The following is a 72089-nucleotide window of genomic DNA, read 5'->3' on the forward strand; positions in this document are numbered from 1 at the left end:
AAGCCACCTGGCCAAATGAATTTGAAGTCTACAAAGCAGCAAAATGGATCTGTATTCAATTGATTATCTTCTTCAGTTCAACAGAAAATGTTTACGGGAGGTCCATTAAAGAACCTCATTTATTAGGCTTGTAAACATAGTGTTGTGTTGCTGAATTTATTGTAGCTAATCAATTCATTGATTAGATTGTAGCAACCTCAAGGATTATATTAATAAAATAATATATTTCTCAAATTGTTTTGTGTCTATTTTGATTCCGTACTTATAACGAAGAACTTGTAATTGAATCGAAAAAAATTGTAGGTATCGTATTCAACCCCCCCTCCCCCGTACGATACTTTGGGACTAACATAAACTTGTGCAGTGAATTGTTTCTAGGTAGCTAGGTCTCCGGTCAGAGTATTTAGCTGTTGGGTTTCCCTAATTTGTCTGTCTTGGTTTATCAGTGGTTTGTGTTTTAGTAATTGAGGTATATTTGTTCTCGTTGTTGTGTTATTTAGTCGCACTGAACTTTTTGATGTAATATCTCTACTATGATTAGGACCTTTTGTTTCTAATGATATAGCCTTCAAAACAAAAATTTAGTCAGTTAAGTATTATTTATTATTTTTTCTTAACTCGAGGCGCATAATATCAACTAATCATATTTAATTTGCTTAAATTTATTTCGGCCCAAAATATCATTTAGAATAATGTTGAACTCAATATAAATAAGAATATAAATTGGTAAAAGAAGTTGACTTTAATATCATTTATAATGATATAGAGTTCGATATAAAATAGAATTTAAATTGTTAGAGGTAGTTGACTTTAATTTCAATTAGAATTAGAATTGGGCTACCTACCAATTAGAATTAGAATAATAAAATTAAATTTATTACGGCCCGAAATATCAATTATAATAATGTCGAACTCAATATAAATAACCTGACAAAAAAAACTCAATATAAATAAGAATATAAAATGGTAAAAGAAATTGACTTTAATATCAATTATAAAGATATAGAATTCGATATAAAATAGAATTTAAATTAATAGAGGAAGTTGACTTTAATTTCAATTAGAATTAGAATTGAGCTACCTATCAGTTAGAATTAAAATAATAAAATATGTGTAATTAAGGAAATTCAGCAATTACCGATCAACCGACTACCAAACTTTTAATGTTTCATCTATTATAATATAGTATAGATTAATATTCTTATTTTTAAAGTTATTTTATTGTGTTTTCATACAAACTATTATTTTATCATGTTATAATTTCGTGTACACAACATATGTCATCATATAGCACTATCTCTTCAAATTACCTATCCTGTACTCGATAAGGTCCCTCAGTTCCTCGGCAGCACCTCGAGCCAAAATAAGAAGTTATCTTCTCCTTTCGTTCTCAAAAGAAGAGTTTGATCATCGAAAATTATTTTCAAACATAACAGTTTATTCACAATTCACAAAATTTTTCTATTTTAATTTATGAAATTGACATATAAAATTAATTTTCACATTTTTCTCAAATTACATTACTATATTTTTATTATTATTTGATACTTATTTTAAACTCAAAAAAATTCACTGATTTTTAAGTATTTTTAATTTTCACAAAATCTATGAGTATAATATAAGTTTTTGTGCTTAGATTTATTTTATTATTGAATCGTGTTAAATTCATTTTATTTATCTCAAAAAACTTAAATGGATCCGGAGGTCGGTCTGATAATCCGAAATCCTAAATGATTTGGATATGAATTATGTTTCTAAAAATCCGAAAGCGATCCCGTCTGAATCCAATCTAACAAATTTAATTGAATACGGATATGGATTTAGTCAAATCCGATCCAAATTCGACCGGTTAACAAGTCTAACCACTGTCACCTCTCATCAGACATTCAGAAGGTAAATTCCTCATCTCTTCATGACTCATATTTCCAACATTCTCAAAATGATGATTCTCACCGTAATACACATTTTGTAATGAATGACTAATTTGCGAGCTTTCAAGAAAATTACCACACCTCTGTTTAGATATTATGCTTCAAATATTGTTTACTTAATTATATTTAATTTATAGATGTTTAGATTAATTTTTAAAGTAAAAATATATTTTAGTATCATTTAGAAGCTATGTAATAGGATGGTTAGTAGGGTTATGGAATTAATTATAGGCATGTTAGTTTTAGTGTATTTTGTGAAACCTATATAATGGCTACCTAGATTACTATTTTTATACATGAGATAATGGAAATGCAGTTCTCCGCAACAAAATAGGTGTCTTTCACACTAATCTATCCAACAACCTCACAATATCAAAAAATGATCCTTGTACATTGTTCGCGTAACTACCCAACACGAAGATATGATTATGGTGATCATGATCAATTAACCATAGTTGTTCATTTTGGAGTGGTGCAAAGGTCAGGGAAAAGTGAGTGGATTCATCAGGTAAAAGTTGATGGTTGTGATCGTATGCAACGAGGGGTCGTTGTGGATGATTTTGATCTATGCTTCTGATTTTCGATAATGCAGGCGAATCGGATGAGGAGGTTCTTTTGCTGTTCTTATTCAGGAGGGGCCTGGATAAGAATGGATAATTTCCACCTGCCCCAAGTTTAATTCTACGAGAAGTAAAGATTATCTCAATGGCTCCCCGTTATCTCATCTGATTTTATTTCACTTCTAATTATGCTGGCTGAGAATATACTGAGAGGAACATGTTCCCAAACATGAATTCCAAACCCACAGGCCCAGACCCACTAATCAAAAAAACACAGAAAGTCCACAGACACTGTCCTTGTGATTATTCTGAATACTACTCATGCTGTCATGCATGATCAAGTGTCAACCTCTGCTATGTAGGTCAATCAAGAAGTTCAGATGTGATTCTTTATAGATTGCAAGCATAAAAACATTGCAATGAAGTCGGCAAATTCATCAGAAATCGATTGTTAACTACATACAGATTGCATGGGGGGGGGGTGATTAATTTGTTACAATTTTCATTTAACATGCTTACTTTTAAACTCATTTATTTTTCATCTCTAAAACTGTTCATCAACCCTAGTACCTCTTTGCGCATCCCATGAACAAGGGATGGAGTAACCTGCTGCTCCACAGAAGAAAACCACAAACCCCCATCTTTTGGTCTACTGCTAATGTACCAGAACCAGATGGCTCGTGCAATTGCTAGAACATACAAGCCACAGTCATGACCATTTTCTTGCTGGGGAGTTCTTGAACATTCCACAAAACGCCAACAAGATGTTGTATTAGAAGACTCCATGTGTGGAACAACTGCCTCATAGAGCCGCTTAGCATGGCATGTGTTATACCTTCCAGAACTATCATGATGCACATATAAATTGGCATTTCTCTCAAAAGCAAGCAAGCTCCAATGATTTCCACCTTCAGCCTTTGTCAAGTCAATATTATCATTGACTGGAAAAAAGACCAGCTTCTTTTCGGGTAGATTTAGGGGTTTCACAAAATCTTTAACGCTTTCAACATCAGGGCAATTTGTTATCCAGAATGAAATTGAAGGTGAGACCAATAGGATATCTGGTGAAGGATACTTTGAATGTAGATAGCTAAAATAGAACTCGATGATTCGATCGTTAAGAAAATGTGGCCCATCTAGAATGCGTAAATCTGATCGCCTAAGTACCACATCATTGTAGCTCAGAATCATCTCATCCTCTGAAGTTTTTGCCATTTGTTAACACCTAACTGTAAATTTTAAAAAGCCAAATTATTTCTACCAAATACTATCAAAGAAATGTGAGATAGTAGAGAACTGTTTGCTGTAGCAGCTTTCAAATTAAGCAGGCCCCACAAGCAGGAAAGGAACTTAACAATAAGATATGATATGGTTGGACCTTAGGAACCTTAACCTTTCTGAGCCTACTAATGTTAGTTGGTGGTTGTACAAATATATTGAATGCCACATTTTTTACAGCAAATATTTCTCAGTCATACTTAGAAATTAATTTCATTCCAACACTAACTGTTTATCCATGTTTAATTCACTTGTCAATGAAAGTAATAAGTAACACATATTAGCTGTTATTGAGATTCTAAACATAATTATTAAACACAAAGGTTACTGTTCATAGAAATTTGACAAGGTAATAGTATCATATTGGCCAATGGCATAGATGAAAAGCAGGCTCTATTGAAAATATCTAGACATAAAAAGGGATGAAGTGCAAGCAGACTATGTGCCATGTGGAGAGTTATGTTCCAGGAAAACCAAAAACTTATACGACCAAAAATGCCCCGCTTATGAAGATTACAAAGGTTGTCCATTTAAAGAAAATGAGCTAGCGTGAGGGAAAACATAACTAGGCCTACATATGAAGAGTACAAAGGTTGTTCATTTAAGGAACATGAGGTACCGTGTCAGAGAAAACATAACTATTAACTAACTAATAACCTAGGAGCAACCAACGGAAACATAACGCAAGTGAAGAACTGTACATTGGAGATCTCCACATGTTTACACAACATAACAGTTATAATTTAAACCAACATCAGATTTTCCTTATTCTTAAATGTTATATAACGAATTTCGACAATCGTGAGGGATTTAAAACAATAAACTCTGAGCCAGTTTTGTCAAGTTATCATACATATATATTTTTTTACAAACACTCACTTTTGGCACCTTTTTCCAACAAATTCCTCCAATGATTACAACCCCTAAAAGTTAAACATCTTACCTTTTGATAATGTGTCACCAATATTTTTACGAGCTAGTAATCAACTACTAGCATAGTCACATTCTGTCCCACAAAAGAAATTGGCACCACTTGCAAAAGAGTGCCAACTTTTGTCATTCCAAGTTAGCATCCCTTTGGCATCCTTGCAACTCCACTCAGCACATGAACTTCTCTATACTTTAAAATTGCTAAAACATTAAAATCAAGAACTCTGATTGCCTAGGACAATGTATATTTAAGGAAACAAAAGTCTAAAAGAGAATGGGAATTCCGCCCCACCTCTTATTTACTACGCCTAAAACTTAATACTAAATTTCAAACATGTACTGGTATTGCAGCAGCAAATACACTAACCAGTCGTTACTTAATTCCACTTAAACACTAAAGTTTCATCAGATATCAGTCCATCCCACTAATTAAATCCATAACTGATCCGACATAAATATTAGCTTTAAGTAGCAAATTGATGTACCAACAATATTATTATATTATTAGACTATAATTTTAGGAGATTGTCTCTTTGCTATAATTTTGCCAACCCCTTCAAATGAGTTTGTTGTCTTGTATTTATACCAAGTCCTAAATGGGTTTTTTCCTTACAAAGTGGGCCTTCTGAGCTTTACATTATGTTTCACAATTATCCTAACTATAATTCATTTGGGCCCTATTGTCCTGGTCCAATATTTGTCCCCCTCTGAGTTTGCGCAATATCTTTAGATTTGCGTTTTTCTACTTCTTCACTTTTGCGCTTTGAATTTTGAGATTTTGCTTCGGTACCTGAATGAAGTTGGTGATCGGATAGGGTAATAAAATGAAATGGGATGATAAGAAAAAAAACAAACAAGAAAATAAAAGCAATTGTAAACTTAAGATAGAAGTGAAATTTGTGTGTCCGAAAAAGAAATAAAAACAATGTTTTCTTGTTGTTGCTCTCTTTCCTTTTTCTTTTTTTTTAGGACATATATATAGCTGTTCATGTGTGTTTTTGAATTTATTTTTTCAAGTTTCTTTGCAGATTGGCGGACTAGACTCTTCGGTTTCCTCCTAGGCCATCTAAAAAGCAGCTGTTGCACGCCCTCCGTTCACAAACCGCTTGTAAGTTATCATCTTTCTCTCTTTTATTTTCCTTCTTATCTGTGAGTCAATCGTACTTGTCTTTGCGAACTTAAAATGGCCGACTTTTCCTCATCGTCTTCTTCGCGTAGTGCTTCCAATCGGGATCCTGGGAAGCGACCCTTAGAGGAGGGTGATGAAGAGTCTGTTTTGAACTTGGATAACCTTGAAATTCCGGATTTAGATCGGTGTGGATCTTTTGATTTTCTAGAGAGCGATGAGTTTCTAAGGGGTATGCCCGCCGGTCCTTTGCCTTCTCCACCCCTAAGTCCTCGTACCCTAGATTTCAGGAATAGGGTAGTCGAGGAGAGCCTTCATCTAGGTAGGGTCGAGTTTGAGAGTAAGCCTAGTCTGAATTATCTTAGTTATTACATCACCGCCGACCCTCCTGTGAGCAAGTTGAAGAGTTATATCGACCTGGCTAATGGTTATCGGTACCGGGTGCCGACAGCTGATGAGAGGGTTTGGATGATGCCCGAGTTCGGAATGCATGGAGTTACAATGATTATGTTTCAATTTGGTCTTCGTTTGCCGATGCATCCCTTCTTCCTGACGATGTATGAGGCTATCGGGTGCGGCCTTGGGCAGTTGACGCCGAATTCTATTGCTCAGTTAAGTGGTTTCGTGGCATTATGTTGTGATAAGGGTCGACCGCCGACTCTGAAGTTGTTTTATCTATTTATGTTGTGCGTTATTATAGCGGGCAAGTATACTTCGACTCTCGTCATAAGAGGATGAAGATTGTTAGCGTTAGATCGTCGAACTCCGGTTATCACACTCAATGGTTGTTCGTTGGGGTCCTGATTTGGTATTTGTAAAACCTAGTGGGAGAGTTAGTCAGGGTACGATCGATTATTTGAACAACTTGGAGAAACATGATACTGCTTATCTCGATGAGTTTCATGGGTCGAGAACGTGGTATACGCATTTAGACTTGAAGGATTCTGGCTTTTTGGAAATGCATAATTGTAAGGAGGGATGTCTTATTTATTGCTGCCCCTAATTTGTTTATGTGATTTGTTTTGTTTTTGTAGTTGTTAACTCTTGTCTGTTTGTTTTTATATGGGTATATATAGAGTCTCTGATTCGCTTCTTTTTACTTTTATGTTTCAGTGGCAGGAGCTTCTTTGAAAAAGGTTTTAGACGGCGGGGTTCGAGAAGGGATGGATAAGGCAAAGAAGCCTTCTGATGCGGCTAAACCTGGACCGTCGGGGTTCCTCATTCGGTTTCTATAGAATTGCTCGATGATGAAGGGAATAAGGTGGTCGAAGATAATGAAAGGGTTGTGTCGGACATCGTCCGTGTGGAGGTTAACCCTTGTAAGCGTCTTCGTAGAGAAGAAGATGAGGTCTTGGTTGGTGGTCAGGAGGTTGTTGCCGAGGGAGTAAACAAAACTTTGACGGTTGCTGGAAACAAGGTTTTTATGGGGAATACTGTCGACCCGCGCTCTAAGAAGGAGGTGATGAGGGTCGAGATTCAGCCCTCTGAACGATGGACGGGTGGATCCACCATGCCTTTGAGGGTGCTTAATCTTTTCAATCTTCCTCAAGATTCGGTGGCGTATGAGGGTCGAAGGCGTGAGGATCTTGTTGATCGATGTAAAAGTCGAGCTGGACGGGTATGCGTACTTCCTTCTTTCAACATCACTTGCCAACTATATTCTATGTTTATTTACTTCATCATCATTATTTTTTTTTTGTGAAGTTCCTTTCCGATTTTATGCACATTGTGGAGGATTACAAGGCTGATGTCGATGGCGAGGCTCGTTCTAAGTTGAGGTTGAGATTGCTGCTCTGAAGGGGGAAAAGAAGAAAATCGGGGTTGGTTTTGCAGAGCTCGAGAAAAGGGTGGGTGATTTGGCTAAAGCCAATACTGCGTTCTCGAGGAAAATTGCAGAGATGGAAGCTGCTGAGAAGACGTTGAGTGACAGGGTGCAGGAGCTCGAGGGTCGACTTTGCGAAGTCGAGAAAGAACTTGATGAGGAGAAGAACAAGCGTCAAGGCTTGGATCGACAGGTTGAGGGGATGGATAGCTCGTATAGGTTGATAGTAAAGGAGAATGAAAATTTGAAGCGTGAGGTAGAGAAAGGTGTGGAAGATATCGCCGATGCTTTAGGCGATGGTTATGGAAGATGTTATCGACGGATGGAGGAGGCTGGTTTCGCTGTCGAAGGTCATGCTTTCGAGGATTATCTTCGGGATCTTGCGTCGAAAGGCAACGATGCGTGAAGGCGGGGTATGCCCCGTGGATCTTTGTAATTGAATTAAGCGTTTTTATGAATTTAAGAATTTTATTGATGGCACCGGATGATGGATTTGTAGTAAGTATTAGACTTGGCAAGTTTGGGTAATTTTCAAATATATGCTCCATGATCTAGTTTATTATATTGATTGCTTTATCCTCTTCCCATCACGAGTCTGAAATATTAAGCCATTTATCGAATTTGAAGTCACCGGAGTCTGAAAGATTTGATCTTTCCCGGCATATTGATGTGGGTAGCCTGTATGAATATCTGTCTGAAATTGAATAGCCTTGAATCTTTAGTTGCCTGTCTAGATATTTTCAGATTAATCTATGAACCAAAGCTTATTCTAACCTATATTCAGAATATTAGCTGCATAAAAATTATAAGAAATATTTATGTTGGTGAAAGTTTTCGAGGGTTATCCTTTTGTTTTTGCTGCTTGTGCAAGAGATAAAGTAAACCGATATTTATGGTCCTTACTTCTTGAAATAAGTTAAAAGCATTCATTTGTCATAACTTAAAGTCAACCTTGAAGTCTTTGGGCTTGACCTTTTTGTTGAAGTATCTTGCAGTTTTTTCCTGCTGGGCGATCATCCGCATTCGGGCCTTGTTTCTTCTAGCAAATCATTGTGAAGTCGTAGACCTTCGAGGGATAAAACAGGGTCGAACACATCGATCCGTGGTGAAATTAGACTTGTCTCAACGGGTATGACAGCGTCAACTCCGTAAGCAAGGCGGAAAGGAGTTTCACCTGTTGCGCTTCGGGGGGTTTTTCTATACGACCACAACACATTCGGGAGTTCGTCGACCCAACACCGGGGTATTTCTTCAATTATTTTCTTCAAACCTTGCAGGATGGTTCTATTTGTTACTTCCGCTAGTCCATTAGCTTGAGGGTATGATACAGATGCCTTGATATGTTGGACTTTTAATTCAAGCAGGGCCTTCTCGAACTGCTTCCCTACAAACTGAGTGTCATTATCAGAAACTAGGATTCTGGGGATCACGAAGCAAAAGACAATATATTCCATAAAGAATTCTATCATTTCCTTTTCTCGGATCTTGGAGAGGGGTTTTGCTTCAACCCATTTGGTTGTGTAATCAACAGCGACTACGATGTATTGGCACTGATTTTTGGATTTTGGAAAGGGACCCACAATATCTATTCCCCATTGGAAAAAAGGGGCATGGACTGAGTATCGAATTTAGCTCGGTCGTGGGTCGACGGTTTACATTTCCATGAAGTTGACATGCTTGGCATTTTTTGACATAATCTTCACAGTCCTTTCGAATTGTGGGCCAGAATAGACCTTGTCTGATTATTTTAAGGGCTAAGGATTTCCCTCCTAGATGCTCACCACAGATTCCTGTATGTATCTCAACAATCGCTTGGAGAGCTTCTTCCAGAGACAAGCAACGGAGTAGTGGTTCAGAGAGAGCACGTCGATATAACGCTGAACCCACGACACAGTAGTTTCTGGCTTTGAACATAAGTGCGCGAGCCTCCGTTTTATGCTCAGGCAGCTTGTTGATGATGTAGTCGAGGAAAGGTTGGCGCCAATCGAGCTTAGTCGGGATCTGATTAACTGACACTTCGTCGATGGAGGGGGTCGCTAAGACATCGACGTATATCGGGCTGAGGTTAACAGGAAGATTGGATGACGCCAGTTTGGCCAGAGAGTCGGCCCACTGGTTCTCCTCTCTGTCGACGTTTGACATTTTCCATGAAGAGAATTTATTAAGTAGCTCTTGTGTTCTTGTCAGGTATTGGGCCATCATTTCATTATGTGTCTTAAATTCACCACTTATCTATCTTGAGACCAATTGAGAATCTCCAAATATATCGATGACCTCTGCTTCAAGATCGGACGCGAGCTTTAGTCCTGCGATGAGTGCCTCGTATTCAGCCACATTGTTTGTGGCGGAGAATCCGAATCTGAGGGCTTGTTGGATTTTGAATCCTTCTGGACTGATTAATATAACCCCCGCTCCTCCAGAGTTGGATGTCGAGGAACCATCTACAAACAAAAGCCACGAGCGTGATTGGTCGTCCTCTGGCTTTTGTGCTTTGGATTTGAACTGGCATTCAGCGACGAAATCTGAGAGAACCTGGGCTTTGATCGCCATTCGAGGTTTGTACTCGATGTAGAATTGGCTTAGCTCTATGGTCCAGGCTGCAAGCCTGCCCGTTATGTCGGGCTTGTGCAGAATCCTTTTCAGAGGTAGATTGGTGAGAACATGGATTTCTCTTGCTTGAAAATAATGCCGGAGCTTTCGGCTCGCGACAACAAGAGCGTATACGAGCTTTTCAACTTGTGGATACCTTGTTTCCGCGTCCCGAAGCGAGTGACTGATGTAGTATACAGGGATGTCTTTTCCTTCATCGACACGAACCAATACTGCCGCAACAGTTTCGTCAGAGGCCGAGAGATACACTCGTAGCGGCTCGCCAGTTAAGGGCCGAGTTAAAACTGGGGGATTTGTTAAAAATATCTTTAATTCCGTAAAATTCTTTTCACAATCTTCATTCCATTCAAACTGTGATGATTTAGAAGCTTTCTTCATTGCAGAGAAAAAGGGGAGGCACCTCTTCGAGGATTGAGGGATGAACCTTCGAAGCGCGGCTAGACACCCGGTGAGTTTTTGTAGGTCTTTGATGGATCTTGGTTTGTCCATTTCCAGAATTGCTTTTGTCTGAGCTGGGTCGGCCTTGATACCTTTCTGGGTGACCAGGAACCCTAAGAATTTACCCGCCGTAAGGCCGAATGAACATTTTGCTGGGTTCAGTCGCATGTTGTTTTCCCTTGCGTTAGTGAACGTTTCTCGAAGATCTGTTACATGATCTGAGGCAACTTTTGATTTTGTAATCATGTCATCGACGTATATCAGCATGTTCTTTCCTATTTGTGAGGAGAATATTTTATCCATCGTCTGTTGAAAAGTGGCACCTGCATTGATTAATCCGAAGGGCATCACCTTGTAACCGAAGACTCCCCTATGTGTGATGAACGCGGTCTGTTGCAGCGAGTGTCGTGCCACGACCTCCGGAATCCCGGGCATGTCTTTCGGATCCCAAGCAAAAATATCAGAGAATTCCCGGATAAGGTTCGTGATCTCTTTCTTAATATCTGAGGAGAGATTCTTGCCAATTCTTGTTGTTTTATCGGGGTTTCCTTCAAATACTTCTATATCTTCGGTTTCCTCGAGAGGAGAGCATGAATTGCTCGTAGATGTGTCGATCAATTCTCTTGGATCGATATCAAGTACTTGATTGACCTCTAAATCCTCGTCTGTCTTTTTCCTTGGAGAAACAGTGGTTAAGTAACACTGCCTAGCCGTTGCTTGATCACCTACCATTTCTCCTATACCAAAATCTGTAGGGAACTTCATTTTCAAATGGGAGATGGAAGTTATAGCTCGAAGAGCGGTGATCGTCGTTCGTCCCAATATTGCATTGAAACTTGAGGATGCACTGATCACGTGGAACTTGACCATCTTCCAAATCTGGCATGGGGGGAACCAAAGAGCACCGGCATGTCGACTGTTCCAACTACATGTACCTCATTCCCTGTAAACCTGTATAAAGGAGTTCGAACATTCTCCAGGCGTCGATCCCCAAGATCCATTCGGGAGAAGGCATGGTGGTATAGGACATCAACGGAGCTGCCATTGTCGACTAGCATCTTTTTTACCGTGTTGTTTCCCACTCGTGTGGTGATGACAAGAGCGTCCTGATGGCCCTCGATGAGACCAGGGCGGTAATCATCATCTGAGAAAGAAATGACAGGAGAAGGGTTTGTTCGAGGGCGCTTAGTTGTTGGTGGGTTGACATTAAAAACCCCTCGGGCATAGCTTTTTCGGGAATTGTGAGAGAGTCCCCCAGCTGCTATGCCACCAAAGATAACGTCAATTACCCGATCCTCTTCTTCCCGTCTATGACGTCGAGGAGAATCTTCCCGCTGTACATAATGCACTAGCTGTCCTCGGCGAATTTTCCCCTCGATGAGGTTACTGAGTTGAAAGCATTGTTCAGTTGTGTGACCAGTATCTTCGTGGTAATCACAGTATCTAGAGCTTGGAGGACGACCCGGTTTCATGGGTCTCGGTGGACAATAGTCCGGCTCTGTCTTTAGGACCGCTAAGATGGTCGTTTTTTCAGTGTTAAGCTTGGTAAATTCTTTCTCTGGTCGACTGCGGGTTGCCAATCCCTCTCTCTTCTGTCCCTTGGTGGATGGTCGACAGTACGACCAGGCGGTGATCGGCGACGCTCTTGACGTCTGTCACGCGCGGGAGATCGCGAACTGTAGTTGCGGCGTCGTTCGTATCTGGAGGAGCGCTTAGGAGACTGGATGCAACTCACTGCCTCTTTGATGTGGATAGCACCACAAAAAAACAAAAACAAGAAGAAAAGGATATTTCAATGAACACGATCAATCCAGAAACGTGAACTTTGAATCTCAAATTCCTTAGATCAATCCAGAAACTAAGTAATTTGAATCTAACCTTCAAAACAATCCAGTAATTGAAGTTTAGAAGAAAGAAAACTAATCATAGTTTATCTCAAAACATAATCATCACATATATCTTAAAAGATTACATGAGAGGGGTATTTATAGGCTTAACCAATAACCTAAACCCAACAGAATTCCAAGAGAAATTCAATATCAGCTTGAATTAGCCAATATCTGAATCCTTTCAGGAAACAAATTTAAAATCCAAATCCAAATAGAAAACATATAAAAACATAATCCAAATAGGAAAATAAAATCCTAAGTGCTTAAAGCAAGAAAAACCCTTTCAAGTGAAAGGTAAAAACTTGCAAGCCAAAAGTCGAATTATTAATTATATAAGCCAAAATAGGTCAGCCCATGCTGGTTGTTGAGCTGAGTGGCAAAGCTTCATCCGTTCCTTCATCATGCTTTGTTGTCCAAGTAAGCTTTGTGACCCATATTTGTCTCTTGTCATTGTCAAACCCCATTGTAGTGAGCAACAGATTAATAGGCTGATCCTCAACCAAATTTCCTTTCATATTCACATCACTCTTGGAGCATCATGCGGTGTTCTATAATTTGAAATGCTGCTTGTAAGGTTTTCGGTCTTTTCTCAAAGATCTCCTCTAAGAGTAATCCATGGCGGCATTTATCAATACAAATATAATGACTCTTTAAAACCGTAAAAAAGAGCTTATCCTAACTCCTAACACATGATATTCATCTCCGCAATTCACAACAGTCAGCGGGATTTCTTACCTCTAAAATGCACTAATCCAGGCGGCTATTTAATAAAAGTTTTAAACAAATAAGCTTACACAAAATTGACAACATAGCTAGAGTTAATTGGCACACAATAAAACCTGACACATGATATTTACGTGTAAGGGTGTTATTCTGGGTAATCCTTACAACTATTAAAATATAAATAACATGTACACAGAGATATTAATAAGTTAAATAATTCACTTGTCAAAGAAAGTAGTAAGTAACACATATCAGCTGTTTTTGAAAATCTAAACATAAATATTAACCACAAATGTTACTGTTCATAGAAATTCGACAAGGTAATATTATCATATTGGCCAATGGCATATATCAAAAGCAGCTCTAATGAATATCTGGACATAAAAAGGCATGACGTGCAACCAGATTATGTGCCATGTGGAGAGCTATGTTCCAAGGAAAACCAGAAACTTAAGAGGACCAGACAAGGCCTGCTTATAAAAATTACAAAGGTTGTCCATTTAAAGAAAATGAGCTAGCGGGTGGGAAAACATAACTAGGCCTACATATGAAGAGGACACAGGTTGTTCGTTTAAGGAACATGAGCTACCATGTCAAGGAAACATAACTATCAACTAACTAATAACCAAGGAGCAATCAACAGAAACATAATGCGAGTGAAGAATTGTACATCGGAGATTTCCACATGTTTACATAACATATTATTATTATTTAAATCAACATCAGATATTTCCACATTCTTAAATGTTATATGACGGAGTTCCACAATCGTGAGGGATTTAAAACAATTAACACATTCTGAGCCAGTTTTGTTTGTCAAGTTATCATACATATAAAAAGTTTATACTCTCACTTTTGGCACTTTTTTCCATTAAATTCCCCCGATGATTAAAACCCTGAAAAGTTGTGTGTAAAGTTAAACATGTTACCTTTTATAATGTATGTCACCAATATATTTACGAGCTACTAATCAACTACTAGCATAGTCACATTCTGTCCCGCAAAAGAAATTGGCACCACTTGCAAAAGAGTGGCAAGTTTTGTCATCCCAAGTTTTGGCATCCTTGCAACTCCACACACCACATGAACCTCTCTATACTTTAAAATTGCTAAAATGTTAAAATTAAGAACTCTGATTGCCTACGACAATGTAAATTTAAGTAGAAGAAAGTCTAAAAGAGAATGACAATCCCGCCCCACCTCTTATTTACTCCGCCTAAAACTTAATTCTAAATTCCAAACGTATAGTATAGCATTGAAGCAGCAAACACACTAACCCAGTCGTTGTTCTAATTCCGGCAAAAAATTGAGTTTCATCAGATATCAGTTCATCTCACTAATTAAAACCATCATAACTAACCCGACTCGAATATTAGATTTCCGTGCAAATATAATGACTCTTTAAAACCGTAAAAAAGAGCTGATCCTAATTCCTAACACAAGATATTCATCTCCTTAATTCACAAACAGCAGCAGGATTTCTTACCTCTGAAATGCACAATAACCCAGGCGGAAAACTAAGATTATAAAAAATTGACAACATAGCTAGAGTTGATTAGCATAGTAAAAATATTGACATCCTATGGGAGTTAATTGACGTGGCTCAAACACAGAGAATTAATGTTCGATTATTCTGAGTAATCCTTACAATTAAAAAGAATACAAATCAAATCACGTACACAGAGATAATTAATATTAATAATAAGTTAAAAAATGAGAAACTAAAATTGAGTAGGTAGTTACTTACCTCTGGGCTCTGGGTTTGAGGGGATCTGAGGATTAGCTCGTACAGATGCAAATACGTAGTACTTTACATTTTCTTTTCACAAACTAGAACAAAACAAGTGAGTACTGTTGTTTCAGAAAAAGAAAAAGAAAAAAGAAGTGAGTACTCTCAATTTTTCAATAAATAAATGTTTTGTAAAGTTTTTCTTTATTAGTCTGTTTAGTTCAACTAAACAAAAAAAACAAACTTCTAGTAATTCTTTTATTAAAATAAATCTATATTTTTTCTTTCAAATAAAAAATTACTATATTACTATTACATCCTTTATTATAGAAATTTGTAACTAATTTTTCTGTTATGCATTTATTTTATTTGTCATTTTCCCTCTTATGGATAAATAAAACCTAAGGATAAAAAGAGTTAAAAATAGCATACACGGATGCACTACAAGGGGAAGGAATCTAATCTTGTGGCATGTTCATGAGTATTATTCAGGGGTAAAACGCCCTCGGATCTAAGCAGTGATTTAGGTGTTTTTTCAAAAAATCGGGTCAAAATCGGGATTAGGCGGGCTAGGCGGTCAAAAATCGGTCTTAAGCAGTCTAGGCGGAAAATAATTAAAAAAAATATTTTTTTTTACGTTTTTATAATTTTAATTCATTAATTTCATAATTTTAATTAATATCATGTCAATTTCTAATATAAAGTATTGGTAAGAAGTAACAAGTAATCTATTATATTTATTTTCTCACTTAAAATATAAAAATAACATATTATAATTAATTTAAAAGTGTTAATTAAAATATAGCTAATATTGTAAACTCAATAATTAGTACATAACACATGTCAAATGTGTATATATTGTTTAATACCATTCTAATTTCTTTTTTCAAACAAATATTTGACATATCGATTATTATATAATTAAAATAAATTTAAAATAATATTTATATTCTTCCGATTAATCTCCGACTTGCCGATTAATCTCTCGAAGGTACCCTCATAGCCCTGGCACGCCTAGCGATTTCTGGAAGGCTGGTATTATCTCTGTGACTGTGATTCCACTATTCCATTATGATTGATGACTATGAATATCACTTCATATTAAAATATTAAAATAATTAAATAGATAAAAAATTTCTTCTTCGATTTTGAAATACTCATAAATTTAATATAACTACATCAATTTGATTTTATTTATTTTTTGATTATCAATTTAATTTTTTGTCTATATATAGGAAATTGCACAAAGATCATTTGTATTATTTTAAATTCGCATATTAGTGTGAGTATTTGTACGACTAAGTAAATGTCTTTTTCCGGCAAATTAGTTGTTCTACCCCAACTCCGTTGAAAATTAACTGACGACATTAATTTTGCAAGGCTATACATGTAATTTTATTAGGTAGATTGTCATTTAAGTTTGTTTTTCAATTAAAAAGTGTTAGGTCACACACACTGTAGAAGGGGGTTGAATACAGTGTATAGCACAATCAAATCGAATTCTAATAACACAAGTAACAGAAAACAGACTTTATTCAAAGCAATAAACTCTGTTACAATATGGAACTGTTCTCTCTCAGTGATCAACAAATATCACGAGAGCTGCTAGGGTTACAATGAATAATATTCTCGATAATGATAACACTTATAGTGTAAACCTATGTATGTGTCTATATACTACAAAGTTACAAGATAATCGCTAATTGATATGGAATATAATTCTGCTTTCTAAAATATATCAATCAGATATCTTTTCTTCCAAGTATTCCATTCTTCATAGAATTCATTCTTCATGCATATCTCTTCTTACGTTTGTCTTGATCTTCTTTCCTATTCAATCAGCCGCCTTCCTTATCTGAAAGTTTCCTTTAAGTCCTCATATTATCTCCTGATAAATATCTCCTGAACCTTAAGTACTGATAACTTAAGTTCTGACTTCAGTATAAGTGCTGATTTCAGTTAAGTACTGATTTGTCATGTTTAAGTAAGATCTGAAAACTAAACATAAATCATATTAGTCATGACATTATCAAATATATCTAACAATCTCCCCCAACTTATAAATTAGCATAATATACAAGTTTAACAGATATTTGATGATGTCAAAAACATTAAGTACAAATGTATGAGAAATTGACTAGATAACTACAACTTACAGTCCTTAAAGCTTTATCTACTTTAACTTCTGATAACAACTTCAGTCTGTATATATATCTGAATTTGAGCAATTGTAGATCTTGACTTGACTTCACTTTCTGATCTCTCTGATGTCAGGAGTTGTTCTGAGATAGTTTTTTAACAAACATCTCTCAGCATATCTGAGTTCATCAATCATCCTCCATTTAGCATCTTTGAGTTCTGCAGAATCTTCACCAGTTTGGAAGATAGCAGCCCTGAGATCATTAATTTTAGCTTTCCTTATGTCTTGATCCAGTCTGATCAAATATGCCTTGTCAGACTCAAGATTGAATTCTACAGCCTTATAACCCAGAAAGGTAGTTATAATCTTAGCAGAGTTAGGCTTCATCTCAACAATATCACCCTTGTGATCTCTATACTTTGGAAGATATGTGATGTCAGACTTTACAGAATAAAGTCTTTTCTGTCTCTGAATTTGAGTCTTCAAAAAGTTTGCAGTACTTTCTGTTATTCTGTCATTCACTTGAAGTAAGAATAAAACATGTTCCAATTCTTCAAAATATTTCAGTGGAATAGCATTTTCCCTTATATGGTAAACCCTACCATCTATCATGAAATATAACAAGATGTGTTCTTTCAAGTAGGTATGATAAACCATCTGTACAGATTCTAGTTGATTCAATCTTTCAGGAGTTGCTCCAACACCTGGTTCACTTAAGAAAGTTGGATCAGTGGTTGTGTTTTGTACTCTTCTTTCATCAGCACTACCCAATCCAGATTTATCTCTAGCTTCCTTTCCAGTAACCACTCTTGCTTCAAAACCACTTGCTGCAGTCTTCAAAGGTTGAGTCTGTTTGGCTTTAGTGAAACCTGGTAGGAGTAACCTTGAGGATTTAACATGAGCAATGTCAGAGGTTTCCTTTGATTTATCTTCTGATATCAAGTCAACTTGAGCTATATCAGAGGTTGCTTGCTTCATGGTTATATCAGAACTAACTATATCTTGACTCTGAACAACTTGAGCTATGTCAGAGGTTGTCTTAGAAATCTTTCTTGAAGTCAGAATTAGATCAGCATCTTCAACAGAAATTTCTTCATCCATAGGAGACACATAAACCTTTATCGGTTCACCAACTTTTTATTTGCCCTTGGACCTTGGATCTATCTGCAATTGTGATTTAGCCTTGGTTGTCTCAAGATTTGTCCTTTCTTTTATCATAATGCTTTTGACCTTAGGAAGTTTCTTTTTACCAACAGAAGCTTCAGATTTAGAATTGACTTTTTCTGACTTAAGTCTAGCTTCTTCTTTCATTAGACTCTCAAAGTCCATTCCTGGATTTTCTTTCAGAAATAACTGTCTTGAAATTTCTTCATCAAGATCCAAAAGTTCATCAGAACTTATCCTTTTACCAGTATCAGAGGTTATTCTTCTCCCAGTATCAGAACTTGTTCTATGACTTTTAGTTCCAACTCTTCTTGATGAGAGACTTCTACCTTGACCATGACCTCATTTGGACTTAATTTATTTCTCTCCCTTTTTTGGCATCAGCAAGTAAAAGAAGAGAGACAAGTAATTCCACTGAGGATTGGATTTCATCAAGTTGAGATTGCTGAGAAGCTTGATTTTTCAATATTTCATCAATCTGAGATTGTTGCTTCTCCTGGGTTTTCTCAATGTAAGCAACTATGTCAAAGGTAGGTTGGAAAAAACTTTTCTTTTCAATTTTCTTAGTCATTTCTTGCTTGAGTAATTCTTCCTGAATTTTATGCCCTCGGCATGAGTTGTTGAATGTAGACCTTGAAGATGTCTAGTACTCAATGCAGTAACGCATAGCTGTGTCTTGAAATCATCATTAATTAGCATATCATCAGCTTTTGCCAAGTGCTCAGCAAGAATTTTCTCAGATGGAACAAAAGTGACTGTGTTCCACTCCTTAGTCCACTCCTGTCCTCTAGGAGTTTCACCCCAAGGTACCGGTGCTTCCCTGTAACAAACTTCTTGAGTATCTCACTTTTGTGAACAGTTTGTTGAGGTGCATGTCCTGATGGACCAGCTGTATTAGCATCTTCTTTTATAGCAGCATCACCAGTATCATCAGCATTTGCAGCATCATAACTTACAGAGTCAACATCCTCTGATAAAAGAACAGTATGAGAGGCTATTAAGGCTTCAACATCATCCTCTAAGTGTTGATCTGCTTCCAAGTTCTGATCAACAGCCGTATTCTGATGCTCGCCTATAATCTGATCATCAATGTCTAGATGCAGAGAAGGTGTTGTAGACAATTCTGGAGTTTCATTAGCATCAGTAATTGGTGTTGTTGATGGATTAATTGGAGCTGTTGGAGCTTCTAAATAGAGAACCTCAGGCACAATTAGGTTGTGAATATCAATCTCAGCACTTGTGCCTGGGTCTGCAGTAGATACTGGTTCATTGACAGGAGACACAGGTGGTGTTGATACTTTATCTTGAGCAGTTTCCTGAGTTGGTGACAATGGAGGTGTAGATGCAGTGGCTTCAGCAAATTCTGGCTCTTTTGAGATCGGAGATTCCTGATCTCCTTCCTTAGCTGCTGCTTCCTCATCCTCTGAAACTGACTCAGCCATGTACCTTTGTGCTCTCTGTTTCTTGTATCTCTTTGAAGGTAGAGATTCCTTGGGAGTTTCATCTAAATACATCCTTCGAAGCCTTTTGAGAAGCTTAGATCCCCCAATACCAGTATCCTTCTGAGAAGAGACATTCTCAGCTTCTTTGACACCAGGTTCTGACACAAGAACCTGTTCCTCACTGTCTGACTCATCTCTCAGAACAATCCTCCTTCTCTTCTGTGGTGTCTGAGGTACAGTCTTTATCCTCTTGGGCTTTGAAGATGAAGGCCTCTCAGTATCTGCTGATGATGAAGGTTGAGATATCTGTGAAGTTTTGATATATGTTCTGATAGAGGGTTGAGTTGGCTGAGATGTATATGTGGTATGTTCTGATGGTTATTGTGGTGTCTGCGATTTGTTGGTGGGTTGAACATCAGGATAAACAGATCTGTAGGTTTGAGGATCAGCATTTACCAGGATCTGTTTTACATAATGAGGTATCTATAAGGGTCTAACGACCTTTTTCTTAAGGTCAGCATTTACCAGATCATTAAAAGCCCATTTTGCAAGTTTAAAGGGTGGAAATAAAGAACTGGCTAGTTGAGGGTCATCAGCACAACAAAAAGTATATATAAGCTGACAGAATCTAGCAAAGTATACTACATTCCTATCCTCTGTCATCCTATCCCCTATAAAGCCTAGCACAACACTTGCAAAATCAAAATGAGTTTGGTGAATAATAGCATACTCGATGTGTTGACTCATAATTGGAATGACATCAAAGTTGGAACACTTATTGGCGAATGCCTTAGTGATGCAGTCGAAGAAAAAGCTCCATTCCTTTCTGATATGTGCTCGTTTCAACTGTCCAAGCTTGGCCAAACTCTTCTCATACCCCAAATTGGCCATGAGCTGCTGGAGAACGGGTTCCTCCGGTGTTGAGAAAATGCAGCCTTCTGGTAAGTGAAGAGCTTTATGAACTGCTCCAGGAGTTACCACATGCTCAACATCATTTACTTCAAAAATAATGCTAAGAGTACCAGTAGTACCACCATTATCAAAATGCCCAGTCCGCCAGAACGTCCGAACTTGTTGGCTGGAAATGACTTGAGGCTGGGTCAACGCATACCCAATCTCACTGTGTGCTAGAAGATCTTGCACAAAGTGCAAATCAGATGGAGCTTCAACATGGTTTAAGATTGTAGCATAGTTGTTGGGTACAAACTTGGCTCCATCTATAATCAAATCCTTAGGTGCCATGAGAAAAATTAAGAAATAAGGTTGTCTGTAAGGTGTTTGATAAAATGTCTGTATGAAAAAAAACATCAGGAGATGAGAGAGAATAGAAGTAAAGAAAGAGAGATAAAGTGTGAAAGTAAATAAAAGATTTTACAATCTTCTCTCTCCTTTACTTATACACGGTAGAAAAAGTAACCGTTGGACACCTGTCAGACATGCAGCAGTAAAGGATAATTAATGGGCACGGGAATACAGTAATAATTACTTATCACATGCAGTATTTCAAGGAAAAACTGTTCCACTTACCAAGTAATCCCATTAATTAAGGTAGTTCAGTTTTAATTTAAAATTTAAAACTATTCCCACTTAATAAATTATTTTTAATGCGAGACCAATATTCTGTAAAAATATGACCAATGATAAAATGACCATAAGGAAACCAAGTAGCAAATATTTACACGTCAGAATCAGAACTTGATTTGTATCAGAGTTAAAATGGTCATCAGAATAAGGGTAAATCAGGATTTATAAATGCATCAGAATATCAAACGACTCAGAGAAAAAATCTTGCAAAAAATAAAATTTCATTAATATATTGAGCAAATACATTCCATGAAATTTAAATTACATCAGAAAAATACAAGATTGTCCTAAGCTACAAATCCTAACATCAACAGCTTTTGTCCTAAATTAAGAAGCCTGACAAAGCTGACGGTGAAGAGAAACAGGGAGCAGAAGTTATATGTTCTTCCTACTCTCAACAAAAAGAATAGCGAGACGAATGATTCACTCCTGCTGTCGAAGATGACGGAGATGTAGTTCTCTTCGAACTGTCAACAGATCACGTTTAATAATTTCTGGAAATTGAATCCAGAGATTGTGAGGGATGTTGTCGATAGGATATGGAGTTGGAATTCCATTAAGAAAGACATGTACTGTCTCAGTACCATAATTGTAAAACCAGCCAAACGCAGCCATTTTTGGTGATAAGAATAAGATGAGAGTGTGTATGGGAGAAAATGATAGATGTGCTGGCTGGAATGAAGTGTTGGTTTATATAACCAATGGAATGTCAGAAGACGCAAGGTAACTTTAATGATTATAGGTAGAAATAATTCTATCTCGTCTCCCTAGACTGATGAAAATAAAAACAGTCATTGGAAGTGAAAAATAGGATTTAATGCGCACATGAAACAAGTAAGAATTATTGTGCTTAGACATGTACCACTAACCCTAACTGTATTGACTGTTAATATCTCACCCAAACATATTCTGATTTTAAATAAGACTGTGTCAGATTTTAACCACAAATAAGTCAAGCAAAGAATCAGAGTGTAATATCAGAACTTAACAGTCATCAGAACATGATTTCTTAACTCAAAAAGTGAATGCCTATTTCTGCAATTCGTTACACAAATTCTAATTTCATTTCTTCAGAACTTTCATCAAAACTTTTCCTCAGAATTTATGCAATCTGACACATATACTGTTCATCTAAAATATCATTTATCACCACAGTAATTTTCATCATTCATATGGAGTGTATGTATGTGCAGTAAGCTAAATATCAGATAAGGATTAAAGTCTGATTCACTTCAGTACATCTTAGGAATAAGGCATAACTAAGAACTTTGCTCAATATCTGTCATGATTCTGAAGTCTACTTTAGAATGAGTTCATACATGGTCCATCTCAACTGTTTTGTGCTCATTTTATGCATCTTTTGAAATTCCATTTTACAGTGGCTTCTCAGTGTAAGTGAGTCGCGACTGCTTATCAGAATGTATGTTATTATCAGAGTATTTCTCCAGTAATCATAGAGTGTGAAAAATCACCAAGATAAATATTTATTTTGCTTTCCTGATGCATATTTCTTAATATCAGCAATGCACTTGGATCTTCCCTTCCACATTTTTTTACTCTAGATCTCAAAGGGATACCGAATTTTTATTTCTTTTTCTTTTCCTTTTCTTTTGATAAGTGAGGCTTATCAGCACTTAGTACATTCATCAGATTTACTAACATCAGAACTTAACAGATGAGAAGCATTATTCTAGTTTTTGACTTAGTAATAAGATGGACAAAGTAAACTTAACGAAGCTCAATATCAGAATTTGCTTGTGTCAATAGATTTCCACATAAATAATTACTTCTAACATGGGATTTGTTAGTATATTAAAGACTACTAAGTTAGCATCTAGCATATTTATCCTCATTGGATTGAATAATTGTGGCGCCCTCCAAACCCGGGTCGGAAGTTTGGGGTCCACACCACACAAAATATACATACACCTGTATAAGAAATATTATTTATAATGACCCTGCTTCACAAAACCACGGATCACAACAGGTTAAAGTATGAAAACAAGCCACAACCTTAATTTATTACATCGTACCAAATCCCAACTAATTTAACTTTACAACTGATAATAAAATCATTCTTACAATCTGACTATCTCTCTACCGCATGAAACTTCTGCGAGCTCGATCCAACTCAACTGGAACCTTAGCCCGTACTTTTGGACTGAGGACTTCACTATTATCCATATTCTTTTCAACTGTAAAATATATAAAAGAATCGCAAGGGTGAGCTAACGAGCTCAGCAAGTCTTAATAAGGATAACTGAGGTTAAGCAATAATCAAACGAAATGATTCAGAGGAATCAATTTTCTTTTTAACTAATCATTAGAATTGGATATTCATTTTAAGTTTTAAAACCAAGGTTAGGCTGCTGATCAGTCACGCACTAACCCCGAGCAAAGCACACAGCACTGCTCTAATTACTGGATCCAAGGCACACATTGGCCTAACTTGACCATTGGTATGGTCTGACCACGAATCTGGTCCACATATATAAAAATTATCCAATCCTAAAGCAGTTCAATACGATAAATAATATAATTCGATAACACAAGATCATAATCAATGATGATTAAACATTTGAATAAAATGTAAGGAAACTCATGGATATCACAAGGGTATATCAGGGTATATAAAAGAAACGGCTTTCAATCTGTAAAAGAATCAAGTATTAGACAAATAGTGATTTTTCGAGGTATAGTTCTTTGATTTTATGATGAATGGCTGGAGTATAAAAGATTCTGTATTTTTAAACAATTTTCTTCCAGTGTTTGGTGTTTGGTAGTTATACATTTAGGGAGTAGTATCATACTTGTGTGATTTGGTATCTTGAGGATCAACAAAGGGTGGTTTACAAAGAATAAGGCTTACGGCTCAAGATTAAGAAAAATCAGGGTTCAAGGGTAAATAGTCTAAAGCACTTGCAATTTAAAACAGGAGTTATCTTGCATATTAACAACATGTTATGAAACAGTTCGAAAATATTTGCGATGTATTTTGGAGAAAAGTTCAGAAATACTTGCCTTACAGGGCTTTACAACTATTACTGATCAACTCTGAGCCGACTCTGCCGCTCAGGCTTTAACGTTCAACCACTAGACCACATTAGATTCGACTTCGATACTCATGTTTTTCTGTTGAAACTCTACTGAGCTCGTCGACTGCTTACTAGGTCATCTTTAGTCCAACATCCATTTTCGGTTTCCCGCCTAGAACCTACAGGGGCGAAATACCCTATGTTAGACGCTCAGTTATGCTTGACATATCCTCGCTAACAACCTACCCATACTATAGCATATTCCGACTCGTAATTATTCAGGTTATAGTAACACAACCAACAATTAGGGTTTCACGATCTCGAAAATCGGTTCGGTGTTCGTTTTCGAAAAATACATATACTCTTTATTTTACGAAATCAGGGTTATCGATTTGGAAAAATACTTTATCACATCGTACAATCAAGTTTTGTATAAAACACACACACATATATATAGTCACTCGACATCACGATAATCATCGGATACGTTCCCGTATTTACGTAGTTTAGTTTCCCGGAAATCGGGCAGCGTCCCCTTTGTTTATCAGACTACCCGTCGAAACATCAATCGACGCCATAACCACAAAGTTCACATGGAGCTTGGTAAAGTGGCATTTCAAAGTTGACATCGTTGATAAATGATCATTCTAGTGTTTTCTTAAAACTCAACCTCTCAACATATCTTACATTTTCTAAATCACTTTCGTACTTTTGACTTTCCGTTTAAGAGTGATGGGCGGTGCTCATTTTTAACTTGGTTTCCAAACATTTAAACATTTCTTATCCATCAGATAAGACTTAAAAGTAATCTCATATATTCACGTATTATCACCTTTAAGTATTTAAACTTCAGATTCCACTCTTTTCAATTCGTTTATTAACTCCTCGGTGGTCTTAATTACATCTAATCCTTCATGTCGGCATAAGGCATCCGTTACCATACGGCTTTGCTTAGGTAGTTGTAAATGGATTAATTCAGAATATTTTGTTATCCTTGGTCAAAATTTTCATTCTTGAAGACTCAACGTATAATTGCTTTCCTTCTGATCTTTGAAGAAAAGTCTTTGGGCATTCCATGCAGGAATTCTGATTCTTTGAGTAGCTGAGGATGTTATCAATAAATACAATTTGCTTATCCAAGTACTCCTTATACAACATGTTCCTTAATTCCTTGTAGACAACTGATACACTTGTCATTTCACATAATATCACCGGAGCTTGCAATGCTCATAACTCACTTTAATCGTAATCTCTGGTATGTTCTCAAGTTGGATCTTAAGTTAATCCCCGAAACGTAACATACTTCTTGAATTATGTCTCGTAAGTAATTAATTCTTTATAGGGTCTCACTTCTTCTTATTCGTTGTTTTGTTAAATTCCTAATAATCAGTATATACTCTCATAATTTCATTTCTTTTTCTCCCTTAATATCACTAGTACACTTCATGATTCGCTTCTTGTAAAACCACTCCCTAGGTCTTCCTTATCCACTAGGCCTCCAATACTTCGCCTTAATTCTTTGACATGTCCAACACTTCCTAATCCATCTTGAAATTTCCTTCTTATACCTGGTTATCACTATTTTTCTTTAAATTTCCGTAAATCTTAGCATTTCTTCAATAAATTATATACTTTATATTGTGAATTCCCTGTGGGATCTCATTTCTTAATCCTTCTACTTGTAGTATCCAAGTGCTAGAAGAAAACCTGGGGATATCGTGGTCGTTCTCCTGGGTGCATAAATTTCCTCTTACTAACTGCTAACATCGTGATCCATTATCTTCTCTTGATATCTCTTTATCTTTCCCTTAACAACTTCGACTGAAAGGTCTTACTATCCCTCCATGCTCCTTTTGGATTATGAATTATGACTTCCAATTCCAACTTCTAAAAATTTCATAGATAATTCTTCTGGTACCGTTTCTATGTTCGTTATCTCCTTTTTGCTTATTGCTTGCCTTTACATTTGCTTTTCCTTGTGAGTACATACTTCAAACTCTTATAGTCCGTATAGATCTTACACCTTTCTCCATCCATACCATGTTTCCCAATCTTTCAAAATGAATATTATTACTTCTAGTCCCAAATTATGAGTAGGATACTTCTGCTCATAAGGTTTCAGTTGTCTGGATGCATATACAATAACTTTATTGTGCTGCATCAACACACATCATATTTCTTAATGAGAAGCATCACTATAAATCACCAAACCTCCTTGATACTTTTAAATTGATAAAACAGGTGCTGTAACCATTCCTTCATTTAACTCCGCAAAACTTTCCTTCACCTTCTCTACTTCACAAAAACTTCTTGCTTTTCTTGATTAGCTTTGTCAAAGGTATTGCAACTTTCAAGAAATCTTGCACAAATTTTCAGTATAACCGGTCCATGGTAAAACTTCTTACTTTTGTTGGTGCTTTTGGCCTTTCTTTATTCATAGTAACTTTAATTTCTACTGGATCTCCTTTGGTCTCCTCCTCACTGATTACTTATGCTTTCTATCATCAAAACTTTCACCTTGCAAACTTTACATACAACTTCTTTCTTCTCCGACTCCTCAGTTGTCATTAAATGCTTCGCATGGTTCTCCGTTGACTTTAAGTAACACAAATACAACTCATCCAGATATTCCTTAAAGATTTTGTCCATCAAATTTAAATATTATTAGTATATTGGTTAATTCAAATGACATCACTAGAACTTTATAGCAGCAGTACTTAGTTTTGGAAATTATCCTTGATATGTCCATAGGTTCAATCTACAATTGGTAACGCCCAATCTTAAATCAATTTTAGAAAATACTTTGCTTTTTCTGTTTGATCAAACAAATCAGTAGTTCGAGGTAACATATATTTACTCTTGATAGTAAACTTGTTGAGCTTTCTTTAGTCGTCGCATACTCTCATACTTCCATTTTCTTATTAACAATTAGTACCGGTGCACCTCATAGGATACACTGGGTCTAATCGCTTCTTCTTCTAGCATTTCTTGCATCTGCTTTGCTAACTTCCTCATTTTAACTGGTGCCATCTTGTGTAAGGCCTTGGTCACTGTGTAATATCCCATATTTTCAAATATTTATTATAATTATTTGGAATTATTATGTGATTTTTATGTGAATTTTGGTGAATTATCTGGAATTTGGAATTAATGTTTGGGTGTTTATATGTGATATTATTTGAGTACTTTAATTCTTATGTGCTCAGAATAAAATATAGATAATTGTGATATTTTTCTGGTATTTTTTTTGGACTATTATATGAATTTATAATGATTTATGTATTTATTAATTATTTTCTGATTAATTATAAAACTATTTTATAAAGCCGGGAATCGTCCAACCTCAACCGTTTTTTGCGTTTTTACAACCCGAAACTCTTTCAAAAACTCCTTCCTAACCTAATCTGGTAATTCCAGACATTTTCCGTGTTTTGACTTTTTCAATCCGGATAACGGTTTGCCCCGTACGAGTCCCGGCATAAAAAAAAATTGGATAAGATGATCATTTTATAGATCGATAAGAATCCGAATTCTTGAAAGGTGAGATAAAATTACTTTATTTCTGTATAAAGTATTTTATAGGAAGCCCAGTTTTGATAATTATCCATATCGGGTATTTAATTGTATCGTTATATAGTTACTTCGCGGCTAAGTAATCTATTTTTGGATCCAATGTGTAAATGTGATTCTAAATTATAAAATAAAATATGTGTATGGGTTCAGTTAGCTAAATATTATTTTATTACTAATCATATATGATTATTGGTGTCCGAGGATAATTTGTGTAATTAGTTGTGAAGCCGGGTTGTTTTGTCTTTGTATTTAAAGGTAATTATATTCAAGATTTATTTTCATAAATATGGGGATTATCTGTAAAATCATTTTTATGGCTTCATAACTTTATTAATTATTTTTAGGAGTTTTTAAAAATTGAGAAATCAATATTTTATTGATTATATACCCTTAAATGATTTTCTGAGTGTATTTATTTGTAAAATTCGTATTTAATTCTAGAATTCTTCAAAAATTTTGAAACTCGTATTTATTTAAGTTTGGAATATTCCGAAAATTTTAAAATTATTTTGGTAATTTTTGGGATAAATTTCATCTGTGCGTTGTTTCGTTTATTCGTTAAAAACGGGTATAAATTGTGTTTCAAAAATTATTTTAAAATTTTGAAAATCCTATTTTATTAACTTTTAATTATTTGTGATATGTTATAAAATATTTTATTAATGTTCGAGTTTTAGTTACTCGTGAATTGTTCGTTAAATAGTTACAGTGCGGGTCAGATAAAAATTTTGATGCGGGGTTTATTCGATAAATAAATAATAATAAGGGGGCAGGGATTTGTAATCGGGTTTTAACCCGTTTCTTTCTCCCCATTTTGCAGTCCCTCTCAATTTTCTTGCTCTCACCTCTCTCGATCTCTCCTGTCTGCTCTCTCAATCTCTGTTTCTCATCTCTCCCTCAATCTCTCCTCTTTCCCCGCTTCTTTCTCTCCCTTTCTTGTTTCCGGCCGCCGTCTCCCTATTTCTCCCCTATTTCCGGTAAGCCGCCGACTGAGCTTTAGTTAGTTTGGTGGTTTCAGTTCTGTTTCTGCTTGATTATATATATATATATATACATACATATATGTATGTGTGGGTATGTAAGTTGAGTGGATTGTGCTGCCTGTGTGTATTGTTGTGTTATGTTTCTATTTTCCGGCGACTGCTCGCCGCCGCTCCTGTGCTACGCAATTGTGTGCGTGTTGGTTGTCCTGTCCGTGTGGGCGTGTTGTTGCTGTTTCGACAGTAACTCGAGGCTTGTTCTGTGATTCCCGATTTAATCCAATAATATATTTTCGATGATTGCTTCTGTGATTTTATGAATTGATAATCGAATAAATTATTCGATGTTGCGAGATTTAATTATTGGTTATCGGTGAAATTTACGTAGGATGCCCGATATAACGGGAACCCGTAAATCTTACCGCCGTCGGCGATGAGCCTTGGCGAGCCGACGGTGGACTATGATGATTCGATCTGAGTCCTACGATTAAAACACAAAATACGATTTTAAAATACCAAATACAATTTCAAAATACAAATGACGAATAAAAAATTGTAAAATACGGATTAAAATATAAAAATACGGATGATAACGATTAATAATTGTATTTAATTGGTATTGGTGAAATTGCGAATTGACGTGGTTGACTGAAGTTGGTGATTGGATTTTAGATTGCGATTGATTGTGTTGTGATTGATTTGACGTCGGGATGTTCGACGGGTAGGCCGATAAACAAAGGAGACGCTGCCCGATTTTTGGGAAATTAATTCCAAAAATACGGGAACGTAACCTACGATTATCGGAGACGTCGAATGAGGATATATAATTAAATTTTACGAAACCTAATTACGTGTTGGGACAAGATATTTTTATAAATAAACCGTTCGTCCGTTTAATACGAAACGAACGCGTATAGACTCAGAAAAATATTTCGCTTTCAATAAAAATACTTTCGAGACCCAAATTCTTTTGTTTCGAAAGGTCGTTTGTTTTACGAATCATTCTCAGTCGATTATTGATCAATAAACCATATTTTTGACCCGATTTCCATTCTAAAAGTGCCAAGTCAAATGTTTTGACGAACCGAGGCATATGTGATACGAATTATGTGATATATGAGTTATGTGCTTATGTGCTATGTGAATTATGTGTGTATGTGGATTAAGGGTCCTGTGTTTGTCTATTATATTTATGTGTGGTCTATCGTATGGGTAGACAATAAGCTTTTAACGCGCAATTCGTCAAGTGATTATCGATTAGACAATTAAAAGATTATTTTCTAATTATAGATATGGATCGTTCGAGTGATCAGGACAGGGTATTGGATAAAGAATAAGATGGAATGACATTGGATATCCTTCTAGCAATCGCAGGAGCAGCATATCAGTAAAATGTTGAAAAGCAAGACGGTGATATTTGAGGTAGAATGTCAGAATAGATGCGGTTTTGCGAGTGTGACTAACTTCTAAATCCCAAAGGCAAGTATCCCTATCATCACTTATTGTTCAAGTGATATTTATTTTGAATCTTATCATGCAAGTATTGCTTTCCCTATTCTCATTTCAGAATAGATAAATGTTTTTCATATCGCTGAATTAAATAATTCTGTTTGTGTAAATGCCCATCTGCTATTCTACATTCAGAATAGCTAAGTGTTTTTACTTATCCAATTATCGGATTTATAAATACTTTGGATTTTGAGAAAAGTGATTTGGTTGCGAATATTCCTACCCAAGAATTGGGGGAATAAAATTATTTCGGGTGTCGAATATTATGACCCCTTTTTCAATAAAAGGTTTTAAGATTGGATGGTTACTGGTTGCGTAAGAGGCCGAGGCACCGGTCCAGTGTGAGCTATTATACAGAAGTGTAATACGGATGTGTAATATCTTACAAGGCTTGTTATGCCTTTTCTTGGCGCCCTATAGGTACCGTATGTCTTCGGGATACGGGTAGTACCTATATTTACGGTATGGCTGCGGGATACCGGTGTTGTTTCGTGACTGATCATCAGGAACAACATAGTGCATATTTGGTTCCAATCTAAATAGATATCTAAAATTCTTTATTGTTTTGATAATCATAGAATAAATGTTTTATCATATGTTTCTGTTTTGGAATAATGGTGAAATGCAGTTTTGATTCAGATTCTAATTTATGCTGATACTTACGTTGTTGTTAAAAATCAAATGTGGTATTAGTATAGATGATTGATGTTGACTTCAGTATGGGATGTTGTGAGCATCAAAGTTCGTATTGATATCTAATTTGATATGACAATAAAATGAGTATTAATATCAAGAGTTCGGTTTTAAGTAAAGTTTATGATTCAATCCATAATCATTGTTTCATGTTATTGTGGTTTACGATATTTCCGTAAACACTGTTTTAAGAGTTTTATTCTCGTCAAGTTTTAAAGTATTGCTGAAGCATTTCGCTCACAAATATCAAAATGGTTTTGAATATAATTAAGGAATTAAATCTGGGATTCCTCAACTAAAGTTTTATGATTCAACAATTATGATTTTAAATGTTCTGCTCTAATGCAGATGTTGGTTATATATCAAAACGACCCTATATATGTCATAATGATCTTGCTGAGCATTTCTTCCGCTCATACTTGCCTGTTTTTAAATTTAACCTCCAGTGAGGATTAGCTTGCGCTGTTTAGCTGCGTAATTCGAGGAAGCAAAGAAGAAGCTTTTGGAAGGTGGTTGGTCCAGGGTTTGCGGGCTAGTGTAAGTTCTATTGTATAAAGTTGTTTATATTATATTATATTATAGTTGTGTATTTTATTTGGGCCTAGTATACTTCATTTCGAAGTTATACTAGTGGGTTTAATTGTGAGTTGGAATTTATTGAAAAGAGTGTCAAAAGAAAGTGAAAAATTATTTGTGGAATTTGGAATTCTTGTTTCTAGAACTGTAACTTTAAAAGATCTTGGATTAGTTTGGGGTCATTTATGTTAAATATCTTCCGCTGGCAGTTATTTATTGTTTTAACAGGTTAATTTGGATTGAGGTTTTATAGTGACGACCAAATCTTCTGACCCCGGATTTGGGGGCGTTACAGGTTGGTATCAGAGCTAAGGTTATAGTAAACTAGAAACGAGAGTGTGTAGGAGTGTGTATAGCTATGTGAGGACGTTTGAGCTCATATCGAGTTCCTGTTGGACTATTGGATATAGTACCAACGTGTAAGCTAAGATAAGGCAGATTCGTTTGAGATGATAGTGTTAAGCTGGATGGAACTCCGAGAAGCTCTAAACTTCTATGGTGGAATCTTCCGAGGCTACTACGATTTGACGACGACGAAGATTCTCGATATCCTCAGAACATGAAGAAGTATCTAGAATCGGATGACGAGTCAACAAAAGAGTTCAAATAGTATTAAGACTTTGGCAATACCTTCTCTTTCTATAATTTCTTTTGACCTCTCTCAAAAGAGGTATCTGTTAGAGGATATATTCCCTAACACTCATTTTCAATCATATCTGTGTTTTAAATATGCCAGAGGCTGTCATGAAGCCTATTTTTCAGGTTTTGATAGCTCTGTCAAGTTGTGATAATTAACTTCCACTTTTCTTATTTGGTGGATGGTTTCTTGGTAATGTGACACCACTTGCTCATTTGGTGCCAGAATTTTATTTTCTGGATTTCATTTTTCTCCAAAAATATCAGCTTTGAAATCTTTTCAGTTTTATTCATTTAATTTTGGATTTCTTTGATATTCTTTTATTTTGACTGAGATGAACAACCCTAACTTTAGGGGACACAAGGTATACCTGTCTGTGTGATAAGAGTTGGATGGGACGCCATCATTTGTGTGTATTGTGAATATATGAAGGTTAACAACCTTTAGTAGTGTCTTAATTTGGGCACGCAATACCAAGTTCGTTTGATCATATTGATCTCTCAGTTATTCTTTTATTTCAACAATACTTTTTCTCAAATTCAGATTTTGGTTCCATTATGGTATCAAATTCTTTTCTTTTTGAAATTTCATGATTTTTATCATCTCAAATATTCGAAGGTATGCCAATAAGATTAAGCTGAGTTATCTTTGTCAAGTCAAAGCAGGGTTATGTGATGGGACTACCAAGAGCAGCAGTGGACTGCGATGCGGTTATAATATTAGTGGCGTATAGCGAAGTCAATCCATTTCTTTATTTCTCTCTCTATCTTTCTTTCTTTTCTTCTCTCTATCTTTCTCTCTATTCTTCTTTCTTGCGATCAGTAAAAGCGATTCTATTGAGGAATTGGTCAAAAGATGTGGATGGAACAGTGGTGCATAGCGAAGTTCCTATAAAAGTCTTATTATACAAGGAATACAAGATTTATTCGAGGTTTTGGAAAAATTGAGTTTATTTAGAAATGGAAATTTGGTGATAAGATCCCTAGTGCTCTCTTCTGCTGATTCCGAGAATGGAATCCTTATAAGGGGGGTAGATTGTAATATCCCATATTTTCAGATATTATTATTATAATTATTTAGAATTATTATGTAATTTTTATGTGAATTTTGGTGAATTATCTGGTATTTGGAATTAATGTTTGGGTGTTTATATGTGATATTATTTGAGTACTTTAATTCTTATGTGCTCAGAATAAAATATAGATAATTGTGATATTTTTCTGGTATTTTTTTGGAGTATTATATGAATTTATAATGATTTATGTATTTATTAATTATTTTCTGATTAATTATAAAACTATTTTATAAAGCCGGGAATCGTCCAACTCAACCGTTTTTGCGTTTTTACAACCCGAAACTCTTTCAAAAACTCCTTCCTAACCTAATCTGGTAATTCCAGACAATTTCCGTGTTTTGACTTTTTCAATCCGGATAAAGGTTTGCCCCGTACGAGTCCCGGCATAAAAAAAAATTGGATAAGATGATCATTTTATAGATCGATAAGAATCCGAATTCTTGAAAGGTGAGATAAAATTACTTTATTTATGTATAAAGTATTTTATAGGAAGCCCAGTTTTGATAATTATCCATATCGGGTATTTAATTGTATCGTTATATAGTTACTTCGCGGCTAAGTAATCTATTTTTGGATCCAATGTGTAAATGTGATTCTAAATTATAAAATAAAATATGTGTATGGGTTCAGTTAGCTAAATATTATTTTATTACTAATCATATATGATTATTGGTGTCCGAGGATAATTTGTGTAATTAGTTGTGAAGCCGGGTTGTTTTGTCTTTGTATTTAAAGGTAATTATATTCAAGATTTATTTTCATAAATATGGGGATTATCTGTAAAATCATTTTTATGGCTTCATAACTTTATTAATTATTTTTAGGAGTTTTTAAAAATTGAGAAATCAATATTTTATTGATTATATACCCTTAAATGATTTTCTGAGTGTATTTATTTGTAAAATTCGTATTTAATTCTAGAATTCTTCAAAAATTTTGAAACTCGTATTTATTTAAGTTTGGAATATTCCGAAAATTTTAAAATTATTTTGGTAATTTTTGGGATAAATTTCATCTGTGCGTTGTTTCGTTTATTCATTAAAAACGGGTATAAATGGTGTTTCAAAAATTATTTTAAAATTTTGAAAATCCTATTTTATTAACTTTTAATTATTTGTGATATGTTATAAAATATTTTATTAATGTTCGAGTTTTAGTTACTCGTGAATTGTTCGTTAAATAGTTACAGTGCGGGTCAGATAAAAATTTTGATGCGGGGTTTATTCGATAAATAAATAATAATAAGGGGGCAGGGGTTTGTAATCGGGTTTTAACCCGTTTCTTTCTCCCCATTATGCAGTCTCTCTCAATTTTCTTGCTCTCACCTCTTTCGATCTCTCCTGTCTGCTCTCTCAATCTCTTTCCCCGCTTCTTTCTCTCCCTTTCTTGTTTCCGGCCGCCGTCTCCCTATTTCTCCCCTATTTTCGGTAAGCCGCCGACTGAGCTTCAGTTAGTTTGGTGGTTTCAGTTCTGTTTCTGCTTGATTATATATATATACATACATACATATATGTATGTGTGGGTATGTAAGTTGAGTGGATTATGCTGCCTGTGTGTATTGTTGTGTTATGTTTCTGTTTTCCAGCGACTGCTCGCCGCCGCTCCTGTGCTACGCAATTGTGTGCGTGTTGGTTGTCCAGTCCGTGTGGGCGTGTTGTTGCTGTTTCGACAGTAACTCGAGGCTTGTTATGTGATTCCCGATTTAATCCAATAATATATTTTCGATGATTGCTTCTGTGATTTTATGAATTGATAATCGAATAAATTATTCGATGTTGCGAGATTTAATTATTGGTTATCGGTGAAATTTATGTAGGATGCCCGATATAACGGGAACCCGTAAATCTTACCCCCGTCGGCGATGAGCCTTGGCGAGCCGACGGTGGACTATTGTGACGACCTCAATCTCGGGGTTAGGAAATGAGGACTCACACACCTCTAATCTACTAATTAAATATGCATAAACCCCGATTAACTACTAACAGGATCAACAGGATAAAGTATGAGACAAGATTACAACTACCAATCAACGAATATAACTTACAAACCCAAAATATTATTAAATAATCAATATCGATTCCGGCTGGGAACCGACAGATATGGGCCCATTGTATCTTTAAACACCTCTTTACTAGGCGCGAGCTCACTCATAACCTGTACTACCTGCTCTGGCAACTGGAAGCCCTGAACACGGTAGGGACCACCAGGTACGCTCTTACGAGCAGTGCGCCTAAGCCTGGCCATCTTCTTGCTTAACTGCCATGGTTAGATTAAGACAAAACAATGAGTATAAAACTCAGCAAGTAACTAAATAGCAGTTCTACAATAACAATTCTCAATATGCTTTGAACAAACTAGGGCATTCTGTTTTAGCTAATCTAGGTGGCAGATTTCCGTATATTCATTTTTTTTCTTTGAGATAAGGAAAGGTATCTGAAGAATAACTGGGCTTTCAAGAAACAAGGCTCGAAACAGGATGAAAGCCGACATTCAACACAAATCATTATAGGATCAAAATAGATCTTTCGGTAGAGGAAAGCAACAGTATTTCAAGATATAGAATCATTCATATGATCAACAATTTCAGGAATCAGGGTTCTGAGCTCTAAGCTCCACAATAACATAATCAACTCTTTTCAAAACAGTATAAACCATTTTCATTTCCAAAAATCAATTTACTGAATAAAAGTTTCAGTTCCTTTTCTTAAATAATCATTTAAAACCCTTGATTGGATCACTTATCTTTCCATTTCATTATATACGGGTGATCAGCCCGTATCGACCTCCATTCCGGTCTTTAAGGTACCATTCGGCATAATTTCAGCCTTAAATTGGACTAGTCCCACTAGCCTCTTACCATGACTGAACTAGTCCCACTAGCCTCTTACGTCTCAATCCAATCCATCAGGAATTCATTTGGAAAACCTTGAGTTGGAAAACAATAGGTTTTCTAAAATTCATTTTATCATTACCAAGCCTTTGAAATCATTCGGACTCTTTCAAGTCGAAACTCATTCTTAATTCAGATTTTTAAAGAAACAAAGTTCAGGGAGTGAATCAAAGATACGCAAGGAACAATTCTCAAGAATTCTGTATCAAGGTTAATAAGGTACTAAATTTGAAGGATCAGAAATAACTTAGGGATCATTAGGACGATCAAGAGAAACAGGGTATCATTAAACAGAGTTAACCAAGATAATTAAAGGTTCAATATGATCATGGCATTATAGGAAACTTGAACAGAAAGGCAGATTATCAACGGGTGAGATCAATAGGATTATCAATAACAGGTTATCAAGAATAAAGGGTACTTCAAATCAATATCAGGGTTTCATAAAGCAAGGGTTTCATACTTTAACAGTTCAATACTCTACATGGTATGAACAACATTTCCTTTATAATCATTTACACAAGTAATCAGAGTTACTTGCCTGAAATTGCTTTCCTGAGGGTTGAACTACTGCCACCTAATATACTTTTCCCTTTCCTAGCCCGAATGCCCTCACGCTCCGAATCTACAATAAAACCAGAAATCTTAATTAGATTTCCAACTCTCGTTCCCGGAACGATCACTCTATACGATAACTCGATTATATTTTTGACTCGAACTATACGAGTATAGCTTATACAAATAAGCACACAGCACATAGCACATAGCACATAGCACAATTCTTTCTCGTAGTTTTTATATCCTTATATACCTAGCAATCAAAGCGTACTCGCTTGACCTAGGCTATTTCTCAAATCACACTAACACTACTCTTTTACGAGTACTAGACACATTTTCAACCAAACATTTACGTGCATACTATCACTTTTATCAATTGACTTAATTCCCTTTTCTTTTATTCCTTAATTCGAATCAAAACATCAAGCAAAATCAAAGATTTTCACCTATAACACTCAATCATTCTTTCAATTACCAAAATCAAGTTTTGACCTTTATTTCTTATGGCCTATTCGGCCTTATTGCAAATACCCACCATAAAATCAATCAAATACTCACTTTAATTCACATAAACACGTATCTCAATTAACAACCTTTAAAGAACCACTCTCCTTTCTTTTAATCATAGAAATCCGAACCATAATTATACATATACAATCAAATTTCTCAAAATTACACCATACAACTTTAGTTCTAACATGATTCCACATTTAAACTAGCACCATTTTCTTGATCAACAACCATTCGAACCAAAACATACATACATGCTCACATGCAATTCAATGTTAACTTATCACAATATCAAACACTTTATCTTTATCACGTAAGCCAACTAAGTTCCTTAACACAATTGATTTTTATCTAAATTACAACATACATCCATTCATTCATCAAATTAATCTATTTTAACTCAATTTCATTCGGCAATAACTCAAATTCACATCCCAAGGACAAATCATTGACATGCACATCTTGATCCTTTTTAAAACTAACATGCAATCACTTTTAGTCCATTTATACTTAGTGTTTACCAAGATTATCCAACAAAAATCAATTTCCTTTCTTATTAACACAAAAATTCGAACCTAAACTTAGCATGCAACAATATTTTCATTCCTTTTTAATCTAATAACAATCCCTCATCATTTTAAACAAGTTAATTCAAATCAAACAACCTTAAAGATTAAAACCATTCGGCCTTTTTCAAAAACAATCATGCAACTTGATATTCTTAATTCTTGAATCACAAATCCACCTATATTTCAACATCAAATCAATGACTCATGCATTTCAATATAATCAACTTGATTTCCTTAAAATAGTAAGGGCCATTCGGCCTTTTAATCAAAACACCATATGCAAACATAAATAAGTGATCTTAAGGTTCTAGAGCTCAGTTTTTAACATCATAGCTCACCACCGGTTCACCGGAGTTCATCACCGGTGGCGGTGGTTTCACGGTGGTGCCCTCATTCGAGGGTGTCCAACCAAGAAACCCCCGATTTCTCAAAAGAAATGCATCAATACCACATGCAAACTGATTTCAGCACAATAATCATAGGATACGGACTAATCAAGCAAGCCCTCGGTTCTTAGCTCAAAACCGAACCCAAAAACACACACACACTTCGGCATGCAAGCACCAATACACACATGCACACACTTCTACCTACACATAGGTGTTTGTCAAGAAGAATTAGGGATGATTGATAAGTTTGATCAAGGAAAAAGGAGGTATACCGAGAGAAATTGAAGAGAGAGCCGAGAGAGAGTTGTTCGAGTGAGAGAGAGAGAGTGAAAGAAAAAGAGGAGAGAAAAGAGTGAGTGCACGGAAAAGAAAGAAGAAAATGGGGAGGAAGGAGTAATTTATACTCCACCAACATAAGGGCAAAATGGTAATCTAATAACTCCCTTTTTAATTTGCATTTTGTTTCTCTTTTTACTCAAATGTAACAAAATTCAAAATAAAAATATTTCTCTCTCGAAAAGTCGAGAATTATTGAAAATGACAATTTTAACACGTAGGTCTCGAAATTAGCTTTTCATCCATTACTCATAATAAGAATTTGAGCGAGCGGTTGATTTTATATGAATTTCGCAAACTCGCTTTAATAAATACCTTTTCCACATAAAATCAATTTAAAAATGCAAAGACCCACAATTAAATTCACATATCATTTTTAAAAAGTCTCTAAGACCTCTACGAAGATAACAGAATGAATCCCATATTTTTATCCATCTCAGATGATTTTATAAAAATGCACGAAGGTTAAATAAACCCTTATGTAAATCACATAATTCCTTTAAAATTCACAGAAATTAACACAGAACATATAATCATGCACACAGTCAAGCAATCATACACATATAGTCACATAACGACTCGGGTCAGATCATAGAATCTATCCCTCTTTAATCTTTATTCTCTTTTTACGCGTACCGGGTCACGTTCAGCCTGACGGCCCGACGCTCAGCGTTTCGAATACGCTTCTCATTACCTTTGCCAATCAACACGTCTCTTAAGACAAAATACTTTATTCATTTACTTCACATATAATTCACATTTTATATTATTTAATTTTCATACTAGGACGGGTTCCGTTCTACCTGACGGCCCGAAACCACAGCTTGACTTTTAAGCTGACTCTTTAAATTGGAACGTTTTTATCCACGCTCCTTAACTCTAGTATACAGATAAGACAAATAATCACCACTTAATCACATAATCTCATCACATAACACATACTTTACTTTCTTAATTACGACGCAAAATTCTCGGTCGTTTCAATCTACCCTCCTTAAAAGGATTCTGTCCCCAAAATCTAATCTAAGCAAATAGATGGGGATACTTTTCTTTCATTTCGCTTTCTAATTCCCAGGTCGATTCCTCGACTAGTGGATTTCTCCACAACACTCTAACTAGAGGTACAACTTTATTTCTAAGCGTCCTTTCTTTTCGATCCAAAATTCGCACTGGTTGTTCCACATAGGACAAATCTGGTTGGATTTCTACTGGTTCCAACTCGATCACATGGCTCGCATCAGCATTATACTTCTTCAGGAGAGATACATGAAATACATTGTGCAGATGTTGCATTTGCGGCGGTAGCGCTAATTCATACGCCACTTTCCCAACTTGTCGCAATACTTCAAATGGTCCAATGTACCTTGGACTTAGCTTTCCTTTCTTTCCAAATCGAGTTAAACCTTTCCAAGGAGATATCTTCAACAAGACCTTGTCTCCAGTTTTGAATTGCACATCTTTCCGCTCTTGATTCGCGTACTTTGCCTGTCGGTCTTGAGCTGCAATTAGTCTCTTTCGTATCATTTCAACTTTTTCCTTCGTTTGCTGCACTAGCTCGGGGCCAATTAACTTGCGCTCACCAACTTCGTCCCAATAAGTAGGGGATCTACACTTTCTTCCATACAACGCTTCATAAGGTGGCATGCCAATACTTGCATGATAACTGTTGTTGTAGGAAAACTCAACTAGGGGCAAATGATCATCCCAATTTCCTTTGAAATCTATTGCGCAGGTTCATAACATATCCTCAATTGTCTGAATTGTCCTTTCACTTTGTCCGTCTATCTGCGGATGATATGCCGTACTCATTTTCAATTTCGTTCCCAAATGATCGTGGAATTGTCGCCAAAATCTCGAATTAAACCTTGGATCTCTATCAGACACGATAGATACAGGAACTCCGTGACGCATCACGATTTCATCCAGATACATTTTGACCAGCTTCTCTAATGAAAACCTTTCGTTTATCGGCAAGAAATATGCTGACTTTGTCAGTCGATCAATTACCACCCAAATCGCATCATGATTAGACTTGGTTTTAGGTAATCCTACCACAAAATCCATTGCGATATGTTCCCATTTCCATTCAGGTATGTCCAGTGGCTGAAGCAATCCACTTGGCCTTTGATGTTCCGCTGTAACTCTTTGGCACGTGTAACATTTGCTTATCCATTCTGCAATTTCCTTTTTTCATGTTTGGCCACCAAAAATTTCCTTTCAAATCCTGGTACATCTTCGTACTTCCAGGGTGAATTGAAAATCTCGAGTTATGCGCTTCTTGCAAAATCTCGTGCTTTAGTTCCACAACATCAGGTATCCAAATACGTGAGTTAACACGGTATATCCCTTTTCCATCCTTTTGAGCTTTAATTTCTTCTCCCGTCAACTTATTCCTTTCGCGATTCATCACTTGCTCTTGACAACATCTAATCTTTTCCAAAATTTCAGGTTGAAACAACATTGCATAAATGGCTTCACCTCCACATTCTGGAGTCTGCACCACTATTTCCATCTTTTCAAAGTCCTTGATTAATTCTTCTGATGACGTTAACATATTCAACTTTTCCTTTCAACTTAAAGCATCGGCTACCACATTTGCCTTTCCAGGATGATAGTTTATCGCGCAATCATAATCTTTGATCAATTCCAACCACCTTCTTTGTCACATATTCAGTTCTTTCTGAGTAAAGATATACTTTAAGCTCTTATGGTCCATATAAATCTCGCACTTTTCCCCGTACAAATAATGCCTCCAAATCTTAAGGGCAAACACTATTGCTGCCAATTCCAAATCGTGCGTTGGATACTTTTGCTCGTGCGGTTTGAGTTGCCTTGACGCGTATGCTATCACCTTCCCGTGTTGCATTAACACGCATCCAAGTCCTTTATAGGAAGCATCACTGAATATCACAAATTCACCTTTATCATCTGGTAATACCAACACAGGGGCGGTTACCAATCTCTTCTTTAACTCTTGGAAACTTTCCTCGCACTTTTCTGTCCAAACAAACTTCTCATTCTTCCTCGTCAATTTTGTCAATGGAACTGCGATCTTTGAGAAATCTTGCACAAATCTTCTATAGTATCCGGCTAATCCCAGAAAACTTCTGACTTCCGTCGGAGTCTTGGGTCTTTTCCAATTCATTACAGCTTCTATCTTAGCTGGGTCCACTTTAATTCCTTCTTTATTAACTACATGACCAAGAAATTGCACTTCTTTTAGCCAAAATTCACACTTTGAAAACTTTGCATACAACTTCTCTTTTCGCAGAATTTCCAAGGAAATCCTCAATTGCTCCTTATGATCTTCCTCCGTTTTGGAATAAATAAGTATATCGTCAATAAACACAATCACGAACTTGCCAAATACTGCTTGAACACTCTGTTCATAAGATCCATAAATGCAGCTGGCGCATTCGTCAAGCCAAATGCCATCACCAAAAACTCATAATGTCCGTATCTTGTTCGGAACGCTGTCTTGGGTATATCTTCCGCTTTGATCTTTAGTTGATGATACCCAGATCTTAAATCAATCTTTGAGAAACACGAAGCTCCTTTCAATTGGTTAAACAAGTCATCGATCCGCGGTAGAGGGTACTTATTCTTGATCGTCAACTTATTCAGTTCACGGTAATCGATACATAATCACATACTTCCATCCTTCTTCTTTACAAACAACACCGGTGCGCCCCACAGGGATACACTCGGTCGGATTACTCCTTTGTCTAACAATTCTTGCAACTGGGCTGCCAATTCCTTCATTTCAACCGGCGCCATGCGATAGGGAGCTTTCGACACTGTTTCCGTACCAGGAGCCAATTCAATCGTAAACTCGATCTCTCTGTCTGGAGGTAGTCCAGGCAATTCATCAGGAAACACGTCCGGAAAATCTCTTACTACCGGAATATCGTCGATCCTTACAGATTCTTTCTCCACATCCACGACATGAGCCAAATAAACTTCGCATCCTTGACGCATTAATCTTCTCGCCTCAATAACCGTTAGAAATTTCTTCTCTTTCCTCTTTCTTTTAAATATCACTTCCTCACCATCCTTGGTTTTTAACTTCACTTTCTTACTTTTACACTCTATTTGCGCCTCATGATTTGACAACCAATCCATTCCTAGAATATCCTCAAATTCTCCTAACTTAAAAGGAATTAAGTCAGCAGAAAAGTGCCGACCTTCTATAGACACATCACAATCGGGACAAATCTTATTAACAACAACTTTCTCTTGATTTGCTACCTCTATAATCAAATTAGGCTCTAGAGGGTACGCAACACAATTTAACTTATCAAGAATGCTTTCAGAAATAAAAGATCTGGTTGCTCCAGAATCCATCAAAACTTTTACTTCTACTGAGTTTATAACAAGCATACCTGCTACCACGTCCACATCTTGCACCGCATCTTTCATTGACATGTTAAAGGTCCTAGCTCTGGGTTGAGCTGATGGTGCTGGGAGAGACAGCGGTCCAGCAATTCTGAGAACATTAGCCTTCTACACAGGCTCCTTGCAATTTCTAGCCATATGGCCTACCTTGCCACACTTGAAACAAGCCAAATCAGGCTTCCTTATTTCATTTGAACATTCTGAAGAATAATGCCCCTTCTGGTTGCACTTAAAACATGTTATATCCAGCTTATTACACCTCCCCGGGTGTCTCTTTCCACAGTTCCTGCATTCTTGCATCTGGGGCCTGCTATCCTTTCCCGGTTGTCCAGCTTTCTGGAAACGGTTCTTCTGAGCTCCATTCCCGGATCTAAACTTCTGAAACTTTTTGTTCTGACCTCCACCATTCTTTCCAAACTTTTCTCTGAACTTGAAACTTCCTTGCTCTTGCTCAGAGCTTTCAAACTTCCTCTTTCTTCCTTCATTTTCTCTTCGAGCAGCTTCCCGCTCACCTTCCACTATCATTGCCTTCTGAACCAAAGCAGCATAGTTCTTGATCTCCAACATCGCTATTTGACTCCTAATCCACGGCTTAAGTCCCTGCTGGAACCTCTTAGCCTTTTTTGCTTCAGTATTCACGTATTCTGGCATGAACCTTGCCAACTCCAAAAACTTCACCTCATATTCTGCTACCGACATTTCCTCCTGTCTAAGATCCAAAAATTTCATCTCCAACTGATCTTGCATATAACTTGGCAAATATTTTTCCAAAAACATTTCAGTAAACTGCTCCCAAGATAAGTCTTTGCCTTCCAACAACGCCTTAGAAGACTCCCACCAGAAACTTGCTTCATCCCTCAAGTAATAACTTACGTACTGAGCTTTCTTATCGTCCATAACTTCGGCTAGCTCAAAGGCTTTTTCCATCTCTCTCAACCACGACTGTTCTTTAATCGGATCTGGCAAACCTAAGAACTCTGGAGGGTGAACAGATTGAAAGTGCTTGAAATTTCCAACTTTTGGGGCCACAGGTTGTTGCAAAATCTGAGCAAGTCTGCTCATCAAAGTGGTTTCTGGGTTTATTTCTGGGTCTTGGGTGGGAATTTCTTCTTCTTGGTGATCTGGTGAGTTGGCCATTTCTTACAAACCTGATTGAGCAATTACTTAGCAATACGATAGCATGGCATATATAACAACAATTTTTATGAAATCTCTTTTGTGGGTTTTAAGTTTTACCCAATTTGCACATGCAATCCTATTACTACATAATTCTCATATCAGTGTTGTTTTATCATGGCACGGAATAGGGTTTTACGATCTTTAGACATGGTTGTACGAAAACATGGTTGTATTTAAAACATGGCATTGAGAACAGTTTATAAGATAAACAAGGTGCACGAAGGAAAGCAAGATAATAGATTTATTTAAATCAAGGGTTATATAGGAAATATTCTGGATTTTAAGGTTCTGAAACAAGGTACAATAAATAGCAGGGTTAAACAGAGGAAAAACTGGAAAACATCCCCCTATCTACCCCTAACTTCCAACTACTACTATTACTATACTGGTCTGAAATACAACAAGATAAATGAAAAAGGGATCCTGGCATCTGACCAAGTATCCCAAAGCCTACCGGCGCTGAAAATAACAACAATCTACGGGCTCAACCAACAGTCCCATCTAATCATCTAGGATCTCTCTCAACACAACCAACATCCAGCGAATGATCTTATGCAGCCTCCGGGCCTCAGCATCAGCATCACTAGTGGATGGCTCCTCATCCAATCTCCTCCTGGCAACCTGCTCCACCATCTTCACTCGAACTCGCCACTCATCATCCATAACAGAAGCACTCTGCCTATCTCCCTGGCTAGTCTATCCACCAAAGCTCCTAATTCAGGAATGCGGGAGTACACAAAGTCTCGGTCCTGGGCTAACTTGCCACCAATACTGACAGGAACAGTCTTAGGCATCTCCGACTCTGGCTCAGGGGCAGGGGTCTCTAAATCAAGCCTCAAGGGTGAAATCTGCATGGGGATCTCACTACTCTCAGAAGGGTCCTCCTCTGGGTCTGAACTAACATATACAGGCTCCTCTGGAGAGGGTGGAATAGGGTCCACAGGGGTACCAGTCAAGCTAATCTCTGAGTCTGAGTCACTACCACTACTAGGATCCTGAGAGAAAACATAAAACAACAACCAGGAAACAATGTTAGGGTCAAATAAAGCTTCCAGCTAACTCACACCCTAACTCTAGTTTCTGCTTTACCAATCAGACACTTTCCTTAGACTATACCTAATAGTCTAACTCAACTCTACATGAGTCGAACTCTCTCGCGATATAGATATATTCCCAAAATACCCCCCCCCCCTTTTTTTTTAAAACCTAACTTGTCTCAGGGACTAGATCCTATAGCTCTGATACCAACTTGTGACGACCTCAATCTCGGGGTTAGGAAATGAGGACTCACACACCTCTAATCTACTAATTAAATATGTATAAACCCCGATTAACTACTAACAGGATCAACAGGATAAAGTATGAGACAAGATTACAACTACCAATCAACGAATATAACTTACAAACCCAAAATATTATTAAATAATCAATATCGATTCCGGCTGGGAACCGACAGATATGGGCCCATTGTATCTTTAAAATAGATCTTTCGGTAGAGGAAAGCAACAATATTTCAAGATATAGAATCATTCATATGATCAACAATTTCAGGAATCAGGGTTCTGAGCTCTAAGCTCCACAATAACATAATCAACTCTTTTCAAAACAGTATAAACCATTTTCATTTCCAAAAATCAATTTACTGAATAAAAGTTTCAGTTCCTTTTCTTAAATAATTATTTAGAACCCTTGATTGGATCACTTATCTTTCCATTTCATTATATACGGGTGATCAGCCCGTATCGACCTCCATTCCGGTCTTTAAGGTACCATTCAGCATAATTTCAGCCTTAAATTGGACTAGTCCCACTAGCCTCTTACCATGACTGGACTAGTCCCACTAGCCTCTTACGTCTCAATCCAATCCATCAGGAATTCATTTGGAAAACCTTGAGTTGGAAAACAATAGGTTTTCTAAAATTCATTTTATCATTACCAAGCCTTTGAAATCATTCGGACTCTTTCAAGTCGAAACTCATTCTTAATTTAGATTTTTAAAGAAACAAAGTTCAGGGAGTGAATCAAAGATACGCAAGGAACAATTCTCAAGAATTCTGTATCAAGGTTAATAAGGTACTAAATTTGAAGGATCAGAAATAACTTAGGGATCATTAGGGCGATCAAGAGAAACAGGGTATCATTAAACAGAGTTAACCAAGATAATTAAAGGTTCAATATGATCATGACATTATAGGAAACTTGAACAGAAAGGCAGATTATCAACGGGTGAGATCAATAGGATTATCAATAACAGGTTATCAAGAACAAAGGATACTTCAAATCAATATCAGGGTTTCATAAAGCAAGGGTTTCATACTTTAACAGTTCAATACTCTACATGGTATGAACAACATTTCCTTTATAATCATTTACACAAGTAATCAGAGTTACTTGCCTGAAATTGCTTTCCTGAGGGTTGAACTACTGCCACCTAATATACTTTTCCCTTTCCTAGCCCGAATGCCCTCACGCTCCGAATCTACAATAAAACCAGAAATCTTAATTAGATTTCCAACTCTCGTTCCTGGAACGATCACTCTATACGAGAACTCGATTATATTTTTGACTCGAACTATACGAGTATAGCTTATACAAATAAGCACACAGCACATAGCACATAGCACAATTCTTTCTCGTAGTTTTTATATCCTTATATACCTAGCAATCAAAGCGTACTCGCTTGACCTAGGCTATTTCTCAAATCACACTAACACTACTCTTTTACGAGTACTAGACACATTTTCATCCAAACATTTACATGCATACTATCACTTTTATCAATCGACTTAATTCCCTTTTCTTTTATTCCTTAATTCGAATCAAAACATCAAGCAAAATCAAAGATTTTCACCTATAACACTCAATCATTCTTTCAATTACCAAAATCAAGTTTTGACCTTTATTTCTTATGGCCTATTCGGCCTTATTGCAAATACCCACCATAAAATCAATCAAATACTCACTTTAATTCACATAAACACGTATCTCAATTAACAACCTTTAAAGAACCACTCTCCTTTCTTTTAATCATAGAAATCCGAACCATAATTATACATATACAATCAAATTTCTCAAAATTACACCATACAACTTTAGTTCTAACATGATTCCACATTTAAACTAGCACCATTTTCTTGATCAACAACCATTCGAACCAAAACATATATACATGCTCACATGCAATTCAATGTTAACTTAGCACAATATCAAACACTTTATCTTTATCATGTAAGCCAACTAAGTTCCTTAACACAATTGATTTTTATCTAAATTACAACATACATCCATTCATTCATCAAATTAATCTATTTTAACTCAATTTCATTCGGCAATAACTCAAATTCACATCCCAAGGACAAATCATTGACATGCACATCTTGATCCTTTTTAAAACTAACATGCAATCACTTTTAGTCCATTTATACTTAGTGTTTAGCAAGACTATCAAACAAAAATCAATTTCCTTTCTTATTAACACAAAAATTCGAACCTAAACTTAGCATGCAACAATATTTTCATTCCTTTTTAATCTAATAACAATCCCTCATCATTTTAAACAAGTTAATTCAAATCAAACAACCTTAAAGATTAAAACCATTCGGCCTTTTTCAAAAACAATCATGCAACTTGATATTCTTAATTCTTGAATCACAAATCCACCTATATTTCAACATCAAATCAATGACTCATACATTTCAATATAATCAACTTGATTTCCTTAAAATAGTAAGGGCCATTCGGCCTTTTAATCAAAACACCACATGCAAATATAAATAAGTGATCTTAAGGTTCTAGAGCTCAGTTTTTAACATCATAGCTCACCACCGGTTCACCGGAGTTCATCACCGGTGGCGGTGGCTTCACGGTGGTACCCTCATTCGAGGGTGTCCAACCACGAAACCCCCGATTTCTCAAAAGAAATGCATCAACACCACATGCAAACTGATTTCAGCACAATAATCATAGGATACGAACTAATCAAGCAAGCCCTCGGTTCTTGGCTCAAAACCGAACCCAAAAACACACACACACTTCGGCATGCAAGCACCAATACACACATGCACACACTTCTACCTACACATAGGTGTTTATCAAGAAGAATTAGGGATGATTGATAAGTTTGATCAAGGAAAAAGGAGGTATACCGAGAGAAATTGAAAAGAGAGCCGAGAGAGAGTTGTTCGAGTGAGAGAGAGAGAGAGTGAAAGAAAAAGAGGAGAGAAAAGAGTGAGTGCACGGAAAAGAAAGAAGAAAATGGGGAGGAAGGAGTAATTTATACTCCACCAACACAAGGGCAAAATGGTAATTTAATAACTCCCTTTTTAATTTGCATTTTGTTTCTCTTTTTACTCAAATGTAACAAAATTCAAAATTAAAATATTTCTCTCTCGGAAAGTCGAGAATTATTGAAAATGACAATTTTAACACGTAGGTCTCGAAATTAGCTTTTCATCCATTACTCATAATAAGAATTTGAGCGAGCGGTTGATTTTATATGAATTTCGCAAACTCGCTTTAATAAATACCTTTTCCACATAAAATCAATTTAAAAATGCAAAGACCCACAATTAAATTCACTTATCATTTTTAAAAAGTCTCTAAGACCTCTACGAAGATAACAGAACGAATCCCATGTTTTTATCCATCTCAGATGATTTTATAAAAATGCACGAAGGTTAAATAAACCCTTATGTAAATCACATAATTCCTTTAAAATTCACAGAAATTAACACAGAACATATAATCATCCACACAGTCAAGCAATCACACACATATAGTCACATAACGACTCAGGTCTGATCATAGAATCTATCCCTCTTTAATCTTTATTCTCTTTTTACGCATACCGGGTCACGTTCAGCCTGACGGCCCGACGCTCAGCGTTTCGAATACGCTTCTCATTACCTTTGCCAATCAACACGTCTCTTAAGACGAAATACTTCATTCATTTACTTCACATATAATTCACATTTTATATTATTTAATTTTCATACTAGGACGGGGTCCGTTCTACCTGACGGCCCGAAACCACAGCTTGACTTTTAAGCTGACTCTTTAAATTGGAACATTTTTATCCACGCTCCTTAACTCTAGTATACAGATAAGACAAATAATCACCACTTAATCACATAATCTCATCACATAACACATACTTTACTTTCTTAATTACGACGCAAAATTCTCGGTCGTTACATCTATGATGATTCGATCTGAGTCCGACGATTAAAACACAAAATACGATTTTAAAATACCAAATACGATTTCAAAATACAAATGACTAATAAAAAATTGTAAAATACGGATTAAAACATAAAAATACTGTTAGGTCCCAATATGTTTGTAGAAGGGAGGTTGAATACAAACAATACCAAATAATCGAATGAAATGCGGAATAAAAATATGAAACAAAATTCAAGTTAAATAAGAATATTATTAAACTTGAAAGGTGTTACAACAACTGTATCGATTACAAGGAATTAATCTCAAATTAATTATCACAAATTTAGAATAAATTCGACATGAACTTTTTCTATTTTTGCAATAATTAGAATCAAATGCTAAACGCGATTTGAGATTAAGTTCTAGGGATTTTGATCCGCTAGATTGTGACACGAAAACAAGAGAATGATTTCTAGTTGATTGGATTTAACTTTGCAAACTAGAAATTTGATCTTGAATTTAGCAGAGAAGATATAATGTTTAAGAGGCGGCTGCTTTTTTTCTTGAGTTGTGTTCTTGGATGATTAATTGACTTCTGCTGCTTCTCTTCTTTTTAAACTAATCAACAGACTTGAATGAACTGGAGTAACAATCGGTGAGACAATCCAATTGTACTAGCAAGACAATCTGTTGAACTGGAGAGACTTTCGGTATGACTATTGTTTGTACTAGCAAGACAATATGATTGAACTAGCAAGACAATCTGATTGAACTAGCAAGATAATCTGATTGAACTAGCAAGACAATACTCTTCCAGTGTTACTTTCGGCAAGACAATTATTTGTACTAGCATGACTTTCGATATGACTATTGATTGTCATACCGATTGTCATATTAGTACAATCAGATTTCTCTTGCTGAATTTAAATAAATTTTAATCCAATTTAAATTCTGAAAATCCTTAATATTAATTCTGAATTAATTAATCAATTAATTTAATTAATCAATAAATTAATCTTTGCAGATATAATTTATTTTCTTAATTAAATTCTATGACTTAATTAATTAATAGAGAATTAATACTAACCTTGAGCAGCAACCATTCTTCTGAATATCTTCTGAAAATCACTGAAAATTATGAATCAATTCCACCACTTCAATGTTGACACTCGATGTACTGTCTGGTTCATGACTGACTAACTTTCGTGACGTTTCTTCATATCTTGACTTTGACAACTTGATTTTCTTCAGATTAAATCCTTGCAATTCTCTGATACCCTGACGAGATCTCTGTCACTTGATTAAATCCACAATCTTGATTTGTATCACTGAGGCTTGATCAATTTCTTGAGCTTCTTCCAGTGAATTAATTCCTCAAGTTTGTAGATGAACCTTGTTTCTGAATCCTTTGACAGATATTACTTTGCGAGATCTCTTTGACGGTAGATCCACTATTTACTTATTACATTCTTATTTGAGTTGAGTTGAATCCTCGAATATATAAATAGGCTATGACATATGCCTTACAATCTCCCCCTATTTGTTTGTTAGACAATAACACACAAATACCTAGAGGATAACTCAACTAACAAATAAGAAAAAGATATAAACAGAAATGCAAAGTAAATAGCAGAAAAGTTCTGGACTAGATTTAACATTTTCCAGATTCCAAGTAGATGTTCCTCTAGACTGAACATATCTTCAAGTAGTTCCATCTTCTTTTGTACAACCACATTTCCTGTTGAGAAGCACATATCTCTCTTGCTTCTCCCCCTATGAGAATCAACTGATTAAAGAAGATCACATTCGTTTACCACCTCTCCCGTACAATAGGATCCGCAGATAAAAACCAATGGTACTCCCCTTTTGAAAATAGCTTCTTCCCTTACTAGAAAGTCACCTTGTGTTTACCACCTCTCCCGTACAATAGGATCCGTAGTTACAAACAACAATGGTGTTGTGTAGTGTACATGTTTGATCTTTTTCTTCCTCCCTGCTATTTCTCCCCCTTAGTTGAGGAATCCTCCAAACTATTACTTAAGCTTTTATCTCCCCCTTAAAGAAGGAATGTATGTCGTTGTCTGAAGGAGTTCTCATATTTCACTTGGTTGGAAAAGAAATAACAAGTAGTTTCTCTTTCTTCCTCACTGTGAGTGTGTGATTCTGTTTAGTGTACCTCACATGTGTTTCACTCTTCTCTCCACTCGTGTTTACACTCATTCTCACAAGTGTATCACTCCTCTCATAGCTCCAACATTCAGCTGTACCTGCAAGGAAAATCACCTTAGCCATCCTTCAGGATGTCACATGTGGTGCAATGGGAGTTCGCAAATCCCCATCCTTGTTAAACTCGTCAGATGAATCTGAGTCATAATCTACAAGTTGCTAGTTTCCCTTTTAGGGTTCCAGATTTGAATTCTGGGAAGGTAAACAATGATCCAACGAATTTAGCATAAAGATCAAAGTTCCCTTCTAATGTCTGTGAAGACATTTCCTTGTGACTCATCAGGTAAAATCTGAATCATTGTCAACAAGTTGCCGATCTGCACCTATGTCAGATCCACTATCCGCAGATGCATCCAGGGGATTTAAGCCTGGGGAGGTAGACACTGACCACTGACATATGGCTTTTGGATCAGTATCCTCTCCTAACACCTGTAAAGGCAATTGGTCCATTAACGAACCTTAAACAATCGAATCTGGCCTTAAAATGGTTGAAACTCTTGTTTCCGTTAACTCATCCTTTGTGTGTGTAACCTTTCCTTGTGCATCAAGAATTATTTATATTTGAAGTGGTGACACTACATCGGATGCCTTGGCCGACAGGCAAAATTCAATAGACACACCCTGTTGAGAGAATGAATCTAGTAACTGTTTTTGTGCCTTTTCAGCCATTACATCTTTTTGAGAAGATGTATGGGGGCTAGCAGTTGTCTCGGTTTAAATACTACTCATCTATGTAGGAGACATAGCTACTGGGTTGACTTCAGAACCTTCCTTATGTGGTGCACTAAGGCATTATCTCCCTCACGCTCATTCATACTACATTTAGTGGTAAGAGAGTGTTGGTTGGTTCTGTTTCTGTGTTTGTCTTTACAGTCTGGGATAGATGTTATGGGTTTTCAACCTCATGACTGTCAATGAAAGAGAGTCATTAGAGACTGAACCTGTATCACAGAACATATGGCAAATAGAGAGATAAAATGTACTTAAGATCTATAATGAATGAAAATTATACATTTAATCTTTTGAGAGAGATGATGTACAATAGTGATTTCAAAGGATTTTACATGAAATAAGAAATCACTAATGTAGAAAGAAGTTTGATTTTCTCCTAAAACTCACTGCACATATAAAATAATATGTTTGTGCCTAGTGATTAGAGAGTTATTAATATGACGATTGCTTGAGCACTACACTAGTTCATACCAACCTGAAGTGAGATTGTGAAGAAGAGATTGCATAGTCCAATAGATCTGCAACTGCAAAGTCCATGAACTGAGGTGCATTGACTTCCTCTTTTGACTCACCAACCAGGATTACACTTGTACACATCTTACTAGAGTCCAATTCCAAGTGTAATGCGCATCAGGTGCCTGATATGTCGTAATATTCTCAAGTCTCGTCACTGGTGCTATATGTTAGATACTGCTTCCTGATAATAACCTAGCACAATATACAAAATTTCACTGATAACATATCCAGCTTGCAAATAGCCATATCCCTCATATAAACCTTTGCTGTTATCTCCAAAGGTAACCATGGGGCCAGCTTTCTCAACCACATTTGATAGCAGGGCTCTATCTCCGGTCATATATCTTGATGATCCACTGTCAAGAATCCACACTACCGGTTACACCTGTTTAATGCCCTGTACTACAAATGGATTAGACCTTCTTCGGAACCCAAACTTGGTTGGGCCCGGCATACTTGTAGAATTGTCCTTTGTCAGGCAAAATAACATTTTTAATTTTAATGGTTTCAACTTTCTCACTGACTGAACATTTGACCTTATAAATAGCCTTAACAAATTTCTGTTTAGGCTTAGGCACAAATGTCTCATTTCTAGCCTTAGAAGGACTAGCAGTCTTAGACCTATCATGCTTCTTGTTATTCACATGCTGACGAGGAGTAGTCTTGACATTAGAAACATGCTTACCATTAAAATAAGCATACATCATATTAAAAGCACAAGACATACAATTAGAAACACCACATGCTTTATGAGAGTGATTAACAGCAGGCAATTTATGTATGGTAGTCATGGCATTTTTATTTTCCAACTCATGTGTGTCTGAGTTAGTCTCAGTTGCTTTCACAACTTTGACTGGAACTTTCGACACACTCGACTTGGAAACAACCTTCACATTAGCAAGATCTTCAGCACGCATTTCTTCTTGAATAACAGAAGAGGTCGCATCAAATGGTTCAACAATTGATGGTTTATAGAGGGGTTCATCAACACCCTTAAGCACATGTGGTACTTCCCTCCCTTTAGCACAGACACGAGGAGGGGAGTTTATGCCTAATTTTCCAATAGCAACATTGTAATCATAACCTATTCCAGATGTTTGATTAAAAGATTGCTTACTGTAGAACTCTTTAGCCTTCGAACAAGAATTGAAGTAGGCTCTAACCTTAGTCTCAAGACCGGTGATCTTGTCTTTGAGAATAGTTTCGAGTTTTCTATAAGAGTCAACTCTATTCTCTAGAAAAGATACTTGTTCTTTTAATTTGTCTTGATTAATATGCACAAGTCTTAATTCATTGACCTCTTTCTCAAGGTCTTTGATCTGTAAACTTAACAGTTCATTATCACGACGTGCATTATCTAAGTTACCTCCTAGATGATAAACCAATTCAGCATCAGTATATTTTACCTCTTTTCTTGACGATGAAGCTTTTCCATCAATAGCCATAAGAGCAAGTGATAAGTGGCATTTTATACCACTTAGAACGTCTTAAAATGGCTTAAATTGGTGTCTTGAAGTCAAGTATTTTGTGTATTTGATGCGTTTTTCTAGTTTTTATGCATTTTAGGGTATTAGTTGCATTTCGGGGGAGGAATCATCAAGAATAAGCCTTGGCATGTGTTCACCATTGCGAGAGGAAAGAAACGGGCAGATTACGGCGAAGAAACGGAGCAAAATCAGATTTTTTCCAGTAGAGGTCTGAGCGCCCGCTCAGTATTGCTGAGCGGCCGCGCAGCAAGCTGAGCGCCCGCTCAGCTATGCTGAGCGGCCGCGCAGGGTCGGGAAAAAAGATATAATATTTCTGGACTTCTAATTCTGTTTGGTTTCCACTTCTATGTAATCTGAGTTTTATGGGACTATTATATAAGTAGATCTGAGACGTTTTCACAAGTGTGGATTGAAGAAGATTGTGTTTTTACGCAAGGAGCGAAGGAGATAGGGAAGAAGACCGATTTAGCACACCGCAACGAAGAGGAAGCATATTTTCTTGTGATTCTTGTTTCGTTGTAGCGTTGGATGCCAGTTTTCTTGCTTTGAACTTATTTACTCTTGTGACGTACTCTGTTTTAATATAATTAGTTTAGTTATTATTTTCTTGTGTTTGTTTATCATGATTTCATATGAACCCATGATAACGATAAGTGCTAATATGGGCTAATCGTGATTATGGGGTTGTAACGGATTTATTATGGAATTCTTTAGTTAATTGTTTAATACTTTAGTGTATGATGATTGTGTGATATCTAGTATTGGTTGTGCGTATTCGTCTTATGTGCGTCGCGAACATATAAGATAGGGTGTTAATCTCTTGTGAAGCGACGGTGGATCTTGAGATTTAGAACTTGCCATGCTAGCATAGGTTCATGTACGTTGTGCATGATTAGTGGGTAACTCTAACAGTTTTATTCGCCCTATGTAATCAAAAGGAATAACTTGTGCTTAAATCGTTGTGTTGTCAATTTCTGTAGACATATAGGAACTCAACATAATTGATGACTATTCAACTTCTATCTTAATTGTGGATGCTTGGTAGAATGGTATTAGTACAATGAAAGTTGGCTTTTATCAGTTTCGTGTTATTCGATTAATATCATCACTATCACATGCTGAAGGTAATAACAATGGCTATAGAAGGAAGTGATAATGAAGTTGTGATCTCATGAGTGTTTTATTATTGATAATTTGAAGTGTTAGTTAAGTGATTAATTAAGTAGTTAATTATAGTTAATATTTAATCAAAGATCTTAAGTGTTAGTATCTTAACATTGAGAAGTAATCATACATTGGTGAGTGAGTTTAATTAGACAATAATTTAGTCCGAGTCTCTGTGGGAACGAACTAGAAAGTATTCTATATTACTTGCGAACGCGTATACTTGCGTGAATATTAGTGCGTATTTTAGCCCTAACAAGTTTTTGGCGCCGCTGCCGGGGACTCGGCGAATTTGTTTAGTTTATGTACTTACAATCATTGGTCATTAGGACTCAGTGATTAGGACGTAGTAGTTACTTATTTTTTTCCGGTTGTGTTTCAGGTACTTTAGCAAGCGTTTATGCAAACTCGTTCTCGTGCTCGCAAGAGGACTTTAGATACAGCTGAGGAGACAGACGAAGTTCTTGATATTCCGGAGAAGTTAGATTTTGAGGATTCAGATTCAGGAACTGAGCAGAAAGAACCAGTAAACATGGGAGATCGTATTGTTCAAGCTGATCCAGCTCTTATGGATTTTTCTCGGCCTAAAATTGATGACATTCAGTCAAACATCCTTCATCCGGCTATTCAAGCTAACACCTTTGAAATCAAGCCGGGCACTATTCAGATGGTGCAGAATTCTGTTTCTTTTGGAGGAGCGGCAACTGAAGACCCCAACATGCACATAAGGAATTTTGTCGAGATCTGCAGCACTTTTTAGTATAATGGCGTGACTGATGAGGCTATCAAGTTGAGGCTTTTCCCATTCTCACTGAGGGACAAGGCTAAAGACTGGTTATATTCTGAACCAGCTGGGTCCATCACTACGTGGCAAGATCTTGCACAAAAGTTTCTGGTGAAGTTTTATCCGATGGAAAAGACTGCTGCTATGAGGAGTGCTCTTACTCAGTTTGCGCATCAACCTACTGAATCTATGTGCGAGGCTTGGGAACGCTACAAGGAAATGTTGAGAAAATGTCCACATCATGGAATGCCGGATTGGATGGTGATCACTGGCTCCCATAATGGTTTGGGGGCCCAATCTCGGCCCATGCTCGATGCAGCAGCTGGAGGCGCCTTATGGGCTAAAAGCTATACTGAGGCGTATAATCTTATAGAGACGATGGCTGCAAATGAGCATCAAAACCCAACTCAGAGGATGACGTCAAGCAAGGTAGCAGGTATTCTGGAAGTTGATGCAGCCACCGCTATTACAGCCCAGCTCCAAGCGCTATCGATGAAGGTTGATTTTCTGGCTATATATGGAGTTAATCAAATAGCTATGGTTTGTGAGCTCTGTGCAGGTTCTCATGCTACGGATCAGTGTTCTCTTGTCAATGAATCTGTTCAGTATATGAATAATTATCAGCGACAACAGCAGCCTGTGCCAGCGACCTATCATCCTAACAACAGAAATCATCCAAATTTCAGCTGGGGGAATAATCAGAATGCTATTCAGCCACCATATCAGCAAGGAGTGAGTAAACAGTTTAACCCACCTGGATTCCAGCAACCACAGCAGTATGCTACAAGGCAATCATATCCTCAACAGGGAAGTACAGCTGCACCTACTAGTGCTGATTTTGAGGAACTTAAGCTGTTGTGCAAGAGTCAGGCGATTTCTATCAAGACCTTGGAAAATCAAATCGGTCAATTAGCCAATGCAGTGCTCAATCATCAACCTGGCACTCTTCCCAGTGACACGGAAGTACCAGGCAGGAAGGAAGCTAAAGAGCAAGTCAAGGCTATTACCTTAAGGTCTGGAAAAGTGGCTGATACTGAAAAGGCAAAAGAAAGAGAAGCTGAAATTAGAGATGAAGAATCTAAGCAAAAGGAGAAAGCGGCGGAACCAAGGAAGACTACTATTGAACACACTCTGCCTAAGGCTAATACAGGGGAGAAACAGCTCTATCCTCCACCACCTTTTCCTAAGAGATTGCAGCAACAAAAGCTGGATAGACAGTTCGAGAAGTTTCTGGAGGTGTTCAAGAAACTTCACATCAATATACCTTTCGCTGAGGCTCTGGAACAAATGCCTAGTTATGCGAAGTTTATGAAGACTATTCTTTCAAGGAAGGTGAAACTGGATGACCTTGAAACCGTTGCTTTCACGGAAGAATGCAGCGCTGTTCTGCAGCAAAAGTTACCACCAAAACTGAAAGATCCAGGAAGCTTCACCATTCCTTGCACCATTGGCAATCTGACTTTTGACAAGTGCCTTTGTGATTTGGGAGCAAGCATTAATCTGATGCCGTTGTCGATCTTTAAAAAGCTGGATCTGCCTGATCCAAAACCCACTTACATGTCGCTACAATTGGCTGATCGTTCCATTACTTACCCAAGGGGCATAGTTGAGGATGTGCTCGTCAAGGTGGATAAGCTCTTCTTTCCTGCAGATTTTGTTATTCTGGATTTTGAGGAAGATAAGAAGATTCCCATAATCTTGGGAAGGCCTTTCTTGGCTACTGGCCGTACCTTGATAGATGTGCAAAAAGGTGAACTTACTATGTGGGTCCAAGATCAGGATGTGACCTTCAACGTATTCAAGGCAATGAAATTCCCTACAGAAGATGAGGAGTATTTAAAAGTGGATGTGATTGATTCTACGGTTACTTCGGAACTCGATCGCATGCTAATGTCTGATGCATTGGAAAAGGCCTTAGTCGGGGATTTTGACAGCGATGATGAAGATGGCAACGAGCAATTACAATATCTGAACGCTTCTCCCTGGAAGCGAAAGCTGGACATACCATTTGAATCTCTGGGTACTTCTGACCTTAAGAATGCTGAAGGGAAGCTCAAACCATCAATAGAGGAAGCACCTACCTTGGAGCTCAAGCCATTACCTGAACACTTGAGGTATGCTTTTTTAGGTGATTCATCTACGTTACCTGTTATTATTTTATCTGACCTTTCAGGTAGTGAGGAAGACAAACTCTTAAGGATTTTGAGAGAATTCAAATCGGCTATAGGATGGACCATAGCAGACATCAAGGGGATAAGTCCTTCATATTGTATGCATAAAATTCTGCTAGAGAAAGGTAGTAAGCCAACTGTGGAATAGCAGCGAAGACTGAATCCCATCATGAAGGAGGTGGTGAAGAAAGAAATTCTGAAATGGCTGGATGCAGGCATCATTTATCCTATTTCTGACAGCTCGTGGGTGAGCCCCGTATAAGGTGTACCTAAGAAAGGAGGTATCACTATGGTCGCAAATGAAAAGAATGAGCTCATCCCTACTCGAACAGTTACAGGATGGAGAGTATGCATGGATTATAGAAAATTGAACAAAGCCACTAGGAAGGATCAATTCCCTCTTCCATTTATTGATCAGATGCTTGACAGATTGGCGGGTCATGAGTATTTTTGTCTTCTGGATGGTTATTCCGGGTATAATCAGATTTGTATTGCACCAGAGGATCAGGAAAAGACTACCTTCACTTGTCCATTTGGCACGTTTGCTTTTCGCAGAGTTTCATTTGGGTTATGTGGCGCCCCGGCCACTTTTCAGAGATGTATGATGGCTATATTCTCTGACATGATTGGAAATAATGTCGAAGTGTTCATGGACGACTTCTCCGTCTTTGAACATTCATATGATGAATGTTTGAATAATCTGCGCGCCGTACTCAAAAGATGCGTGGAAACTAATTTGGTGCTCAATTGGGATAAATGTCATTTTATGGTGCGTGAAGGCATTATCCTTGGGCATAAGGTCTCTAGCAAGGGTCTGGAGGTGGACAAGGCCAAGGTGGGAGTCATTGAAAATCTTCCCCCACCTAATTCTGTGAAAGGAATCCGTAGTTTTCTTGGTCATGCGGGTTTTTATCGGCGATTTATCAAGGACTTTTCAAAGATATCTAAGCCGTTGTGCAATTTGCTGGAGAAAGATGTGTTTTTCAAATTTGATGATGAATATTTGGCAGCATTCGAGACTCTCAAGAAGAGTTTGATCACTGCACCAGTTATTACAGCACCAGATTGGACAGAACCGTTTGAGATGATGTGTGATGCGAGTGATTATGCGGTAGGTGCAGTTTTGGGACAGCGCAAGAAAAACCTCTTCCATGTGGTCTACTATACGAGTAAGACTTTAAATGGTGCTCAATTGAACTACACCACTACTGAGAAGGAGCTTTTGGCTATAGTCTTTGGTTTTGAGAAATTTCGATCTTATCTACTTGGTACGAAAGTAACAGTATTCACTGATCATGCGGCTATTCGCTATCTGGTTTCCAAGAAGGATTCGAAGCCGAGACTCATTCGTTGGGTGCTTTTACTTCAGAAATTTGAGTTAGAGATCAAAGATAGAAAAGGTACTGAGAATCAAGTAGCTGACCATCTCTCTAGGTTGGAGAATCCCGATTCTACTTCACAAGATAGGACGTTAATTAATGAATCTTTTTCGGATGAACAGTTGTTTGCAATTTAGGAGGAAGAACCATGGTTTGCAGATATTGTAAACTATCTCGTCAGCAATATAATGCCTCCTAATTTGACATCCGCTCAAAAGAAGAAGTTTCTGCATGAGGTGAAGTGGTATATGTGGGATGAACCATATTTGTTTAGACAGGGAGCTGACCAGATCATCAGGAGATGTATCCCGTTCTGTGAGACGGAGGGGATATTACGAGACTACCATTCCACGGTTTATGGTGGACACTATGGTGGTGAGAAGACGGCAACTCGTATTCTGCAAGCAGGTTTTTTTTGGCCTACTTTGTTCAAGGATGCTCATCAGTTTGTTTTAAGGTGTGATCGTTGCCAAAGAGTGGGAAATTTGTCAAGGAAGGATGAAATGCCATTAAATGTGATGCTTGAAGTCGAGGTCTTTGATGTGTGGGGAGTCGATTTCATGGGGCCTTTTATCTCGTCTTGTAATAATCAGTACATCTTGCTGGCAGTCGATTATGTCTCAAAATGGGTCGAAGTTAAAGCTTTACCGATAAATGATGCAAAGGCAGTGCTAAATTTTCTTCATAAGCAAATTTTCACAAGGTTTGGAACACCTCGGGTAATCATAAGTGATGAAGGATCGCATTTCTGCAACCGTAAGTTCACTTCTATGATGCAGCTTTATAATGTGAATCATCGAGTAGCTACTTCCTATCATCCGCAAACAAATGGTCAAGCGGAAGTGTCTAACAGAGAGATAAAGCGCATTCTAGAGAAGGTTGTTTGTCCATCAAGGAAGGATTGGTCTTTAAAGCTCGATGAAGCTGTTTGGGCTTACAGAACAGCATACAAAACTCCACTTGGGATGTCACCGTTTCAATTGGTGTACGGTAAGGGATGTCATCTACCTGCGGAGCTTTAGCATAAGGCCTACTAGGCATTGAAGAAGTTGAACCTAGATTTAGATGCAGTTGGTAAGAAAAGAATGCTTCAGCTTAATGAACTTGATGAATTTCGACTTCAAGCGTACGAGAATAACAAAATATATAAGGAAAAGGTGAAGAGGTGGCACGATAGGAAGCTACATCCTAAGTTATTTGTGCCAGGGCAACAAGTTCTCTTATTCAACTCTCGGCTCCGACTTTTTCCTGGGAAGTTGAAATCAAGGTGGTCTGGACCTTTTATTGTCAAAACTGTATTTCCACATGGAGCGGTGGAAATTTTTGAGAATGATCCGGACCAAGCATTCAAGGTTAACGGTCAGCGGTTGAAGCACTACTATGGGGACATGGCAAACCGAGAAGTGGTTAGTGCCATTTTGTTGACTACTTGAGAAGGGTACGAAACATCAAGCTAATGACGAAAAAGAAGCGCTGCGTGGGAGGCAACCCATGAATTGTTGTTACAGGAACCCTTAGAAGTTAATAACCTATCCAAAAACACAAAAAAAAAATCAGAAAACAGGGGCTGAAAAAAAAAAATTCCAGTGACCCCCTGAGCGCCCGCTCAGGGGTCGAGTACCAGAATTTTTTTTTTTTTTTACAGTTCAGAAAAAAAAAACACAAAAATAGTTTTAGCCCATAAACCCACGATTTGTTCCCACTACCCCATCATTTTAACCCTTAATTCCCAAACCCTAATCTAATCCACACCCTATATATACATACACCTATCCTACATATCTCCCACAAAACTTCCTACACTTAAACTCTCTCAGAAACATCAAAAATCAGTTCTTACACACTTTTATTCATGAATCAATGGCACCCAAGAGAGCACGTACTATTGACAGCAGCAGCACAGTTCCTACTGCTGATTCATCGAGGGGTACTGTTGCAAGGCCTCGGTTAACTGACAGAGCTGCGAAGGAGGAGTACACTAGGCTTTTGGGGAAGCCGATTCTAAAGGAGAGAGGGTTTTTGCCATCAGGGAGGGATGGTGAGTTGCTGCCCATGATTGTAGAGAAGGGGTGGATAGCTTTTTGTGAGTCACCCGAAGCGGTACCGATGAGCATTGTTCGCGAGTTCTATGCGAACGCGAAGGCCGAAAAGAATGGGTTTTCTCTGGTCCGAGGGCTGACGGTTGATTATCATCCTGCGGCGATTCGCCGTGTGATTGGACAGCGAGAGAGGAAGCCCGAGGAGGAAAACTGGAATGAAAAGACTGCTGAGGATTTTGACTTGGATTTGATTTGTGCGACTCTCTGTCGACCGGGCACAGTTTGGACCTTCAGGACCGACACTAATGAGTATCGTCACTTTCCGGCGATCACCATGAACAGGTATGCCCGTGCATGGAATGCATTTATTTGTGCTAATGTTTTGCCTTCTTCGCATGCACACGAGGTCACAGTTGAAAGAGCATAGTTGTTGTGGGGAATTCTGAATGAGGAGTACTATGTGGACCTTGGTGAGTTTATCTACCAAGGAATTCTGAAGTTTTTGAGGGGAGCGAAGCATATGAACATCCCTTATGCATCCACGGTTACGAAGCTATGCCGAGCAGTGGGAGTGAACTGGCCGGCTCATGAGCAGTTGCAGTTGCCGGCAGCTCCGATTGATTCTGGGACACTGAATGGGATGCAGGAGTGGATCGGTGGTGAGCCTGAGGAGCATGGGCTGGGTTATCGTCTTCCAGGAGGGCGTCCAGCACGAGGTGCTACTATGGCTAGGCCAGGGCGTGATGAGGCTGGTTCTTCGAGAGCTCAGAAGGGTGCTGGGATGGTTGATGCCCAGTATAGGAGGCTTTCACGGCGGATGGATGCCATGTATGAGACGCAGAGCAGGTTTGCTCAGGAGCTCACCCTTGCGTTAGGGACTGCTTTTCGGGGCCTTGGAGCTGATATCCAGTGGCCAGTTTTTGGTGAGGACTCTGCATACCCGCCGCCTGATACTCCACCCACTGAGGGTGATGATGATGATGACTCCGAGTAGGTATACCCTGTGTTCCTTTCTACTACTTTCACTGAGGACAGTGAAGATTTTTAGTTTGGGGGTGGTAGTTAAGGAATATTGTGTGTGTGTCATATAGTTGCATATTCATGATAGTTTAGTTTATATAGTTGCATAATTTATGCCATATAGTTTTTTTTTGTTATAAATGTCATGTAGCTCATGCATTTACCATGATCCCTTTTGCAATAATTTATCGACTGAATTGTGATATTGATGCGAGTGTAGTGATAGCATTAAAGTGATATTGAGTCGTGTAGGTTGATATGCATGCTAGAAACAATTGTAAGTCCACTAAGTCTTAGAGAATGCGTAAGGGCTAGATTGTTGTTATGATTTGGTTGTTTTCAAGGTCAATCTACTTATTATGCTTGGAATTCGATTATAGGTTCTTAGTGATAAAGGCATGAAAAAGAAAAAATTTGGAGAAAAAAAAATATGGAAGTTGTTGCTAGTTGTGGCTAGGCGTCAAATGGCTAGTAGCCGGCTCGCATATGGTGCGAGTAGTCTAGGGTTGAGCAAGATGGAGCGAAACGCACTTGCTCAGAAGTAAGCAAAAAAAAAAAAAAATTAGTTTATGCATAATTGATCAAGAGTGTGCTCTTTGGTATTCGAGTTATTAAGTTCTTAGGGGACTTTGTGCCTAGTGACCTAAGGCTTTTAGAGTCTGGGATCCGCTAACCTAACGCTCGTTACATGGATACCATTGTAAAAGTCTTTTGTGGACCTCACTCATTGCACGGTCAAATAAGCATTTGTGTTGTGAATAAAAAGCACGATTCCGTAGTAAGCTCCAGAATTCTTGTAGTGTTGTATATCACTTTGTGCCTAGAATTTTTATTCTTTGTATAATCATAGGATTGCCTTGAGGATAGTCGAGTCATAATAATTGGTCTAGTTCCGAAGCATATCTGTTAAGCATTTGCACACACCACGTTTCTGGCCGTATGTCCGTTTGCATGAGTTTATTGATCTTTAGTTGTCTAACTGCATTCGTTGAGATGTGGCAATTTGGTTGGTTAATTGAAGTAAGGGGGATCGCTGCATTTTCATATAGATTGCATTCATGCATGTTTTTATTTGTTTTTGAGTCTGTGACGCTTGAGGACAAGCATCGATTTAAGTTTGGGGGTGTGATAAGTGGCATTTTATACCACTTAGAACGTCTTAAAATGGCTTAAATTGGTGTCTTGAAGTCAAGTATTTTGTGTATTTGATGCGTTTTTCTAGTGTTTATGCATTTCAGGGTATTAGTTGCATTTCGGGGGAGGAATCATCAAGAATAAGCCTTGGCATGTGTTCACCATTGCGAGAGGAAAGAAACGGGCAGATTACGGCGAAGAAACGGAGCAAAATCAGATTTTTTCCAGTAGAGGTCTGAGCGCCCGCTCAGCATTGCTGAGCGGCCGCGCAGCAAGCTGAGCGCCCGCTCAGCTATGCTGAGCCGTCGCGCAGGGTCGGGAAAAAAGATATAATATTTCTGGACTTCTACTTCTGTTTGGTTTCCACTTCTATGTAATCGGAGTTTTATGGGACTATTATATAAGTAGATCTGAGACGTTTTCACAAGTGTGGATTGAAGAAGATTGTGTTTTTACGCAAGGAGCGAAGGAGATAGGGAAGAAGACCGATTTAGCACACCGCAACGAAGAGGAAGCATATTTTCTTGTGATTCTTGTTTCGTTGTAGCGTTGGATGCTAGTTTTCTTGCTTTGAACTTATTTACTCTTGTGACGTACTCTGTTTTAATATAATTAGTTTAGTTATTATTTTCTTGTGTTTGTTTATCATGATTTCATATGAACCCATGATGACGATAAGTGCTAATATGGGCTAATCGTGATCATGGGGTTGCAACGGATTTATTATGGAATTCTTTAGTTAATTGTTTAATACTTTAGTGTGTGATGATTGTATGATATCTAGTATTGGTTGTGCGTATTCGTCTTATGTGCGTCGCGGACATATAAGATAGGGTGTTAATCTCTTGTGAAGCGACGATGGATCTTGAGATTTAGAACTTGTCATGCTAGCATAGGTTCATGTACGTTGTGCATGATTAGTGGGTAACTCTAACAGTTTTATTTGCCCTATGTAATCAAAAGGAATAATTTGTGCTTAAATCGTTGTGTTGTCAATTTCTGTAGACATATAGGAACTCAACATAATTGATGACTATTCAACTTCTATCTTAATTGTGGATGCTTGGTAGAATGGTATTAGTACAATGAAAGTTGGCTTTTATCAGTTTCGTGTTATTCGATTAATATCATCACTGTCACATGCTAAAGGTAATAACAATGGCTATAGAAAGAAGTGATAATGAAGTTGTGATCTCATGAGTGTTTTATTATTGATAATTTGAAGTGTTAGTTAAGTGATTAATTAAGTAGTTAATTATAGTTAATATTTAATCAAAGATCTTAAGTGTTAGTATCTTAACATTGAGAAGTAATCATACATTTGTGAGTGAGTTTAATTAGACAATAATTTAGTCCGAGTCTCTGTGGGAACGAACTAGAAAGTATTCTATATTACTTGCGAACGCGTATACTTGCGTGAATATTAGTGCGTATTTTAGCCCTAACAGCAAGATTCCCTTCTTCTTCATCTTCACTATCAGTATCATCCTAGCTTCTTCCCTTTGTCAGATAAGCCCTTTCAGAGTTACTCTTCTGATTTGAATCATAAGAGTTCTTCCTTACTTGCTTTGGCTTCCTACATTCTGTGGCAAAGTGTCCCAAGTCATTGCAGTTATAGCATATGATGGTGCTCCGATCAACCATCCCTGTTTTGTATCCACCACTGCTGGTGTTAGAGGATGAAGATCCACCTTTCTGGAATTTGTTGTCGTTGGACTTGTACTTAAGCTTGGGATTCCTCTTGAATCTGACATTGGAGAATCTTTTGACAATTTGGGCCATTGACTCATCTTCCAATTGCTCCAGCTCTTCCAAGGAATAAAAATCATCACTTGATTGATTTGTAGTAGGAGGATCATATTATGCTTCTAACACATTTTCCTCAGCCTTGGAAAACTGTACCATTCTCTCCAACTGTTGAGATTGTTATTGTTGTTGACCTTCAGCTACAAGAGCAGTAGATGTGCTAACCATTCTATCTTTCCTGTAGACTTCCTTTTGCTGAATCTGCTCCAACTCATAGGTTTTTAACACACCATAGAGTCTATCCAAAGAAATCTCACTCAGATCTCTAGCTTCTCTAATGGCAGTGATTTTATGTTCAAGATGAGTTGTCAGTGTTAAAAGGAACTTTTTGTTGACCTCCCTGATTGAATAAAATTTTCCATTTATATTCAGGTTGTTGATCAACGCATTGTACCTCTCAAACACTTCAGTAATTCCTTCTCCTAGATTTGATTTAAAATGTTCATACTCAGAGGTTAGGATCTCCAACTTGTTCTCCCTAACTTCCTCTGTGCCTTCATTAATCACCTCAATAGTTTTCCACATGTGTTTAGAATTTTTACAGTTCATCACATGTCTGTTCATCAAGGGATCAAGGGAATCAATTAATATTAATTGAAGGCTGACATCCAAGGAGGCTTCTTCCTTCTCAGCAGGAGTAAAATCTTCAGGCTCTTTTGGATAGGTTCTAGCTTTGGTAATCACAACATCATCTACTATCACCTCTGGTTCAATAACCATCGGAGTTTTTAGACCCTTCTTTAACAAGTTCAGATATTTGGGATTTGCAACTTGTAAAAATAATAACATCTTCTTCTTGCATATGATATAATTTTCTTTATCAAATAGTGGAATTTTAACGGTTCCAACTTTTTGTGAAGTCATTATGAATTTTTGAATAAATAAAAATTCAAGGAGTTGAAAAATCACAAAAGTCTAGGATCTTGATTTGTTCGTTAATCAGAATGCTCTGATACCAATTGTTAGATCCCAATATGTTTGTAGAAGGGGGGTTGAATACAAACAATATCAAATAATTGAATTAAATGCAGAATAAAAATATGAAACAAAATTCAAGTTAAATAAGAATATTATTAAACTTGAAAGGTGTTACAACAACTGTATCGATTACAAGGAATTAATCTCAAATTAATTATCACAAATTTAGAATAAATTCGACATGAACTTTTTCTATTTTTGCAATAATTAGAATCAAATGCTAAACGTGATTTGAGATTAAGTTCTAGGGATTTTGATCCGCTAGATTGTTACACAAGAACAAGAGAATGATTTCTAGTTGATTGGATTTAACTTTGCAAACTAGAAATTTGATCTTGAATTTAGCAGAGAAGATATAATGTTTCAGAGGCGGCTGCTTTTTTTCTTGAGTTGTGTTCTTGGATGATTAATTGACTTCTGCTGCTTCTCTTCTTTTTAAACTAATCAACAGACTTGAATGAACTAGAGTGACAATCAGTGAGACAATCCAATTGTACTAGCAAGACAATCTGTTGAACTGGAGAGACTTTCGGTATGACTATTGTTTGTACTAGCAAGATAATCTGATTGAACTAGCAAGACAATCTGATTGAACTAGCAAGACAATCCTCTTCCAGTGTAACTTTCGGCAAGACAATTATTTGTACTAGCATGACTTTCGGTATGACTATTGATTGTCATACCGATTGTCATATTAGTACAATCAGATTTGTCTTACTGAATTTAAATGAATTTTAATCCAATTTAAATTCTGAAAATCCTTAATATTAATTCTGAATTAATTAATCAATTAATTTAATTAATCAATAAATTAATCTTTGCAGATATAATTTATTTTCTTAATTAAATTCTATGACTTAATTAATTAATAGAGAATTAATACTAACCTTGAGCAGCAACCATTCTTCTGAATATCTTCTGAAAATCACTGAAAATTATGAATTAATTCCTCAAGTCTGTAGATCAACCTTGTTTCTGAATCCTTTGACAGATATTACTTTGCGAGATCTCTTTGACGGTAGATCCACTATTTACTTATTACATTCTTATTTGAGTTGAGTTGAATCCTCGAATATACAAATAGGCTATGCCATATGCCTTACAAATACGGATGATAACGATTAATAATTGTATTTAATTGGTATTGGTGAAATTGCGAATTGACGTGGTTGACTGAAGTTGGTGATTGGATTTTGGATTGTGATTGATTGTGTTGTGATTGATTTGACGTCGGGATGTTCGACGGGTAGGCCGATAAACAAAGGAGACGCTGCCCGATTTTCGTGAAATTAATTCCAAAAATACGGGAACGTAACCTACGATTATCGGAGACGTCGAACGAGGATATATAATTAAATTTTACGAAACCTAATTACGTGTTGGGACAAGATATTTTTATAAATAAACCGTTCGTCCGTTTAATACGAAACGAACGCGTATAGTCTCAGAAAAATATTCCGCTTTCAATAAAAATACTTTCGAGACCCAAATTCTTTTGTTTCGAAAGGTCGTTTGTTTTACGAATCATTCTCAGTCGATTATTGATCAATAAACCATATTCTTCACCCGATTTCCATTCTAAAAGTGCCAAGTCAAATGTTTTGATGAACCGAGGCGTATGTGATACGAATTATGTGATATATGAGTTATGTGCTTATGTGCTATGTGAATTATGTGTGTATGTGGATTAAGGGTCCTGTGTTTGTCTGTTATATTTATGTGTGGGCTATCGTATGGGTAGACAATAAGCTTTTGATGCGCAATTCGTCGAGTGATTATCGATTAGACAATTAAAAGATTATTTTCTAATTATAGATATGGATCGTTCGAGTGATCAGGACAGGGTATTGGATAAAGAATAAGATGGAATGACATTGGATATCTGGCTTCTAGCAATCGCAGGAGCAGCATATCAGTAAAATGTTGAAAAGCAAGACGGTGATATTTGAGGTAGAATGTCAGAATAGATGCGGTTTTGCGAGTGTGACTAACTGCTAAATCCCAAAGGCAAGTATCCCTATCATCACTTATTGTTCAAGTGATATTTATTTTGAATCTTATCATGCAAGTATTGCTTTCCCTATTCTCAGTTCAGAATAGATAAATGTTTTTCATATCGCTGAATTAAATAATTCTGTTTGTGTAAATGCTCATCTGCTATTCTACATTCAGAATAGCTAAGTGTTTTTACTTATCCAATTATCGTATTTATAAATACTTTGGATTTTGAGAAAAGTGATTTGGTTGCGAATATTCCTACCCAAGAATTGGGGGAATAAAATTATTTCGGGTGTCGAATATTATGACCCCTTTTTCAATAAAAGGTTTTAAGATTGGATGGTTACTGGTTGCGTAAGAGGCCGAGGCACCGGTCCAGCGTGAGCTATTATACAGAAGTGTAATACGGATGTGTAATATCTTACAAGGCTTGTTATGCCTTTTCTTGGCGCCCTATAGGTACCGTTTGTCTTCGGGATACGGGTAGTACCTATTTTACGGTATGGCTGCGGGATACCGGTGTTGTTTCGTGACTGATCATCAGGAACAACATAGTGCATAATTGGTTCCAATCTAAATAGATATCTAAAATTCTTTATTGTTTTGATAATCATAGAATAAATGTTTTATCAACTGTTTCTGTTTTGGAATAATGGTGAAATGCAGTTTTGATTCAGATTCTAATTTATGCTGATACTTACGTTGTTGTTAAAAATCAAATGTGGTATTAGTATAGATGATTGATGTTGACTTCAGTATGGGATGTTGTGAGCATCAAAGTTCATCTTGATATCTAATTTGATATGACAACAAAATGAGTATTAATATCAAGAGTTCGGTTTTGAGTAAAGTTTATGATTCAATCCATAATCATTGTTTCATGTTATTGTGGTTTACGATATTTCCGTAAACACTATTTTACGAGTTTTATTCTCGTCAAGTTTCAAAGTATTGCTGAAGCATTTCGCTCACAAATATCAAAATGGTTTTGAATATAATTAAGGAATTAAATCTGGGATTCCTCAACTAAAGTTTTATGATTCAGCAATTATGATTTTAAATGTTCTGCTCTAATGCAGATAATGGTTTTATATCAAAACGACCCTATATATGTCATAATGATCTTGCTGAGCATTTCTTCCGCTCATACTTGCCTGTTTTTAAATTTAACCTCCAGTGAGGATTAGCTTGCGCTGTTTAGCTGCGTAATTCGAGGAAGCAAAGAAGAAGCTTTTGGAAGGTGGTTGGTCCAGGGTTTGCGGGCTAGTGTAAGTTCTATTAAATAAAGTTGTTTATATTATATTATATTATAGTTGTGTATTTTATTTGGGCCTAGTATACTTCATTTCGAAGTTATACTAGTGGGTTTAATTGTGAGTTGGAATTTATTGAAAAGAGTGTCAAAAGAAAGTGAAAAATTATTTGTGGAATTTGGAATTCTTGTTTCTAGAACTGTAACCTTAAAAGATCTTGGATTAGTTTGGGGTCATTTATGTTAAATATCTTCCGCTAGCAGTTATTTATTGTTTTAACAGGTTAATTTGGATTGAGGTTTTATAGTGACGACCAAATCTTCTGACCCCGGATTTGGGGGCGTTACACACTGGCTTTGTCTCAGGTGCTAAGTCAATCGCGAGCTTCATTTCTCTATCTGGAGGAAATGTTGACAACTCATCTAGAAACATATCTTAAAACCCCTGAATTGCTATAAAATCTTCAAATTTTGTTTGCTTCTGACTTTTGTTTATCTCATAATCACCATAATGCTCACATATTGATCACCGTAATCATCGTTAACAAATTCTTTACCCTCCTTCTTCTTTTATATCTAATTATATTCTCATCTAACGTCTTCAGAACTATCTTTTCATCATGACGGTTTGTCTGGGCATTACGCTTAAATAGTTAATCCATTTCTTAAAGTAATGTAACGCCCCCAAATCCGGGGTCAAGGGATTTGGTCGTCACTATGAAACCTCAATCCAAATCAACCTGCTTAATCAATAAATAAATGCCAGCGGAAGATATTTAACATAAATGACCCCAACTAATCCAAGATCTTTTAAGGTTACAGTACTAGAAACAAGATATCCAAATTCCACAAATAAATTTTTCACTTTCTTTTAAAACTCTTTGCAACTATTCTCAATCTCAAAACTTAACCCGCTAGTATAACTTCGAAAAGAAGTATACTAGGCCCAACTATAAAATACACAAATATAATATAATATAATATAAACAACTTTACACAATAAAACTTACACTAGATCGCAAACCCTGGACCAACCACCTTCCAAGAGTTTCTTTTTTGCTTCCTTGAATTACGGAGTTAAATAGCACGAGCTAATCCTCACTGGAGGTTAAATTTAAAAACATGCAAGTATGAGCGGAAGAAATGCTCAGCAAGTTAATTATAACATATATAGGGTCATTTTGATATAAAACCGACATCTGCATTAGAGCAGAACATTTAAAATCATAATTGTTGAATCATAAAATTTTAGTTGAGGAACCCCAGAATTGATTCCTTAATTATATTGAAAACCATTTTGATATTTTTGAGCGAAATGCTTCAGCAATACTTTGAATCTTGACGAGAATAAAACTCATAAAACAGTGTTTACGGAAATATCGTAAACAATTCTAACATGAAACAATGATTATGGATTGAATCGTAACTTTTCTCAAAACCGAACTCTTGAAATTAATACTTATTTTGTTATCATATCAAATTAGATATCACTACGAACTTTGATGCTCACAACATCCCATACTGAAGTCAACACCAATCATCTGTACTAATACCACCTTTGATATTTAACAACAGACTAAGTATTCTCAAAATAAGAAACTGAATCAAAACCACATTTCATCTTTTATCCGAAAACAAAATACTTAAATAAATCATTCCTTGTAAGATGTCAAAAGCGATATAATAATTTAGATTGGAATCCTCGAACGACGGTGTGTTGCCGCCGGTGATCAGCCGCGGAGCAACACCGGTATGCCGAAGCATATCCAACTAAACAAAGGGGTACCCAATGCACATATCGGCCTAACAAGGTGTTATATCTTGTATAACACATAGCTCACGCTGGACCGCCGCCACGACCTCTTACGCAACCATCCAATTTTAAAACATTTTTATTGAAAGGGGTCATAATACTCGAAACCCTTATAAATTTTATTCGCCCATTCACTTGGAAAACCAAAAAACGTCATCCT

At 36.8% G+C, this 72089-nt stretch overlaps 2 protein-coding genes and 1 non-coding gene across 6 annotated transcripts; all 3 read right to left on the reverse strand.

Annotated features, from left to right (window-relative positions):
* Window positions 1-2772: 2772 nt before the first annotated feature.
* On the reverse strand, window positions 2773-15191 carry LOC141666851 (NEDD8-specific protease 1). Of its 4 annotated transcripts, none has more exons than XM_074473067.1 (2): window positions 15055-15191; window positions 2773-3720 (listed from the first exon to the last, which is right to left on the reverse strand). In XM_074473067.1, the coding sequence occupies exon 2, from the start codon at window positions 3704-3706 to the stop codon at window positions 3023-3025; it is 684 nt and encodes a 227-aa protein (XP_074329168.1). In that variant the 5' UTR covers window positions 3707-3720; window positions 15055-15191; the 3' UTR covers window positions 2773-3022. The 4 variants fall into 4 exon arrangements, with proteins under 4 accessions (XP_074329168.1, XP_074329166.1, XP_074329167.1 ...); XM_074473065.1 differs by lacking the exon at window positions 2773-3720 and adding an exon at window positions 3728-13132; XM_074473066.1 differs by lacking the exon at window positions 2773-3720 and adding an exon at window positions 3728-13181.
* Window positions 11632-12167, reverse strand: LOC141665787 (uncharacterized). Its single transcript, XM_074471767.1, has 2 exons — window positions 11763-12167; window positions 11632-11646 (listed from the first exon to the last, which is right to left on the reverse strand). The coding sequence occupies exons 1-2, from the start codon at window positions 12165-12167 to the stop codon at window positions 11632-11634; spliced, it is 420 nt and encodes a 139-aa protein (XP_074327868.1).
* A 41289-nt stretch (window positions 15192-56480) lies between the features above and the next one.
* LOC141669503 (small nucleolar RNA R71) lies at window positions 56481-56587 on the reverse strand. The gene has a single exon (XR_012553783.1). It is a non-coding gene; the product is annotated as a small nucleolar RNA R71 (small nucleolar RNA).
* Between the last annotated feature and the right edge of the window lie 15502 nt (window positions 56588-72089).

This window comes from Apium graveolens, chromosome 6 (assembly GCF_009905375.1).
Source record: "Apium graveolens cultivar Ventura chromosome 6, ASM990537v1, whole genome shotgun sequence".
In the NCBI taxonomy this organism is placed as follows: domain Eukaryota; kingdom Viridiplantae; phylum Streptophyta; class Magnoliopsida; order Apiales; family Apiaceae; genus Apium; species Apium graveolens.

What these genes read in the sequence shown, in the direction of transcription:
- LOC141665787 (XM_074471767.1), bottom strand. Translation starts at nt 12,167, where the DNA reads ATGAAACCGGGTCGTCCTCCAAGCTCTAGATACTGTGATTACCACGAA.
- LOC141666851 (XM_074473065.1), bottom strand. Translation starts at nt 11,565, where the DNA reads ATGGTCAAGTTCCACGTGATCAGTGCATCCTCAAGTTTCAATGCAATA.